Source organism: Phalacrocorax aristotelis, chromosome 11 (genome assembly GCF_949628215.1).
Source record: "Phalacrocorax aristotelis chromosome 11, bGulAri2.1, whole genome shotgun sequence".
In the NCBI taxonomy this organism is placed as follows: Eukaryota; Metazoa; Chordata; class Aves; order Suliformes; family Phalacrocoracidae; genus Phalacrocorax; species Phalacrocorax aristotelis.
The window spans coordinates 2,501,439-2,566,500 of NC_134286.1; the positions used below are offsets into that span (position 1 = coordinate 2,501,439).

General features: G+C 46.0%; 2 protein-coding genes across 2 annotated transcripts in view; one reads left to right on the top strand and one right to left on the bottom strand.

Moving 5' to 3' along the window:
* Positions 1-416, bottom strand: part of CHMP1B (charged multivesicular body protein 1B) — an 8,502-nt gene extending 8,086 nt beyond the window's left edge. Inside the window, exon 1 of the mRNA XM_075106607.1 lies at positions 320-416. Within this exon, the coding sequence (XP_074962708.1) occupies positions 320-335 (16 nt within the window). The 5' untranslated portion in view covers positions 336-416. The remainder of the gene's footprint in view (positions 1-319) is intronic.
* Positions 417-25,439: 25,023 nt separating this feature from the next.
* On the top strand, positions 25,440-42,598 carry TENT5D (terminal nucleotidyltransferase 5D). The gene is made up of 3 exons (XM_075106609.1): positions 25,440-25,542; positions 32,383-32,505; positions 39,392-42,598. The coding sequence occupies exon 3, from the start codon at positions 39,411-39,413 to the stop codon at positions 40,584-40,586; it is 1,176 nt and encodes a 391-aa protein (XP_074962710.1). The 5' UTR covers positions 25,440-25,542; positions 32,383-32,505; positions 39,392-39,410; the 3' UTR covers positions 40,587-42,598.
* Positions 42,599-65,062: the final 22,464 nt, after the last annotated feature.

Here is a 65,062-nt window from a genome sequence, read left to right on the forward strand (position 1 = left end):
CGAGCCGAGCCCCCCCGTCCTCCCGCCCCGCTGCCCCACCGACCGCCGCCGTGAGGGAGGGGACTCGCGTCCGCCTTCCCCCCGCGCCCCGGGGGCTCCTCCGCGGCCGGAGCGGCCCCAGAAGCGCCGGTCCCCGGCTCGGCCCGGCCCGCCCCGAGCCCAGGCCGGGCCCAGCGCCGCCTGCCCCAGGCCCAGCCCAGCCCCGGCCGCGTCCCCCGCTCCGTGAGGGCCGCCAGCCCCGGTGCTCCAGCAGCGACCGGGAACGGCGGCGGTACCGACCGCCGAGGGGGCTCCGCGCCGCCCCGCGCCCCGAGGATACTCTCCATGTTGGCCATGGCGGCTCCGGCTCCGGCTGCCCCGCCCCGCTACGCGCAGCCGCGGCGGGCGGAGGCGGGAGCGCGCAGGTCTCCTCAGGGCGGCTCGTCCCGTCCGGCGGCTCCGCGCGCTCCCTCAGGCGCTTCCCCGGCACCTCCCCCGCCGCCGTCCCCGGCGGCCAGGCCGCTCGCCGGGCGCGGTGGAGGGCCCCTCGCAGCGGCGGGGAAGCGGCCGTCCTGCCGGCGCTGAACGGCACAAAGGCGGCAGGGCTGGAAGAGAGCGGGTGGGAAGGCGGCAGCACGGCGGCGGGAGGGGTTTTACCTTGGCTTGGCTGCCGTGCGCAGCAAGAGCTGATAGAATTATTCCCTCCGGCAACCTTTTTGGTTCTTGGTTGTCCATTTATAAAGGCATTAATAGTAGTAAACTCTGCTGTGTAATATTTGAAGGCTACTGAATGCGTATCTAGAGCGACTTGAGTTGCTTCAGAGTGAGTTGGGGGCAGTCAATGAAGGAAAAAATGCAAAGGGTGTTGGTAACCGTTTTCAAGGGGAGATAGTGGTACAAAAAGCTTTAGATCTGAGATGAAGAAGCTGGATACATAAGCTTACATGTACATCTGCATGCCAGTTGATACAGTAAGCACGTAAAAGCGCGTACTAAGCCGAGGCAGTACCGGCGTTTGGTGCTGCCGGGGGAGCCCTGCGAGGACAGGACGTTCACCTGGGGGCTCTCCAGGCACCCACACACGGGTGATCCAGGTACCTCGTGAGCCACGCTCCCGAATTTAATGGCTTGGTGCATTTTACACCCCCAGGGCTTCGGATCCGTGAGGGGTTCCATCGTCTCAACGCACTGCGCTAGACGGTTCCGGGGCGATGCGGGAAGCACGGCTGCCGGCTGTGGCCTTGCTCCTGGCTGCACTGCGGCACCTCAGTTCGCTGTCAGGAGGGGTAGTAAGCAGGCATTCCCTAGGCACCTTTTTGGTGACACTCATTTTTCTGTAGAAATTTTCGGAAAACGCCCGTTGCCATTTCTTTTTCGGTCTCGCTTCATTGTAAGCGTTTCCCATCCTTCATTTCTTGCAAAGAGATGGTTTCATATCAAATTGTCTTGGTTTTGTTGATAATAGTAATATTGGTTTCCGTTTTGTTCCCTGTTCCTTCACAGAGGTTCCTGATATTCTATTTAGTTTCATCATAACCCGACACTTGTCCTTGAATAGTAACAGGCAGCTCAGAACCTTTGTTTTATTTGTGAAATTAGATTTCTCCATGTGCATCACTGCCTATATATCCGCACTGAATTTAATCCGCGATATTTTTGGCCAGTTATTCACTCTCTGCAGTTCTTCACAATCAGCTCCCACCTTTCCACCAAGAACGTACCAACCTGAGCAAAGTTTGAGCTCTGACTGTTCATCCCCAGTTTAAATAACATCCCTGCTAAATATGGCCTAAACCAAAATAAAATGGGGTCCCTCTTCTAAGGAGATGCAGTTTAAAGCCCCGGTCCTGGAGACCCTTACGTACGGGCTTAGTGACGGGCACTGTGTGTCATCCTATGGGCGCTAATAAACTCATTGAGTGTAAATTTAAGCATGTACTACTAATAATAATAACTGAGGAGTGAGGATCTTACTAGATTTAAACTCACAATTTGAAAATACTAGGTAAGTATTTGTAAAAAGACGTATTTTTGTTAAAATACACGGTATGATTTTTTTTTTTTAAAAATCAGGATTATATGTATTTGGATTGGAAAAAATAAAGAGGTTGATTACATATGCCTTCCTTTTTTCTCCCTGAAAAAATAGCTAAAAAATGCTGATTTGATATTTCAAAGTAGACTGTGACACAGAAATGCTATATGCCAAGAATATATATATAGCCTAGAATATTTTTATGTATATTAAGAGGGATTAATATAAAATATTATTATGTTTTTATTATAAAAATATAAAATAAACAAGGTATGTAACCATACTAAGAAGGCAGGGAGACACACTCTACCTGTTGCAAAGTATTTATCCTCGGCTTACCAAACCTTAAGATTTCAGGGCTTGGTTTAGGAGACGTGGTATTGTTGGGCTGACGGTTGGACTCGATGATCCTAGAGGTCTTTTCCAACCTTAAAGATTCTGTGATTCTATGTGTTTAAGCTTCTGTAGACAGCATTCAAACAAACCGAAAGAGCAATGGGACTAATGCAGAAGTTTAAAGATAGATAAGTGATCGGTTGCTGCAGAGTGCTGCAGTTCCTGTTACTGCATTTCTGGCTAAAGCCAAGTTATTGTACAGCACATCATATATGTACGTACATGTGTTTATATGTGCACACACATGTATGAAATCTTGATATATGTAGGGGAAGGATAACATAGTCTAAAGTTCGGTATTGGCCTTACCTGTAATTTATTTATACTTTCATTAAAATATTCTGTCCTATTTTTAAGATTATCCCCTCTGAGAGCACAGTGTTAAGTTTCACTTCAAATATAATGAAATACAATACTAATGTACTGTAATAATTGCTTTGTGATAATAAATTTTAAACTTGACAAGAAAATAACCTCAAATTCTGATGCACTGGGGAAACACTGAAAACTTGTGCCATCACATTTCTCTGTTGCTACTCTTTCTTGTCTTCCAGTAGCAGAGGAAACCAGTGGAACTACTTTTCAGAGGAAGCAGAATGTTATTCCATGAAGATAATTAAATGAACTATAAATCCCATGCAATATTTCTGTAGATTTTGTGTCCCTCCACTGAATTCCCTGCAGTATGGCCGACCCGCAGCTGTAGGCTGTTCTGGGGTAGAGCAATCTCTGGTCTTCCCTTTGAGGCGGAACAAAGCAGAACTAGACTAAGTTGCAGAATCTAAATACACTGAGAAAAAGAGAAATAACCTGAAAAAAAAGATACTGATTTAACACGACTGGAGTTACTGGAAGAACTTCCACTGACTTGCAGTTAGTACAAATGTTGGTGGCAATAAGGTTAATATTCTGAAGAACAGAAACCTGAATCTTCTTCAGAGAGCAAAGGGTGACCTATATAAAGTCTTTAGGACAAGCATTTGATACCAAGCTGTGTTTTTTACCATATTTATCAAAAAGTTCCAAAATTCGCTACTTTATTGCCCGCATTTCAGTGTTCCTAAGTAGAAGATACCCCACTAAGCAGGCAGTGTTTCTCGTTGGGTCACTCTGACCACAAAGACCAAACGTGAGCTGTGTTGGCTGTTGAGCTGCTGGGGGTGACATTCTGTAAGCTCCTGACATCCGCTTCAGTATGTGCTAATTCCTCCAGCAAGTCAAATTATTTTCTTTGAGTCACCTTGCTGAGTCACTCGGATGCCTTGAGATGCAGGTGTTTTCCCAACGGTGCATCTCTCAGCCAGAAGTTGTTAACGTAAGTGCTGCGATGTCTAATTATAAAAAGAGAGAGGGTCTGAACCAGTAATTTTGAAAGAACTAAGGAGGACTCTCATTCCTTGTATTATGTGGTAACAACAGTGTAACGTGATGTGCAGACCTCGCCTATGACACAGACCCCCACCCAAACCCCAGAATGAAACGACAGCAGTGTTCATCTACCTAAGAAACTGTTCAACACCCACAAAAGAGTGAAGAAATAAGATCATCTGCCTTTGAATTTACCGCGAGATAGAACGTAATTATAGGAACAGAACTTCCAAAACTAAGGTTCACAAGAGTGTCGTTAGCTGAAGGGCTTTTTTCACCCTTCAAATCATTTAGGAGAATGTCTTTCTGATTGCCTCCAGCTTTTAATTAAATAACTTTTTAATAGGATGAAGTAAAATGAATAGTTTTAGTAAAGAGTGACACATTCTAATTAGATACAAAATGCACATTGTCTGTTTTAAGATGTAGGGTTTTTTTGTTGCCTTTTATTTCTTTAGATAACAGGGCGAGAGTCTCACCTGCTGGCATTCCAAGCAGCACGTCAGCCATTTAGAGCGAGTGGGGAGTTGGACTCTCATCTTTTACGATACTAAAAGACCTCCTGAGCCAATCATTCATTAACTTGCAGGTAAGCATGGAGTAAATCTCCACGACTGTCACCATCCCAGAAGAGCGCTGGGGTAGTTACTAATCCTCCCGCTACCACTCCTGGAGCTGCCATCGCTGCTGTTTGACTCGTCTCATCTGGCGGTGGCAAATGGGGGGGAAATCAGTGATCTGGTGATTGAAAGTGGTACAGTCCTGGCATCCCATATCTGAGAAGTGGCATAAGCTTAATTTCTGATAACACTTAACTCAAAACTGACAGCAACTCAATCGAAACGCTAAAAGTATTGTTATTCATACCCAGCCTGTTCTGCGCCCCAGGTTCAAACCCTGACTCTTCCACAGTCAGACCTCGCTTGCTGCAGGGTAAATGTAACATGGATCCTCAGAGGTAGATGTTTTAGAGGAGCAGAGCTTGCAGTTAGACTGAGGCCAAGATGTTTTTCTCTTCAAGACCTGGTCTTCCATGGGGGATTTTAGGTTTCATTCATCATTTCATTTAGATGAAATAAGCTGTCGCACTAAGGGCTTTGTTTCTTTAACAAATCTTTCTAGCTAACATAGCTGGATTAATCCTGCTAAAACCCAAAGAACGCTCTTGCTGGTTTATTGACTGATTCACTGTGAGTGCCGCTAGCCGTCGGAATAGGGAAGCGACTGCATTTTTCAAATGGAATGTATAAAACTTTATTGTGTACAGACAGGCCGTGTTAATGCAAACTCATCTGTTTGTTACACAAATAGATATTAAGATTCTGATTTTTCTTCCAAACTGAGTATGGTCTTTTAATGTCTTAGGGCTGGTAATGGGAAACTGTTGGCAGCGGTGAAAATCGGACAATGCCAAGGAGGTTGATCTTCACTACTTCTGTCAGAGGAGGCTGTCTTCAGATACCAGAATGCTTTGGGAAAAATGCTGATTTATTCCTTCGTAGCTAGCTAAGCTTTCAAACATGAAGTCACATTTTTTCTTCATGAGAATGAATTTATCTCTCAGTCTTAAACGTGGGTATCTGTGTTCTTCATAAAGAGGGTGTTCAGAAAAGGTATCGGAGCAGGAAATTTAATCCTGCTTTCTGAAAATTCAAGTCTGTATTTATTAAGATCAGTCATATTTATTTATTAGGATGAATCTGTATGTCTCTCTTGAATTCTTGATATACTGAATAGGATTTCTTAGATATTCCTAAGAACATTATTTCGCTGTTGCTGTTTATGGGAAGGCAGCAGGAATAAACTCCTTCATTTTGTTACTTCTGAAAAGACCATGTAAAAACATTTATAAAGGAAAGCCTTTTGTGCCTGGAAGCGGTGCCAGAACACGAAGTCTGAGATTGGGTCAAGAAGTCCAGAGGGCTTCCCTAATTTGCCTTCTGAGGTGAAGGTGGGAGCTTCTGGCTGGGCGGCGTGGGAGCAATGGCCCCGCGGCTGGCCGCGGCACAGCAGCACGAGGAAAGGCAGCTCGCGCGCTGCGTTTTTAATATCGCGTTCTGCTGAAGCATCGCCGTCCACACCCTGCCAACACAGTGACGTATCTGACCCGGCAGCTTCCTCGTTCACCCCAGTGTGCGAAATTCATATATGAATAGCGTGTAGATACGGTAATAACGGCGGAGTACTTCTGGCAAATGAGCTGTAATAAGTGGGGCAGAAGACACTTTGGAGCAAAGCTAGTAACAGTAATTATTCTAGCTTGTGTCTCGGGAGTCTGAATTCATAATGATAAAGATTGCTGGATCCTGCCTGTAAAAGCTTTGAAACACCTACCGGTGTCAGACTTGTGGTGACTAGCAGCTGCTCTGCTCTGTGCTTTTGACGGGAGAGCTCTATGTAAAGCACATTTTCAGGAGATGGGAAAGGGCGCAATTATGGTATATGATTTTCTGGATCTGGTCCACGTTGTAGATAATTCTCAATATCTCGAGCTCACAGAAGCAAGTATTATTGTCTGTGGTTTTAAAACCAAATCTGTGGAGAGGCATAGCAGTGATTTAACATATTTAGTAGAGAACTAAGTGAGCAGGCTGCTCCTGCATGAATGGTCCCGCTGAAATCAGCCTCCTAGAAGCTCGCGCAATAATTCTCATGAGTAATAGTTACTTAAATGAATAAGGTTTTCCGGGGTCAGGAACAGACACTACATCATTGACCATCCACAATTTTTTTTCCATGATATTACTGGAACACATTAATTAGGACATGATTTGGAGGTGGCAACAACATTAGGTAGGAACTATTAGAGTGATCATCCACTTCGAAAAAAAAATGATTCATTTCAGTGATGGCCAAGAGGAGTAAAACTGACCTGATTATCCCCAACATTGTTAGAGAAGAAGGCAGCAAAAACTGCTCAGAAATAGGAGCATGTCATGTTTTGCCTCAATCAAACCCGAAAAGGTGTAAATCGGATTCACACAGCTGACACAGGGGGGAGCCAGCTAGGCTGCCACCTCTTCAGCGCTGCCCAGGACATAAGCTAACAGAGCCAAATTCCAGCTTAAACCCCTCTTCCCTTTGGGCTGCTGCAGCAATATCCTTCTGGGGTTGGGCTCCTCTCTGGCTTTCCCAATTTCTCAAGAACACAAACCTCCTGCAAAGCTGAGTACTTACAAACCAATGCATGCAGCTGCTTTCCTCCCTTTTCTCTGACGTCCTCCATGGCAGCAGAGATACTCGGACACGGTTTCATATCCTTCGCCTAACATCCTGCATGGCCCTGAGAAGGAAAAACAAGGGCAGTGAGAAGAGGACTTCATGGATGCCCCAAGAAATTGGCCTGATCACCTCTGACTTCATTGCTTGCTGCCTCCTCAAACTGTCTACTGATAGTTCCCAAAGTAAATTTAGAAAGGAACAACTGAGCTGTGAGATCCTTGCAGATCGCAAACCGTGTTAGTACCGTGGCGCCGCCGATAGAGAAGATGTTCTTTGAAAGCTGCATCTTGGTTCAAGTGAAATTTAACAATAAAGTCCAGAGGGCTGGTCAGTTGAACGGCACGATGGATAAGCTTATCCAAGTATAGCACCTATGAAAAATGGCAGATTATTGCTTTCTAATTTTAAAATAGTAAATGTCTAGAGAAAGTAGCCTGTTGGGGTTTTTTGGCTCACACTACCATTTATTCCATTTCTTGGAAAAAAAAAAAAAACAACCTTTAAATGGCTGGAGGATTGTAAGTGAAATATTGCCAATGGAGCTCAATCATTGCCATGGCAACATGGTGGTTGTGGTTGTGTCACAAGAAAAATCGCTGTTACTGCTCTGCAGTCGCTTGGCCGGCTGTGTGTCAGGATAGAGTGTGTGAAGTGCTAGGGTTTCCGTTGGCTCTGCAGGAGACGGGTTTCACCCCAAGCACCACGGCGTTTAAGTATAGTTATGCTAGAGTACAGCATCTAGCTGCAAAAATGAGCGCTCAGGGCGGTCTCTTTCAGCCACCTGATGTTTTTGAGTTCATCTGCGGTTGGTGTGGCTTATTCTATACAGAGCCCTGTTTTTAAGAAGATTAAACTGCAGAGCAGATTTTAAGGATTATTGACCCGTTTATTATCGAATCCTATCAGTGTTGCAGTGATTAAGAGACAAGCAGCATTACTAAGGAAATACAGCTTGGTTTGTTTTTTTTTAACTGACATACATTGTTGAACTTTCATTACTAAAAAACCATAAAGAAATTTGGAGGAGACACATTACCCAGCACTTCTCTTCAGCAACCTGAGTTAAATATCTTGTCTGCTGCGGGGGCAGATGTAGAGACGTACCAAGGAGTTAGTACAGATTGCAAGGAAACTTAGGTATTTGTAAACATTTTCATTACAATAACATACTGAAAGTAGATTAAAATATATAAATTGCATATTCTCTGCATGCTTTCATTTGAAATTTACTATTTCATGGAGAAGGGAATAAATATTGCAGGGTAAATTACATCAACTAGAGACTTCTTAAAATGCTGATCTTGCAGCTTGGGAGAATCTGCAGATGCGCAGTCCGGTGCCATTGCCAGGAGCGTGGGGATCATGGTCTGATCTCTGTTCCACCTGCATACTCCTGCAGGAAATTGCCCATGGAAGAGGCAGTTTGACCCATTTTGGTTCTACGCTTTAAAGGTCCAAGTGCAGGGATTGCTGTGAGGGGAGCAGAACCCTTCATTGCACGTGAAGACAGGGATACCCCTGCCCCCAGCTCTGGCTAGCAGCTGCTACCTTCTCTCCCCTCCTGCTTGGCTCGCGTGGAGGGATCCCCGTCCAATTTCAGTCTACTCTGACGGATACATTTTGCCTCAGCAAAAATTGGGCAACTTCTGTCTCTCCTTGCCCTGCTGTCAACCAAAGGTAAGCCCATTGCTGCCGTTGCAGCTGGAGCGTTCGCACGAATGCTACAGGGTTGGGAATCTGCTTCTGGATTTCATAAATATTTAAGGTTTTCATTTTTTTATAATTAACTGGAGATCCAAGTGAAAAGCCAGTGCTTAGAAGACAGTAAGAACTCTTTGTGGTAGCAGGATAGGAGTGTGGTGCTGCTTTTCCAGATTAAAAGGTTGGAAGGGGACTGGAAAAAGCAAGTGTGTCTTAAATGCCCAGTCTCCCGTGAAAGATCCAGTGAACGCAGCATCTTTTAGTTGTGTCATCACTTTGATTCAATTTACTCCCTTGGCACAGCCAGCTTGCACTGCAGCCTGCTGCAAGAAGACTCGTGGCTTCTCTTCCGTCCTCTGTCTCTCAGCAGCATCCCTGACGCCGGGAATACATCGATGGCCAGACCCCGAGAGCACCACAGGTGGAAGGCGGCGGGGGCCCTCCTTGCGAGATCTCTCCCTGCTGCTGTCTGGAAATCTGCAGTGCTGTCACAGGAGTGAGAGGGAAACGGCCCTCTTTTGGCACACTTTACCATATTATAAATGTCTTCTACAGAACATAGACCGAAACGAAATACCTGTGCTGCGCAGCTGTGCTGCTTTTGGGCTTTTCCGGTTCAGCTCCATTTTATTAACGCCTCAGCTGGCCAGAAGCTGTGTTTGGGGGGAGAATGAGACATCGCTTCACAGTAACTCGGTGCTAAGACCCTCCAGCCTGTCTCGTCTAGGAAAAAGCAATAGTGATAATTTTGACATTTGAGTCACTTATTTGGCACCTGAATGACCTCCTCTTTGAAATGAATAAAGCTGTTGACTAATCTCCGAACTATCGGTACGGACCTTCTGCCTCTGTAAAATGAGGAGGGGTTTGCTCTATCCTGTGTTTTTGAAAGATGAAGATGCAGTTGTTGGCTTTTTCCAGCCAATAACATTTTAAACAAATTGGTTTACCTTACTTCAAATGAATCCTAGATTTCCAGTACTGATTGCTTACATCTCATTTGGCTGAAATCACCCTGCACAGCCACTATCTCTGAGTGCTTTCCTCCTGCTTTTTGCATTTGAATTCTTGATATGTCCATTTTAGAACCTCAGCCATTTTGTACTCTGAGTTACCTACTCTCAATTCTCAGACCACTTCCAAAAGAAGCAATTTAAAGTCCAGCGCCTGCTTCCTCCCCTCACCTTCCCTCCTACACAATCACCATTTCATCTTTGATGCAACAAACATTTATTTTTCCTTAAGTTTTATTGTGTTGTGAGTTATCTGTTGCTCCCTCCATAGCACTTTGGAGAAATAAACACTGACAAAACGAAGCTGCACAAGGGGATCAGGTAGAAAAGAAGTGAAAATATGAAAAAAAAATTATTAAATAAAAGTGCTGAAGAACTAGAGTAGAATTCAATTTCCAGACACGATGGAGGTATCTGGATTTGCCATTTTAACGCATACACTTCCAGGTGGTGATGGCTTTTAGAACAGGAATGAGGCAATGAGGTTTAAAACATTCATTACGTAAACAAAATTCTCCCTGCCTGTCCGTGGTGTTTCAGCTCAGTGTTTCTTTTGCTTTTACTCTTCCTTCATCATGCCCCTTTTCTGGTTTTTATTCCCTTTCCTGTGTGCTTTAACACGCAGGTGTAGACCAATATTTGTCACGGGTTAGTTGTTTATGACGAGCTCATGAATGCAGTGTTAGAAACAGCAATTGTTTGATGCCTTTCAGCTAAGCCTACAGAAATAGCCGTTACTCTTCATGTTTTGTAAGAGGAAACAGGGTACATTTTATTTTCATGATACCTGAGGCCCCGTATTGCATAAAGCCCCTAAACGTTGGCTCTTGCCATAAAATGGCTCATTTGTAAAACACCTTCGAAGCCAAATACCACAATGTATAAAGGACATACACACGGCTTGCTTTTCATTCTGCTGATGGTCAAATACTGTAATTTTGACACACCAATAATTCCACTGTCCTCAGTGGAATTCTCACCACGTGTAAGAGTTGCAAGACCAAGCCAAATGAGTTCATGTGCGTTGCTTTGCGAACTGTGACGCCAGGAGCGCGTTGCAGCGAGGATCAATTTTAATAACAGTAATTGATCTGTACCCTTAGTCATTCCTAATGTCAGTCACGCATGATGCGCAGAAGAAAGTAAATGTTAAAAAAAGAAATTCAGGTGATAGAACTTTAGAAGAAGTAAATCTAGGTACGGTACAAACACTACGGAGAGCTTTAAAAGTAATGCTGTGGAGAACACTTTTGTAATTAAAATGCAATTTTCTTACCAGATGCCAAGTAAAAGCAATACATGGATTTGACTCACATTGTATTTAAAGTCTATATATAGCAGAAAGAAATTAAAGTGATAAAGACATTAGGGAATGAGGGATATTCACTAACCGAGGCATTTACACATCTCTGAAGCAAAAGCAGTTGGCTACAGAAGGCTGAATGATGCGAGCCGTTCGGGTGAGCCAGGCTGCTTGGCCTCCTCGGTCTTCCCTGGCGGAGCCCCGCTGGCGCAGGAGCACGCACACGGTGCCCGCTGCTTACGCTGCTCTTCCAGCTGCAGCCATATTCCTCACAGCAGATGGGCTCTGAAACGGTGCGAATTCCTGATGGCCCGAAACGTTGGCGACGCACCAGATTTCCACTGCAAATGGTTGCAGCGGGTTAAGTTCAACGAGTTAACGGCAAAGTGCGATGAGTCCCGGCTCAGTGTGGAGAGGCGATGGCAAAGTATAGGTCTCCCCGCTTTCTGCACCGGGGTAAGCGCAGACGTTCTGACAATAAGGGACCTTGTACCTGTGGATGGAAAAAGGCTGGTTAATCCAGGCAATGTTCTGCACCACATCCTGTGTGATCGTAAATCCCAAAATAAGCTTTCCCGTGATTCGATACAATCCCTGTTAGTATCAGGCAACAACGGGACGACGAGGCTGGCGGTGACCTTGGCTTAATGTGAGGGTCACTTTGGTTAGTACGGAAGCCTTATTACTGATCCTTCTTTCACAGAGGTACTTCGGTAATATTTTGACTTAAAAGATGCCACTGAAAGCGGACAAAACTAAGAGTTTCTGTTCCACAGAAAATTCACCAAAACGCCTTCTCATTTAGAGTGAATACTGGAAATCGTGAAGTTCTCCATGGAAAGGAGAGTCCAGTCACTCATGTTTTAAAAAATCTCGTTTTCTGTTATTTTTATATTTTTAAAAATATACATTTTTATATATATACACATTTCAAAAACTCCTCTCAGTCATATTTCATGCTCTTAAGCCATTGTAGACTTTCTTGTTGAGGGAAACACAGAGAACCCCCGAAGCAACCTGGAGAGGGAAGTGCCCGCAGCCCGCCGGCTTCCCTTCTGCATGCACGGATGAAGAGGGGAAGGGCGGCCCTGTGACTTGGAGAGGAGGCAGCGCCATGTTCCCTGCACAACTGGCCGATTCTGGATTGATGCTGAAGAGAAGAAAGACACGTAGGCAGAGAGGTGCGGGGAGGTGGTCTGACATTTCTGGCCTTTTCTGCACCAGCTGAAGTAAAGAGTGGAAGGAGGCAGAGCTGCAAATAACGAATTTGGGAACAGCAGAACTTTCTGTGCTTTATGAGTCAAACTGATCATGCGGCGGAGTTTTGTTTTGTCACAGCTGGTATGAATTTAATTAACAGGCTGCACAAATTTTATCAGAACACCCTGGTGCATGTAGCATCAATGCTAAGCAAACAAATAACCCCCCAAATCCCTGGATTGCTCTTTAGTAGTTCTAGAAGACCAGAGTGCTGTTGACAGACCTGGTGACGACAAATAGCTTTCCTTACATGTGACACACGGTAAATACCTTCACATTTTGATCCATAATTCACATGCAACCAAACTGTGTTGTTGTGGCTGGAGAACAAATTACAAAATCACAATCAGGAGACCCTACAGATGGGAAGATTTTGTGCAAGTAAGAGTTTAGTCCTTCAAGCCTGCAAAAATCGCCGGTCACAGACCCAGGCTGACCATTGCCTGGGTACTTTTCCCTGTGGGATATGCCCAGCAGCCCTTGTGTGGGCTCTGCAATCCCGAGAAATCCACCCTCTCCCCAGGGCACTGTTCGTGGGCGTGAGGCGATGTATAGCCAAGGAGCGACGCTGAGAAACAGAATTTATCTGCTTATACTGCCCAGCTTGTGCTTTAGGTAGGTTTATATAGGTTATCTTTACCGCTGGGCTAAAAGAGGCAGAAAATGAGTGCTTGGACTGTTAATGTCCAGTGATTTCCTGTCACTTCAGTAATTCATACAGGTGATGGTTCAGGGATGGGGAATACTGATACGCTTATGGTAGATGCTAAAGCAGCACCTCATGCTACTGGTTCAGAGGCGCCTGGTGCCCCTTCCCAACATCCTCCTGTGCCAGCCTCTCCCTTGCTTTCCTTCCGACTCTCCTTTGAAACGTGCCCTCTCCTTCCAAGTTTCGTTGAAAGCAAACTTCTTCCAATATGGGCATTACTTATATGAAGTAGGAGAGGGATTCCTCCTGTCTCTTGGGAGAACAATGAAGGGAAACAGGAACAGAAAACCTCTGTAACTGGATGGACTCTTTAGGTGTTCAGACCTAACCTGCCAGGATCCGAAAAGCAGGCAGCCAGCAGGCATAAAAGAACCAGTTCAATAAAACCATTTAGCTCTCCAATACCGGCATTAATTATCTAATTCTCCACCTCTGAGGTCCACCAGACCAAGGCACTTGATTTGAAAATGAAAACAGGTCACTATTTTTAAGGACAAATGAAGTAAAATATAGCGGGAGATGGACTTACCGGGTGAAAACCAGCCTGCAAACACTGGAGAGGCAGCTCCGGCCCTTGAGAGCCGCTCGCTGATCCCCAGAGCTCGTTCCACGGCTCGTTCCAGCTACAGGAGCTTGCTTGTGGGTCACGTCAGCGGTGGTATAATGAAATAAGCTGTGCTTACGTGCAGCACATGTGCTATGTGTTCTTGCTGTGATAACTGCAATCAAGGTTTTTCACGCTTCCACACCGTGTAGTTTTCAGGAGAATTGGTGTAAATCTAAGATAGATCTTTTTGAAAATCAGTGATACAGAGAAAACCAAAGGACCCTACATTGCTGGGGTGATTTTTTAAAAATTATTATCATTAATTTATTGAATAAGCTTCATTTCCAGCTTATCTATGCCAGTAAGACTGACACAACCATCTACTGAGTTATAACGGTTGTGTTCTGTAATGGTGTGTTGGTAGTGAATTTCAAATAAGGACATGGGGTTTCACTCAAATCAAAAACAGATTGAAGAAAATAGACAGTGAGTTCTGAAAAAAAGATCTGAACATTTATTTTTTTCGCCAAAATGCTTCAGTTCTTTTCTTAAATGGATTAATGTTTAGACTTTGAAAATACTCTGTTGACCACTAAACAAATGAGAAGCCGGGGACAGATTTGAGGAGAAAATTAACCTCAGTTGATGTGCAGGGAAGTGATTTTTCTTCTGGAAAAAGACTAGAGGAGATAGGCAGTTAAATGAACCTGCATAGAAATAAAAAATATGAAATTATTTATTTTAAAAAATAAATGCTCCTTTCAAGAATAAATCTATACAATACCTGGGAGAGACCCAACCAGCTTAACAGGTTGTGTAGCTGGGGATAAATTCAGCCATTGCCTTGGAGGAAGACAAGGACCTCCAAAGGCTCACGGAGGCTGCGGGACACAAACACTTTTATCTGGAAGAGCATATTTTTTCCAACCAAAAAGATGTATTTGTCTCCTTTACATTTTATTTTGGGTGACTTTTGAGAAATAATCATACGCAATATTTTTAGGGTTTTTTTCCCTTTCTTCACACCTGAAATTAAGTTTTCTCAACTAGCTGTCTCCTCTGCGGGGTGAATGACCCCCTTAAAGCTAGGCTGACTAAATTAGCCAAAGTTTTTTGAAGCTTCAGTGATTTTTAATCTGTAGTTATTTCCTCAGGGAATAAAAAAAAGAATGTTATATATTTCTAAAATCAATTTTAAACCAGCTAAAACCAGTTGCCTTAAAAAAAAAGCACCTGTTGTTTTTGCAGCAGAAGTATGATTGACAGAGCAGAGGGTAGACTGGGGGAAGTCCCAGAAATCCTTCAGGAGAGGCTTTTCAGAGGTAGGGGTTTCCTCAGCTCCTAGTGACTGCGAAATCTCCATCAGCACCATCTTCAGACCCAGGTCCGTAAGCGACCGCCGAGTTCAGTCGATGCCCTGTGTAGAATCGTAGAATCACAAAATCATTAATGTTGGAAAAGACCTCGAGGATCATCAAGTCCAACCCCCAACCCAACACCCCCAGGCCTCCTGAACCATGTCCCCAGGGGCCATGTCTACATGTTTTCTGAACCCCTCCAAGGATGGTGACTCCCCCACCTCTCTGGGCAGCCTGTGCCAGGGCCTGACCGCTCTGGCAGTGAATAAATCTCTCCCAATCTAGTTTGGGCTTTCTCACATAACACATTCACATTCTGTCCTTCGTGGAAAGCACGCGGAGCCCAGCCTTTCCTCATCCACAGGCGCCACGTGTGGCGCAGCAGCGCCGGCGGCAGCAGCGGGACGAGCAGCAGCTCACATCGGTGGAGGCATTGTCAGTGCAAGGTGGGTGTGTTACAGGGCCCGCCTGCCCAGGGGCCAGCCCTGCCAGGCCTGTCTGCTGCGCGGTGGCCTGTGCTCGACCAGCTGCCTCTCCACCCCGCGCTCGGTGGATCTGATCGCTTGAGCGTGGGATGGAGAGCAGCATTCATAGCTTATTTGTCTTGTACTTTGCCAGACTTCGCCATTACAAGTCTGGTTTGTAACCATGGGGGAAAACCTCTAATGAGAGCTGTGCTTGGCGCCTCTCGCGTCCTCGAGGCAGCCTTGATGTCACGGTAATGTAAAGGACAAACCAACACAATCCAGTTTGCATAAGCTTTTGATCCCTGCTTTTATCAGCCTTTCTATTTTCAACCCCTTTATGGAAGAAAAAGCCTGTATGAAAAAAACAAAGTGTGCTTTGACAATATCAGCACACATGGTGTGAATATTAGTGGTTCCTTCCTGCAAAATCAGATGTTGAGTCATTTCAAAAACATCCTAGAGATTTCTAACCATACATAACCCAGAAATCCCAAGGCTTCATTTTGCAGGTTTACAATAAACACAGCGCCATTTAACTGGACTCTTGGATTCTCTTCAGTAACTTTTATGTTTGCGTGCCCTACAGGTGAAAAACAATACCTAGTGGTAATAAAAAACATATTTATTTTTATATATAAAGTTATGCACCAGATGGTGTTTGCTACTAGTTTTTGAAGAACAGCTTTTAAAACCTTAATTTCAAGGGATTCCTAAACAATGCTCCAAGGGCCTCAGCTTTGTACAAAGCCTTTCCTGGTGGTCATCTGGTTTTTAGTTGGAAGACTGTTCCAAAAGGTAAAAAAAAGTAGATCCTTACTTTCCCTCCTCCGGTGAATAGCACAGCGTGTTATGTGGCTGTGGCTGGCGAGGCAGATCCAAGAAGAGGGTTTAGCAAGGTAGGGGCCCTCCAGTGCAAGCTCCCAACAAGCAAGTGTAACTAAGAAACTACTGTCACGCCATTTCTCAGTGGCCCAAGGATTTTGTTGTTGTACTATTGGAAAGCCTGTGTTGCAGTATGCCTCTTGAGTTTTGGGAGGTTGCTTGGACTCTCTGAGCTACTAAAACGGCTATTTTGAGAAGTCAGACGAGTATTTCACACGATGCAGCTCACATCATCTACCTTCAGCTCCTTTGCTGAAAGTAATTTGCTTCCAAAGAGCTTGGTTTTTTGCAGGAGTTTCTGAAAACATGGAGGTGAAAGCGATACGAGAACAAACGAACAAATAAGCCCATCGCATCCACCGGAACACAATATATAGCTCAGGCACTGCTCAGGTGGTATCGTGGTTCTGACCTATCAGCGATGCTTCACACAACCTCTGCTTAACGAAACAGCCCAGGTCAACCTGGCTTGTGCCAGCACCTCCTAAAATTCCTCACAGATGGCATTGTGATCGGCCTTTTCAGTTAGAAATAAGTGTTATTGCTTAAACAGGCAGCTAAGCTTTTTTCAGCTGACCCCGGCGTTCTGTTGTAGCCTCTTCGTAGGATCTTTCTGCTTTTTAAAGGAAGCAGCAGATTTCTGTCACGTGCAAATGGCCACCCGTGGGGATTCATGAAAAGCATGGATGTTTACAGGTAAATAAGAACATCCTAAACCGACTCGGCAGCTCCCCATAAAGCAATTGCTGCGTGATCAGTCTCAGAAATCACAGAGGAGTTCTTCCAGTGAAAGGGCAGAGCAGCTCGACTTTTCTATCCCTCTCAAAATCTTGAAGTTTTGATGGTTGGGTTCCTTCTTCCCGGGTGAAGCAATAAAGCCATTTTACAGCGCCATCAGCTTCGCTGCAACAGGCTGCAGCCTGTAAGAAAAGAGCTGTGAAAGTTGCCTGCAAACATAACAGATCTCTCCTCTTTGCACAGTGCCATATATTCCTTTCAGATTTGGAGGCCTTGGTGAGCAGGAAGCCCTGCTTAGACAACTCCTGGTTGGGCAAAGACCAGAGAAAGTGAGGGAAGAAAAAGGCATAGCCTGACTTGTGCTATGGCTGCCCCATCCTGCAGCTCAAAGAGCCCCGTTGAGCTGGAGACAGCTCCAGGTATCCCCTGCCGCTTTGGCGTGTGAGTTGATGTTTGCTGCCCTTTTAGGCTAGTGCCAAACTTAAAAGACCCACACTGCCCAAGAGCTAACTCTCCAAAGAGTTATGTAGGGGCCTAGTGCAAGAGGGCTCCTGAGCCCCTGGTCCTCTCATGTTCAAGGAAGAGATGGATACGTGGCACAAAAAGAGAAGGATTGTTGTACCCCTGCAGGGCCAACAGGTTATTCGTGTGCAGGGAGGAGGTGGAGAAGACCCTTTCTTTCTTTCCTTACCATTTTCAGTGGGGGAAGCCAGTGGGACACAGAAGGCCTAGAAGAGCCCCCCCTTCTCCTCTTCCAACCTCCCCAGCAGGGCAGTGGTCACAGCAGGTGTGCCCCTTACTGCTCCATGCCATACATTTTAGATCTCAGCAGAAACTAGCACACTTTCCCAAGATTTAGGGCTGAGCTGGCAGTTTCCTTGTCCTGCATGGAGTCCTGCCACAGCTGGCGCTGGTCCCTGCCGCAGCTGGCACACCGGCTCCGATGGCGGGGGGAGCTGACAGCTCCTGAGTCAGGACGCTGTGACAGGTACCACCAAGAAGTCTGCATGACTGCTCTTGCTCCGGGGATTAAGAGGGTTTTGCTGCCAGGCCTGCCTGTGCTCTACTGACTATTTAAAAGGTGTTTTCCCGATGATGATCAAAGCAAATCTTTACTCTCTGTACAGTACTTGTCAGAATGGTTTATTGCCTAAAGGAATCGCTTTTGCTCTGTATTTGTCATTCTTTTTGATTGCACAGCATAGTAAATAATAATGTCAGGCGCCAATATAGCTCTTTTCATACAAAGCCCATGAAACAATTCCTCGTAGCACGTGAATACTACTGAAGAGCCTTGCTGCTTCGCTAAGCCGTTTCTCTGTTAAAAATACCATGAAATCTGATCCAAGCTTTTTCCACTCTGTAAATGTGGAAACGACTAACATTGTTCCTGCTGCCCCGGGTGACTCATGCGCTGCTGGCGTCATGCACCCAAGCGGCAGCTGAGCTCTGAAGTCAGTGCGTGCAGCCCAGCTGCATACCTGCCACCTCCGATCAACCGCCTGCTCCATCACGGCGCAGTCGCTCGGGCACGAGTGCCGTCGTCACCCACGGCCTCTGCTCCAGGGCTGGGGCCAGGGCACAGGCGAGCCCCCAGCCCCTGCCCTGCTCCTGTGCTGCCTGTGGGGAAAGCTGGGAAGGGCCGGCTCAACTCCTTTTCCCCTCTCCATACAAAGCAGCATTTAGGACATGTGTTACTCAGACAGGAGCAGATGTTGCTCCAAGTCGTCTTCTAAAGCAGCAAATGCTTCCTTCCTCACCGTTCACTCCCCCTAATTTCTTTGTATGCCCTCGTATACTCCCTGCCTGCTCTTACTGCTGCCTCTTTGCCCAGGTACCCTTTGGGGCTGTGCCCTGTTCTCCCCCCATCCCTCTTGTAGAAGGAAAAGTTTAAGAGGCTGCTTGGCTCCAGACTCATGAGCCCACAGGTCCTGCGAAGTCACCCTCCGTGCTTCAGTACTCTTGGTCCTTGAGGCGTTTTTACAGGACCTTTAGTCTCGCTCCTAATCCTTGCGCCAGAGGACAGACAAAAGCTGACTCGGTCTGACATCCTGCAATGCCCAAGGGTCTTTTGTTTTTGCAAGAAAAATCTATCAGTAGATAACGTGAATTTACAGCCAGTTAGCGCTGTTACAACAGCACCGACGAGTGGAGCACTCAAGAAATCTACAGCAAGAGCTGCAGCCAGGTGTGACCACATCTGGGGACATTTCCTGCTCTCGGCCCACAGCTGAAGTGCGTGGCCCAGGTCGCAGAAGCGGCCCGTAGGGAGGGACGCAGAGCTGCTGTGCTTCGCGCAGTCCCCTCGAGGGCTCCGGGGTGGCTGGAAAAGCCCTACAGCAGGAGATCACCTGGGACTGAGGGTGACCAGCAGAAATTTCATGACGTAGCTTGAGTACTGATGCAGGAAGGCATTTCAGTAGCTTCTCTGCTTGCTTACAGTGTTCAGGCAGGATTTCGTTCTCATCCCTCAGGTGCTCCAGCATGCCCTACACACACACAATCAAATTATTTGAGCTTTACTAGGAGAGAAGATTGGATTAGCAGCTAAGAAAGCCAGATCAGGTTATACATTTCTGTGCAGTCGTATTTTCTTCCCTACCACCACAGGGATCTCTATAAACAGGCATATATATAAACCCACCAGCATTTGCTGTAGGGGGAGATCTTGTTATAATGGCCACACATTTCTTAGGTGTAAATGTTTTTATTTGGGATCCGGTGAAGGAGTCAGAGGTGAAAGGCACACCCCGAGCTTGTCTTTGCTTCTGGCAGAACAGTCAGGAAACAGCATTTTTCTGAGCTTCCCGGCTGTCTGTCAGTGACGAATTACTGCTTGTTTCCATTTAGTCAGCTTCAGCTGGTCTGAATATATTCTATTTACAAGTGCCCTGAGATTAGTTCAAGTTCCTCCAGACTTCAGCGTGCTGACGTTGGAGGAGATAAGCAGAAGTAATTTGCTGATTCACCGTAACAATTTTCATAAAATATGAATCAGGATTTTCTTCTTTCATGTAATGATGAAATTAGGTTAGCATGCTTGGCTGAGCACTTAGCTCTACTCTGTGTGTTCCCAGCAGCATCTAATGCTCCTATGGTATATTTTTTTGGAAGTATAACCAGACTTATGAGGCCACATGTTCTCCTGTTTCCCTTGGCTTCCCAGTAAACTGACATTCACCACTTTGTGTCTTGAACTGGAAGCCTCTTTTTCACTCCATTATATAGTCATGATACCAGGTGGATTTTCTGCAGCCCCCACCTGTTGGACTATTAAATCTCCATTTAAATTGAGTGCTTACGTGGGGCTTCTCCAACACCGGGCAGCTGGAGCGAAGTTTGCTGAATGTCCAAGGATCCACACTCAAATTACAGAGTAGGGAGACACCTCTTTCCTTGGGTTGCTCATTCATCTTGGAGCAGGGTCTTTTCGCAGCCCTTTCGCGTGGGACCTTGCACATGCATCGTGTCTCACCGTGCGCCTGCCGTCACATCGGCAAACCATCCTCTCCTCGTGATTCTGACAGTGCCTTTCTGGTGTCCCACAGTTGAAGAAGCTATTTCAGATTGAAGTAGTTACTGTAGGAAACAACATCAGCGTTTAAATAGATTTCTTGAGGAAATGTTTTAATGGTCATTTTTAAAGCTTATTTTGTGCTTCTTAGCTTTTTCATCTCTGGCCAAAGGTCAAGAAATCATTTCATACAGACCGGAGCTTGGGCATCAGTACAGGAAAAGAGCTAATTCTGACTAATATCTCATGGTCTCGATTGTTGTGATTCGTTTTCACCCTGAGCACCAATGGCAGAAGTAGTAGTGAATTGCATTCTGTCTTTGGAGAGACCTTTTACGATGAATGAGAGTGTTCTCCACTTCTAGGTCCAGGCAGTAAATCAACTTAACAAGTTTCTTCACATTTAAGAGAAAAAGTCCATAAAAGGTAGCAGGAGCTCTCAAAACTTCTACCTCAGTGGGCTTCTCTCCTTCCTCTTCCTTTAAGAGAAATTTGCACATCAAGTAGTTCTCAGCACTTGTACTCAGTAAGATCTGATTATCCTGCTATGGCTACTAAATTGAAGAAAAAAGGCAAGGTCAGTATAGATTCCTTCCGAAATCTGGCCGAGCGCTCCACGCAAGGCGCCCAGTGACGAGAGGAAGAGCTCACGGTGCTCTGACAGTTGCCTGTGCAACCTGCTGGCTTCACCCTGGCAAGATGGAAGGGAAAATTTCTTACGGCTGTGTTTCTCTTTTTTTCCAGTGTGTGTGCAAAAGCGAATGCCTAGTTAACCTGGGAAGTGCACCTTTCCTCCTCATGCTCTCCCAGACGCATACGCTTAAAATTAAGGCCGTGGTTTCTTTTTTTTCTCAGATTATTTCTTTTGAGACAGAATTTGTGACAAGAAATTCTGGAGTTTTGGAAGGAAAATGTAGTCCTGTGATGGAATTTTCCAAAGGTAAGATGGTTTTCTTCCACCCTGCTGAACTGCAGAGCAGAGAGCGAAATGCGCAGGATATCTCAGATCTAAATACATGTGAGAATTGGGGAAGTGTAGATCAGGATCTGACCTTTACAGTTTCAAGCTTGGTAATCTTCTACATTTTGCAACTGCCTTTATTGCTATCATGGTTTGAACTTGTTCTGCACATCAGAATCCCCGTGAAATTTGATAAAAGTAGGGCTGGACCCCATCGTCACAGTTGAGGATTTAGGTGCTGTTATTCTAGCGAAACACAACCTTGCATTAGGTTATCCGCTGCGTGCTACGGACCTTGAGCTTTGCATTCATAAAACCTGATAAAGGGCACAGTTCCAAGCCTCTGTGAAAAATTGGCTGTGCTTCTAAAATTTTATTCAGCAAGAAATCAGTGCTGTGCGTCACTGGTCAAAAGATGACTAAGCTCTGGTTATAAATGATATAAATGATAAGGATTTACAGCTAGATTATCCCATTTCTTACCCCTGTTGAGTAATACCTTACTTCTTAACCAATGAATTAGAGATAAGCAAATCTTTGAACTAGGTGTTTGCTCAAAAGCTTTGCTGATGAGAAATGTATTTATGTGTAGGTTAAGTGCTTTCTTGAGTTAGGGCCAAAGTAGGAGGAGGCAGCAAGAGCCCAGGCTTTAGAGAGCATTTCTCGTACATCATAACAGCGGAGGAGACCCGGCCTCGGAGGTTACCTTTAAAATCCTAATTTCCAAAACAAACAAAGTGCTCTGGGTGAAATCCCAGCTTTACTGAACTCCATAGCAAACGTCCCAGCAAATTCAGTGTTCCCAGGATGTCATCGTACAGACGTCCTTCTCCTTCACCCGGTCTCCTGTCGCTTTTCAACTTGTTGAAAAATCTATCGCAGCCAGCCCTGTGATGGTGTCCCTGGCCTGCCTGCCTGGGGCCATCCGCTGCAGCCTGGTGACATCACGATGGCACAGATTTACATCCACCTCCCCGAAAATGCGCAAAGAGGTAGAGGCACAATTCCAAGAAAATCCAGCTCTCCCTGCCTGACATTAAATTAGGTTTATCAGCCACCGAACATAAGATTTTCTCTGTATATCAAACATTATTCCCTTGCCCAGCCGTGCCACGGGTCAATTACCTAGTGATAGAGAGGGGGGAAAAAAAGAAAGGAACATAGCTCTTACTTAGTAATTCACTGCTTTCAAAGTGCAGTGGAACCATTAACTAATTAATTTGCCCAATTAATCGCTCAATAGCTACATACAAAGTTTGGGCAGAGCTGTGGGCTCCATCCTGGCGGAGGCTGAGCGTCCACGCTCCTGTCCTGTTCATCTGTCTGCAGCGTGGTCCTCGTTCGGGGCTGCTGGCCTCCGGCACAGCTGCGGTGGCCTAGAGCCAGGCAACTGGAAAACGCAGTTGTAGCTGAGAATCGGTTAAATTAATGTAATAATAAATTATAAATAATAAATAATAAAATAAAAAATAAGCTAATATGGTAATGTTGACTCATTTAAATATAAATACTTTTGACAACCAGGAGTATAAATTAATATAAATTAACTTGGTGTCTATGGTATAAAATGAAGTCGGCTCATGAGCGGGATTCTTTAATTACAAAGTGCTTTGTAATTGCTGCAATTGCTCTATCACTAGATTCTTAAAACTGTTCTCAGGAGGAAAGAGGCATTGAAGATGTTTTTAAGGGCCCTAAAGAATAAAAGCTGGTTTGGGGATTTTTATGTTTAACAAGGGTCTTATTTCATTGCTGCAGATTCTTTTGAGACAAAAGGTTAAAATCTTGCTTTGGCGTAATACCCAGGAGCCAGCCTAGAACTATCGGGGTGTTGTAAGTTAAAATACCAACACAGCTATTTAAGGTTATTATATCTATTTGCCTATGATAAAACGCAGCTTAAAATACTTTCATAACCTTTTTTTTTTTTTGGCCAAGGTGTGCTCATTTTTATGAGTCATTGTAGTACTAAATCTGCGCTTTTTTTCAAAAATAATCACGGCTCACCCATTTGGCATAGTTTCTCAGAACAGTAAAGTAAATTATCTCTCGTTTTAGTTCTGTGTAGTGGCAAAAAAGCAAACTTAGACACTGTACAACAGCAATTTAGTGTTACAGTGGAAAGGAAATGACAAAAAAAAGGCACAAATGCCATAACCTCATCCCATGCAGGGTTTCATTCATCCAGCCAGTTAAGTAATTGATCAAAGATAATAAATTTTAGAAGGCCACAGTTGGAAAGCCTGGTTTTCTAAATCTGCCATTTAAAAACTAGAACCAAGTCAGTGACATCACATTTGCACATAAAGGAGCGCATGGAATGTGCGGAGAGGGACTGTCTCCTAGCAAAGCCATGCTGGAGGGAGATCCTGGCCCAACAGCTGAGCACCTCTCCACTGCAGGAAGGACTGTGCTGCAGGTAAGGTGGAATCTGGGGGGCTGAGTGGCCAAACTGCCCATGCTGGTGCTCACGTTGCTCATTTCTTGCATGAGTTTAGCTAAATCACCTTAATCCTTCCATTTGCACCCCTGAAAGTCAAGATTTCCGAGCTGAGATTCCCTTGGCAACTTCATGTCCTCTTACTATGCATATAAATGTATGCAGGGTGTGTGGATATCTGTCAATCTCAGCATATAACCAGGCAAGGGTCTGACCTCAGCTGAGCCTTCCTAGTGCACCCATAATACAAATAACAAGGCCAAAACCACCCGCTTTTCATGCAGGAAGGATCTCAAAACCAAAGAAGTTTTGTTCTGACGTTTCTCGGGGTTAATGAGATGAGAAATGGGTCACTGGAGGCTGAAACCATCTGCCACCACGCGAACGGGGCCTTCCTTCCTGGGGTGCTGGGTTGACGGGACCATCGGCGCCCCGACAGCGCAGCCTGGCCGCAGCGGCTTTGTCATCCCAAGGAAGGGGACATGGACGGGGGGTTGCAGGTGGTGAAGGGTCCCTGCCTCGCAAGTCTGCATCCCACTTGGTGGCGGTAGGGAAAAGCTGTTCATAAAGTCACTGGGACCCCCATACATGCAGAGACACCCACGGGAATCTGTTAACCTGCAGCAGTCCCACTGCTCCAGCCTGACGTTTGTCTCTTGACCCTTCCTCACCCGGGCCGAGGAAGCACCAGTGTGCGAGGAAGCCAGCAGTGTGCCCAGGTGGCCAAGGAGGCCACCAGCCCCCGGGCTTGTGTCAGCACTGGGGTGGCCAGCAGGAGCCAGGCAGGGATGGGGCCCCTGTGCTCGGCCCTGGGGAGGCCCCACCTCGAATGCTGGGCTCAGGTTTGGGCCCCTTGGGACAAGAAGGGCCTTGAGGGGCTGGAGCGTGTCCAGAGAAGGGCAGCAGGGCTGGGGCAGGGTCTGGAGCACAAGTGTGCTGGGGGGCAGCTGGGGGGGCTGGGGGGGGGGGTTAGCCTGGAGAAGAGGGGGCTGAGAGGGGCTGGAGTGAGGGGGGGGGCTGGTCTCTGCTCCCAAGTCACCAGTGACAGGACGAGAGGAAACGGCCTCAAGCTGCGTCAGGGGAGGTTTAGGTTGGAGATGAGGGAAAATGCCTTCCCTGCCAGAGCGGTCAGGCCCTGGCACAGGCTGCCCAGAGAGGTGGGGGAGTCACCGTCCCTGGGGGGGTTCAAAACCGTGTAGACGTGGCACGTGGGCGCATGGTTCGGGAGGCCTGGGGGTGCTGGGTTGGGGGTCGGACGTGATGATCCTCGGGTCTTTTCCAACCCCACTGATTCAACGGTTCTATTCCACCCCCATCGCCGCCACAGCCGCCCTCAGGGCCGGGGGCGCAGGCGGCCCGGCCTCCCCGCGGCGGCGCTCGGCCTCCCCCGTGAGGCGGCGGGCGGCAGCGCGGGCGGTTGGCGGGAGCCCGGCCGGCGGCGGCGGCGGCCCCACCTCGGGCTGTCTGACGCGCGTTGCCATGGCCACCGGTTTCCGCTACCGTGACCGGCGGGGGCGGGAGGGAGGGGCGGGCCCGCTTCAGCACCAGGGCGGCCGCGGACAGCAGCGGCGGCCCCGGCTCGGCGGCGCCTCTCCCGCGCGGGAGCAGCGCCGGGGCCCTGCGGCGGCGGAGAGGGCTCGCCGTGCACGGTAAGCCCCGCGTCTGTCCCCACCCCCTTCCCCCGCCGCCCCGAGGGCCGCGGGTCCGGCTGGCGAGCCCCTCGGTGCTTCCCGGGACCGGGGGCGCGGAGGGGAGCGGGGCGGCGGGCGGCGCTCCCGCGGCTGGGCGGGCAGCGCTACCGGGGCTCCCCCGGAGCGCCCCGGCCCCCGGCGGCGCCGGGCTTGAAGGGTGCCGCGGGCCGGAACGGAGCGGGGCGTTTCACAGGTCGGTGCGTGCCGGCTCCGTTGGGAGCGGTTGGTCTCAGCTACTAAAACTTCGCAAAACCTGGAATGCTCGCCTCGGGCTTGGCCTTTCGCCTCTCCTCGAAAGCCGATTTCCCTATAAAACTTTATCAACTTATAAAAAGAGCAGTTTGGCAAATTGGCACTGACTGGGGGGGGGGGGGGAGGGAAGGTTCTCATCGCATGCAAGCTCTTTCTCGATACGAGCATGAATCCTGCAAACTTCCCGAATTTTGGGCAAGCCCTGCCCCACCAAATTGATAGTAGGAGTAGTAGAAGTGTGGTACTCACGGCGTGCTGCCCGATTAGGCGCTGGAAGCTCTGTCGTCTCATCTAGATGGCACGACGTAGCCCTAGTAGCTCTGGCCTTTTCTAGCTCTTCAGAAAGAGCTGTCCGTGCTCCCCAGGGAGGTCAGAGCCCGGAGGTGACGGTCAGGCGGCAAGCTGGGATTCTCTGCCTGAAACTGTCTGGAGGTGCTCTTCTAATAAGTATGCCTGCGTGCAAAGCAAAACTGGTGCCCAGCAACTCCGGGCCAGTCTCCTGTGTCTCCCCAGGCAGGAAATCCCTCTCCTATGCTCACTGCCTTCCCCCCATTCACAAGCATGTCTCTCTGATACATCTGTTAAGCCACTGCAAATCTTTAACCGTATTTATTATTCCATCAAAAAGAGCGTGGTTGACTACACAGGCACACACACTGTCTTCCGTGTGCTGCACTAACAATAATGGTTTGTTCATGGCTCCCATAAAAAGCAACAAGGTAGGTATGAATAATTATGTGGATCACTGTGAAAGGCTGAAAAATGAGTCATAACTGAAAGTGAATCGAGAGCAGGGACTGTCCCACCCTTCATGCTCTTGTGTTCTGCTTAAACTGTAGAGTCAGTTGTGGCTTGTGTATGTCCCATTCAGAAATGTAGAAACGATCTCCCTGTCCCTTCAGCCTCCCGTGTGCTGTGGCTGCAGCACCCGGGAGTAAGGAATAAGGGCTTGATGCGTGGAGGGGAGAACAGCAGAGTCTGGACTGTACCTTCTCCTCCTCTGTATCTTAGCCCTCTTGCATTCCCACTGCTTAGTTTAAAGAGAACACTGATAGTTCCTTTAATTTGCAGTTGCTGCAGACCTTTGACCTCGTGGTAGTGCTGCTTGTGCACCGTTCCTGCTCAGCTATGCATTAGAGGCATAACTTTACAGTAAATTTAGTTTTGTTGCCTCATTAGGCATCAGACTTACAGCACTGTAGTAGGGACTGTGTGCTCTGTAATGATTCGGCTGCCAGAGAGACGTCTCACGTCGACCCTTGCGAGAAAAGGCCTGAACTTAAACTCCTGCCCTGGAGAGCCTATAAACAGCTCCTGCTCAAGCTCAGAAGCAATTGCTGATGCTGTGGAGTCCAATAATTTACGATTCCACTATAAATCAGGGAGAGATAAGTAGACCAAGTTCCTTGAATGATCACATTGAAATCACATTGACATTGAGTTATTTTGGAGAGTAAATTAAGCAGCATTTAGGCTGGCAGTGGAAATCCATTAATTAATTAACACTGCGTGAAGGAATGGAATCCTACTCGTGCTTTTAAAATGCTCCTAATCCAGATTGTTTTCGTGGCCTTCCTAGTTCTGGGCTCCGAGGATCCGAGACCATCCTCAGCTGTAGCTCTGGGACTCCTGGGTGTGAATCAGGGCTCCTCACCTCCTGGGCAGGTTTGGTCTGTGCCATCAGCGCTTGGCCATGGCAAGGGGTGAAAATGTTGGTACCTTGTGCTCCACATTGCCTCTTGCATCTGTGCTGAGCAGCCCTTGGTGGGTGACCCTGAGGTTATTGACTGTGTTTATTGAGCTCCCGGTAACTTGATAGTCATCTGCATATGGGGATAGAATTTGTCATATGGATTTAAGACATATATGTGTCTTACATGTTATGTATATGTCTTACATGTCATGTATATGTCTTACATGTCATGTATATGTCTTACACGTCTATGTTTAACTCCCACTGATTTTAATGGATGAAGCTCAATGAGTAGTTAGAAGATTTGTAAGCAAACTGCAAGTCAAATTTCACCACCAAACTATAGGTGACATGGAGTGACGGATGGTCCATACAGAGTGGAAGTGAGCTCAGAATGTATCTTACTGAAGTCAGATGCCCAGCCATGCACATACTGGGCCAGCTCTGATCTCGTTTACACCAGAGTAATTTCTAGTGTGAGAACTGGCTTTATGCCATTGGGATTCAAGCATTTAAAAAAAAAAAAAAAGTAAGTCTTTTGAAAGTTACAGTCTGGATTTCCCCTTTGCCACCACAATCTTCATGCAAAAATACATATTCAGAGCATCAGTACAGAATATAAGAGACCACAGGGAATCAGCAGCGTACCTATTGTCTGCTGCTGTGCAGAATTAGAGTGCAGTACATAAAGGGAGAACATAGGTAGCTGTAAAATTTGAGCATAATCTTGAACATGGTTCCTCCATGTTGCAGAATTGCTCACAGATAAACCATCATTTTGGTTTTTTTTCTGGCCAAGATATTTTTGTGGCCCTAAAACCTATCTCTTTCAGTCCATATTAACAAAAGAGTGGTTGTCCTCCATAAAACTCTACAAACTGGTACAGCAGATGTCAATTTATGTCAACATCAGCTGATTTTCTTCTCCATTACCCTTCCTGCTGGATCTTTGCTTACCTAGCAGGTCCTGTCTTCTTGACAACCAATGTCATGGTGAATGTTTTTTCACATTTGGTCATAGAAAGCTTGACTCAGTCTTTCTCAAAAATTGGTGTCGTCATCCGCATGATGGTCGTTATGCATTATTGATAGTGATGGAAAAGTCACGAATACACGCTGCTTTGCTGCAGGGCCTTAGCCTTTTCCTTTGGTTTATCATTGCTTTATCTGCTCTCCGCATTTTAGTAATAATGTCAACAGAGACATCTCATACTGCCTTCACCACGAAAGGGTAGCAGTACCCTGGTCCCCGTGCTGCAGCCAGAATCCTTTTCCCTGATGTAGTTTGAGTGGAGTTAGGCAGTTTTTTTGCTTTATCACAGAACTCTAGAAAACATTTCAGTTACCAAAAAGCTATTTTCTAGGGGAATCCTAGCTCTTATTGATGCAGAATGAAGCATAAACTCTTGTACAGCAAGTACTTTGAAGTTAGTAAATAACTCATGTATATTCCCCCACTTTTAGAAGGTAACTCATGAAGTTGGGGAAACAGCATTAAAAGGAAATCCCACTACTGTATTGTGTGGTCAGAGAATAACTTTCTAATATGAGTATGGAAATTAATTCATAAAAATATGAATTACATGTTCACATTATAAACACAAATAATAATATAAACAAACAGCGGAAGGCATAGTGATCTTTGAACAGGAGCCCAGCTTGCCTTCTTATCAGCTCTGTGAGCCACGTTCCTGTGGAAGCTGCCAGCCAAGCCTGCGCCAGGATACAGAAGTTTTTTTTGTTTAAACTCGCCACTTGCCATAGCAGGCACGAAGAGCCTCTATTCGGAGGGATCCTAGACTGCTTAACAAATCAACCTGGAGCCTGTGCCCAGAGTTCCTGTCTTCTGCCATAAAATTAAAATACTTCTGGAGTGAAAGAGGATAATTGCTTAATAGGAAATACTTTTATGAAATATGCAGAGCAGAGCAGGGATGTGGAGCTTTACGGAACATGAGTGCATTTGTCTTCAGCTTTCTGCCTCACCCCAAGGGAAACTCTCCAGATCCATTGTGCTACTGTATGTACTATCACCATCCACCCTCGACACTTCAACGGCTTGGTACTGATTCAGAAGGGAGAAAAAAAAGAAAAGCATTGCATTGATTGAATGAATTAAATGCAGCTTCCAGCAAAGCACAGCATTTTTTGGTATGATCAGTCAAAAAAAAAAAAAGCAAGCCATTCAATGTACTGCGCGTGTTGCGTTGGAAGCCTCTCAAAACAGAGATGACCGCAAACCGGGCGGTATCCCCTAATGCTTTCATGACCAAGGCCATCCCACGAGACAGGGTCTTGGGCACGTGCCGCCACTTTTGTAACTCGCCAGGTCTCCCTTGCTGCAGATGAGGGGAGGAAGCCTCTGGAGAGTTTCTGAGGAGAGCCTTGACTTTGTAACGCCCTCTATCCCCTGGAAACAGCCGGGAATTAGGACTGTAATGGCACGCTGCATAGCTCATCCCTCTTCCTCTGGCATTTGAAGAGGAGAGATAATTATGAAGATGGTTAATAGATGGAAAAGGAGGATTGTTTCATTCTTTACCTTGCCTGCTTTTGCTGCAGTTTAGTCATAATAATGAGAGTTTTTGATCAGTGAGCTTCAGATTGAGTCACTGGTATCTCGAGTGAGTAAATAGGTTTTGGTATTAGTCTGAGGAGCTAAGCAGAGCAGTCATGCGCTGCTCTTGGAAGCTGGCAGGCAGAAAGGGGGAGGCGAGCATCTTGGGAGAGGGGAGAGGATCCTTGGCGCTCGTTCGTGCCAGCCTCGGGGGAATCACCTTGAAACGATGAGGTGTCCGAGCAACCTCCGTGCTCCCTGAAGCCCGTGGGAGATGCAGGCACCCAACAGGTTTGAGGGTCAATGTGCCTCACGGTGGGACCTGGGACTGGGGGCACCCAGAAGCAGTGACTGACTGCGAACATGCTCTCAAGCAGTATCCATGGCACGGTGTGTCGGAGGGGGAAGCCCAAGGCGCAGAGTCATGCGTTATCTCCTGGACCCTGCTGGTTCTCAGTATAGTCTTTTGCTTGTTACACACAGAGACACAAGGGTAAAAAGGCTTTGAAATGAGTTTGTTGGTGCATATCATCACAATTCACATTCTGAATTCAGGAATAGGAAAATATTATCTTTGAGATACAAGGTAATTGTTGACATAGTCATTTTTATTTTTGTTTTTTCTTCAGTTTGAAAAATCCTGGAAACCGCAAGTACAGAATAATGAAATGATGCACTTTTTCCTGTAATGACGGAGCCAATAAAAGGCAGCCATTGAGAATAATGTCCCAACAGCCAAAGCACTTCATCAATCTCAGCTGCTGCTTTTATGAACATATGTAATAATGGGTGTTCTTCTAGAAAAAAATATAAAGGTCTCTCTCTCCTTCTCCTAAGGGGAAGCCATTAATTCTACTCTGGTGTTAATCTATTCTATCATAATGATATATCCATTAATGGATATCATATATCCATTAAACCTTCCACCCTCGCACAGAGAGAAATAACAATAGTTCATTGTTAAAAAGACTAAATGATGGGGGTTTTTTTTGTAAGTAACTGATTATATATTTGTCTGACTTTTCCTCCAGGAGGCCAGACTCCACGTGCTGAGACTCTTTTATCTAAGCAGTCCAGAACCTCTTTCCCATGTCACATAACCAGACTAACCAGAGCTCAGCCCTTACCAGACTTAACCGTTTATTCCCAGCTGCAAACATGACCCGTCACTGCCCGGATTTGGGCAGCAAGCTGGGGAACATGCATTCATTCCGTTAGTAGCCCATCATGAGTTGGGAAGCAAGTGAAAGCTGCAGACGGGTCCTGGCACAGCAGGGCACAGAGTGAGGAAACCAAGTACTGGGCTTCTGGCAGCAGTGAAAACAGCAGATTCAGTGACAAAAATCTGACTGCTGAAGCATGGAGAAATAACCCATTCTTAATAGAATGAATACTACAGTCCATACCTCCTTGGGCTAATGTTTCAGCTTTTCCTGCACGTTGCACATGTATTTACACTCAGGTCATACCTGCAATCTTTATTCAGAAGCGTATCTACTTTCAGCTTAAAAGATGAGATTGTGGAGGCCAGCTCAGCAACACGGAGCAAATTCATGCATCTGTGGAATTGTACAGTGGGCAGGGTCCTACTCCGGATAGACTAAGGACCTTATGTAGGTGTTATGGACTTCATAGGATGAGATGCTGGAGTGGAGGTCTTTGAAGGAAAGCCTAAAAAAGACTACCTAGGTGTCAGCACGTCTTTGACATGAGAAGTATTAAAAAGTGCTTTTGTGATAGCATCCAAATATTTACAAAAACGGTTGTAATTCCTGCATAGCCAGTCAATGGGCCGTGCAGAGCATGGAAATTCCAGTAACAGGCTGAATCCTGAGCTTACTGTAAATGAACCAACAACCTAGTCTGCCAGGAAACAAGACCTTCCTGTCATCTGCACACGTTTTTAAAAAGAATAGGAAACCACTACACAATTCATAATATCTAATTTTGCTGAGTTATTATTAGCTCTACTTTTTTGGTATGATCCCGCTACATCCCTGCTAATTTGCATGCCTATTAATAATACTAAATTCTTATTCAAAATCCCATAGAGAAAATAGCAAATTTGTTAACGTCCTTGCAGAGGATTAAGTACGACCTGGAACCCTGAGCCTTTATAAGCACTTTTATGCCTTTCCACTGCTTGAACCTTATCATTTCCAACTCAGAAGGCTATTGTTATGACTGCAGGACTGCCAAGTTGTAATGCATGATTCATTATGTACAGCAGGTGACTGGGAGTTAACATTTATCTGAAAATGAATGTTATTGTTTGTTGGCATTTTTTTTCCTGCAGCTTTCCCTGGGAGGTTCGTGGTTTTGTCAGTGACAAGATGACAGTTCATATTTTTACCAGAGGATCCAGTGAGTCATCCTATTAACTCCGCTGAAATACATGCTTGCCAATCGTCCTGCCACGGTAAGTCTGTGGGATTATGCATTCTCTCTGAAAATGTTATTCAGGAGTTAGTCCATAGTATCCATTTGGCAGTGCAAATAATCTTTACCTAAAGCAGTAACTCCTCAGTGATGACCACAGCCCCAAATATTGCATATCACACCTATTTTTTATTGAAGTTATTGAAGTATTGTAGAGCAAATGAGAAGACTGACTGTGCCTCATGCCATGCTGTTTACAAGGGCTGGGTTTGTTTGAACCGGGAGGCCATGTAAGAAGGAGCCTTGTGCGTTGTGGGAACTGATACAAAGGTATAATATATCTGGCCTTGAAAATGCTGCCCTGTGAGGGGATCCACGTGCAGCTAAGAACGAGTGCACTGTGAGTCATGATGGAAAAATCTGACATCCAAAAAACCCCAAATCTCCAGGATGACATAACATGGATTATGTATTCGTACTGGTTGCCCAGATTAAACTCCGTGGTTACTTTGTCCCTCCTGAGACTCCCAGCTCACCGAGCCAGTATCTAGTAATGTTCCAGTGGCGGTGGAGGCTACTTGGGTCCTTGTCCCCGCTTTGCGCTATAGGAGAGTACGTCTGCCCTCGGGTTGTACCACCCTGCAGATCGTTTTCGTTGGGGAGAAGGGGTGGTGCAGGCCGGGACATGACTCTGTTGCTTTTCCCTGTTCCCTGGGTTGGGTTGGAGAAAAGGTAGGACACATTTTTGTTGATAAATCCCTTCTTTCCTGCTTCCTCGTTCTGCCCTTGACAGTGACATTCTGTGGCACAGTCCAAGCAAACTTGCTTTCTGCTTAAGTGTGTTTTGCGCACCGTGCAACCTTATCTCACGGGAGAAGAGCATATGGCCTTGAGTTATTGTTTGTTATTTCAGGGTAACTAGATGGTAACTGTACTGAAAACTTACGGCAACTCATGCGTTCTGTCATGATAACAAGATAAATAAACAGCATCTTCACTGCGTGCATTAACATTAATGGAAGAGAAAACTCATGAAAAACACTGTCAAACCAGTTTAAATATGTCCCCATTTAAGATGCCCCAGATGCTTTACTGCTTCTACTTGTCTCATATGCATTTAAATTATGACTGGGACTCCTTCCACATTTGACATTCTTGCCTTCATAGCTAACGCCAGCTGCAGTCCTTAAGTCAGTGAGCATGCAAAATACTTTAAAATGTCCAGCTTAACAGAGAAACGTATCTTGGAATTAAAATAAAGCTTTAGCAAGATACCATGGGAATCATTAGTAATGCATATAATGTGTGTGCAGCAAAAGCAATCCAGAGATCTAAGGGGAGAATTGCAGTAGGTACTCTGCGCGTCTCTGGGGTAACCCCCAAGAGCACGGCCACTACGGCCGCGGACAAGACATTTTGCTGTAAAAGATCCCTTCGCAACCGGTTTCAAGCGCAAACAAAGTAAAGACACTTGGAGCATTAACGTAGTTGTATGATTGTTGTAAAACAGACAGACAGGGGAGCAAATGAAAGCAAAGGGAAGAGGGTGGAGCTATTTCAGATGTGTTCTGCTTGAGAACGTTGCAAACCCTTTGAAAATACACTGAAGCAACACTATAAGGTGTGTAAAAAGAGAATCCTAAACAGTTTATTGGTAAAATATGAGCTAAATTTGATGAGACTGTCCTCTAGACTGTAAGTGTCTGTTTCTATGGAACTTGTATGGAACATGAAAACTATCGTTGGCGTGGCACGTTCTCTTTATTCAGATGTGAAGCCAGATCGGCTTTTATTTTTGTTGATAAAGCTGGTGTGCACCAGAGCGCTAAGAGGTGGTAAACTGAATCTTTTACCATCATTATAAAACCAAACTCATAGCTGTTTTGCCCAAACCCTGCTGAAGAAAATGAGAGCCTTTAATTTCAATATAAAAATAAGCAATAAAAATCAGCAAAACTGTTCAACGATCCCGCAGTAACTAAACTTTTTCCCACATTGCAACCACTTCATCAGCTGAAGGTGACCACTCAAGGACAAGCTCGAACTTGAACCGGGGAAATATTTTTCTAGCCTTATAATAGGGATAATATATCACAAAACTTGACTAGGTGTGATCTGTCTTATTCTGTGCCTCTCTGGCCAGTGTATGTAAAAGAAAACACCCTGAAAACGACTTTTCCTCAGCACTTTATCTGGCAGAGATCTTAAATCAGGCAGGATTCAGGGTCCATTGCAGTTTATAGGAACATTTTAAATCCCATAAACAAAAACCTAAGAGAAATCAGTAGGAGAGAGTCTCAATAAATTACAAAGGCTGATGAAGTGAGGAAAAAACCCCCTCTTTTCAATACACAATTTCAAAGGCTATTTGTTCCTTTCACTGTGATGGTGCTAGCATTTATGCAGACTTCCATTTGCCCATGGAAGGACTTTAAGGTAGGAAAACACGGAATGTGAAGCACATGAAATGCTTTTAAGTATTCATGTGGAAGAAGTTACAGGGACTGAACTCTTTGTCAGGTGCAGCAGGGCAGACTTGGGGAAGGTGGGACTGTGGGTGCCGGCGAGGAAGAGCTCTCAACGTCCCTGTCACGTATACGGTTACCCTAAATGGCACAATGCCGCTGCTGGCAAAGGGGCAGTGAGATGTAGCTGCCTCCAGGGACCATCCTCCATTGCAAACATCACCAGTTTCCCAAGAATGAAGTGATTTTCCAGCCTCTTTTCCCATTATCCAACCCAACCCCAGCACTCGCTTGCGTTCAGCTTTGTCTGGCTGCCGTGGTCACGTGCAGCGAGTTGCCTTCCCTTCAGCCCTTGATCTCGCTTGTTTTACACAGTGCTTTGACTAATTATAGCTTCAATACTGCTGCTGATTTATTGTAACTGAGGCTTACTTGCATTCATAATAGCTCCTGACGTTAGCCTGAGCACCTTGGTAAATAAATTTGCCACTGCTTTAAGAAATAAGGCTCCTAGTGGCTATAAAATTGCCTGGAAATTGTTCTTGTTGCCAGACAAGATTAAGGAAAAGAACAAGAGAAAGTCCTTCTAGGAAAGTGCAGGGTCATGTACTGTGTTGCAAACTGGAAGTGAAGTAGTAAATAATAGTAAAAAAAAGTTTATTTAGGTCTATCTGTAAATTAATTATACTCTTGACAACTTAATTCCTGTTTGTCCTAGGACATTTTCATTACTTGTCAAAGGTGAAGGCATTATTTCAGCACAGAATTCTTAGCATTTATCATAAGACATTTCTCAGACATTAATGTTGAGGCTCTGAACTCACAAAGGATCACTGGATTCTCCAGGAATCACTTTAGAGAAATGACATTTTGAGGTATGACTCTTCGACACAAAAGAGAGATTTACTGACATTACCTCTTCCTGTCGTTTTTAAATCTTAGCATATTGCAATAAAATCTAAAATAACTAAAAACATGGAGCAATAAAGGAAGGATTTCTAAGCTTATTTAGGGATACTTCCATCTTCTGACTTTCAAATAGTGTTTGAAGAGGGTCCCTCTGCTAAAAAAAAAGGATTGAATTTCAACATTCCCTCCCTAAGCCCTTTCTTTTACATCACAGCATTAACCTGGAAAAGCTTTCTCAGTTTTGCAATATCAGACAAACCACATAACAAAACCTGCTGCTTATACAACGATTCTGACAGCTCTAAATTTGCCAGTAGAGCGTTAGAGCTGGCCTGCCATAATCTGATGTATCAATAACACAGGTGACAAACAAGGCAGCGAAAAAGTTATACGAAAACCTCTCCTCCCAACCTTCTCACTCCACCCTGTGCTGCTTCTGAAATCCACAGCGGCTTTCTCTAACAGCTGGTTTTGATGATAAAAATGTACTGGGATAAAATGTACTCGAATAAAAATGTACATAAGGGCTATGAAGGATGGATAGAAGTGTTTCATAATAATAGTTTGTGGTGCTAAAGGGGTCATAATAATAAATAGCTAATGGTAAAGTCATAGGCATGTAAAGTGGGCAGCGCTATGGATGGCAATTTCTCGCCTCTTCAGTTCAAATGTCCCATCTTCTAAATGCCTGCAGGAATGTGTGCGTACAGGTGTATAGGTATATTCACATGTTATGTATATGGAGTGATATACTATGTAAAACAATGCCAGAACCGACGTGGTGGTGCCGCAACTGTAGGACTGAATCCAAGACCTTCACACCGTCAGTTCAGTGGCAGTTAAACTCCCAACTTTGGTCCTGATTTAGCCACCTTTTAAAGCATGAGTTTAACTTCAAACATATGGTTAGTTCCATTCTTTGTGATGAGGCCAGAAAGGTGCTTCAAATTACATATGCTCTTGATTAGCTTACTTGGGAGCTCAGTCTGGAGTCCAAGTGTGTGAAAAATAGCTCAGTAATATTCCCAAGCCGTTTGTCAGCTCACAAATTACTTGAAATTACTAAAATATTCCAGAATGTGGAATCTGAAGGTGAGGGAAGGAAAATATATGACAACATACCTATGTAGTCACTACTGATTAAGAAACAACAGCGTAGGTTTTTTGGTAGTGTTGGTAGTCAGTAGGATTTTACTTTATTCTTGGACTTTAGCTGAAAAAAAGAAAATGTTTTAGCCACCTGCCTGCAGAAACGTTTCTCAGCGCCGCAGCAGGGCGTTTGCAGTGTTGGCAGATACCCGACAGTCACTCCTTTCTCAGGGCTGGAGGCTCGCTGAGCCGTTTCAGATCACACCTGAACACCACCTGAGTTTCGCATCTCCAGTCACTTTTCTTCGGTCCCTCCAAACTCCAGCTTTGCACCAGCTCGGCTGGGAGACACAGCTTAGTCTGGGCAGCGGTCCCGGCTGCTGCCTTCTGGGAAACAGCCGTCTGCCTACCAGGGATTTCATAGTTTTTGTGTGGAAAATAGATTATGAAGTTCAGTGTCAGGGTATAATTCCTATCCTGCTTATACTCAGTATTAAGAAATACAGCGATTGGCTTTATTTTTCTTTTAGGTGCTCAGGTAGTGTTTCAACAGCAACAATCTAAACCCCCTTGCTTTGTAACAAATCCTTTATTGCAATTATTTTTAAATTATTTTCAGAGTGTCTGAATTCTCTCTGAACTAAGCTTGCACAAACCCAGCAGAAATATTCTTAAAACAAACCTTAACTAAGACATGTAACATTAAAGGAGAAAGCAAAATGATAATGTTTGTGCAGAAGAAAAGGAGTTCCTTTCAGAAATCAAAGTTGTTTCCAGCGTCTGTACCTCCATCTGTAAGATGCCTGAACAGCAGCTTCCCGTGGCTTGAGGATGACCATGTCTGACTCAAAATAACTGTGTTGGCTAAAGAATCTTTGCTCTCTTGAGCGATGAAGAAAGGCCCCGCTATGTCCATAAATGTTCTCTTCCCTCACCTGTAGGTCAGAGCAGCAAACTCAGCTTCAAACCCAGCGCACCGAGGCACAGCAGCCAAGCGCTGGGGTTACGCAGAAAGTGGCCAGTAAATCACAATGTCTGCCTGTGAGCTCTCATGCGATTTATGAAAGAGTATTGAAAAATGGCACAATAGGATTCAGCAATAAACCTTTCCGATTAACTGTCTGAGCATTAACTACCCCAAAAGAACTGAGGAAGCGTAAGGAGGCAAGAGGGGACACGGCGTGAAACGATGCCCACGGATTCTGGAAGTTTTTTGGCCTTCTGAACTGCTGTTCTGTGACACTGACGCTCATGTCAGGGGACAGCGAGATGAAGATTTGCATCTTTCATTACACCTTAGACACCTAATGTCGAACTATTTCGTAGTTCCTTAAATGCAGTTCTTATTTGCTTACTGTAATCACACCTAATTAAATAATTGTAAGATTGTGTTTAATTATACTCATAGTACACATAAATAAAATTTTTAAAATAAAGCACTCAGATTCCCTTTACAAAAGTTGTATTAAAATAAAGTTTGCATATGATCAGTTAGAAACATTTTTAAAAACCATATTGTGGGGTTTGCACCATTTTTTTCCCCCTCATTGTAAAATGTAAATCAATTATCCATGCTAAGGTCTATCTGGTTGCTAAATACAATGATAGGAAGACAAGATATGATTTTAAATGGAGGAATTCCAGAGCGTGAGCTTTATCCCTTGTATTCTGTAGGTGCTTCTTTAGAGGCTTTCCTGAGAAGTTTTAGAGAGCAGGGCAGACTGGCAGGGGTTTTCTTAGCGGTTCTGCAAACCATAGCTTGCAGCACTGCTTCGTTAACGCAGGGATATGGTTAATGGCTTAGAAGGAAAAGCTTTTGCCTCAGAAACATAGTGGAAACAGCTTAACAATTATCGGATATCCAGTTCTTAAACCGTAACAAGTGGTATTAAAGGGTGCATGTGTAGAGATGATCCATAGACTAAAGTACACCCAAGGCATATGGCGAGATAAGCAACGAGCACGTTGCATCATTCCTGCTTTATAAAAAACCTTCCTGGTCTTCCAGCAGCCGTAAGTATGCACATCACGGAAGACAGAGGGAGATTTCTAGGCAGGACAGAAAGAATACATTTGCTCATTTTGCTCATTTTAGCTCTTCACAGTGAAATTTATTTGGAGTTTCATTATAACCACCAAGTATTTCATGTTATTAACCTTTGAGTAGTTTTAAATGAAGTCTATATGGTTTACTGCATTCACTTTGAGTCATGGATTATACAATAACACAATGGTTTCTCAGCAGGATTAAAACCCGAGTACATTAAAATTCAATTAAAAGCCTGTGACAAGTGCAGTGGTTGACTCAGCCCATTAACTGGGATTGTGTCTCTCTAAAATGAACCACTTTGTCACTGCATCAAAGAAGGAAGATATATGTTTGTTATGGCGTAGTGAAATGTCGGGCTCTCTTGTATTTGAGCAAATTCTAACCTTTTGCTCTTAATTTCTGTTTCTCCCTAGTTAGCCAACCAACATCACAATGACTGAGGATTTAGACCACAGATTCAGCAGTCTCACCTGGGATCAGGTTAAAATCCTGGATCAAGTTTTAGCTGAGGTAATACCTATTCATGGGAGAGGAAATTTTCCAACACTGGATGTAAAGCCGAAGGATATAATTCGCGTGGTGAAGGAACAGCTCATTGAAAAGCAAATCAACGTTAGAGATATCCGCCTGAACGGTTCGACAGCAAGCCACATCCTAGTAAAGCAGAACGGAACCAGTTACAAGGACCTAGACATCATTTTTGGGGTGGAACTTCCAAGTGAGCTGGAGTTCCAGGTTGTTAAGGAAGCAGTTCTTAATTGCCTATTGGACTTCTTGCCAAAATGTGTTAATAAGGAAAAAATCACTGCTCAGACCATGAAAGATGCCTATGTGCAGAAGATGGTCAAGGTATCCACCGACCACGATCGCTGGAGTCTCATCTCGCTATCAAACAACAGCGGCAAGAATGTAGAATTAAAGTTTGTCAACTCGCTCCGACGGCAGTTTGAGTTTAGCGTGGACTCCTTCCAGATCATACTGGACTCCATGCTAAATGCTTACAGAGCAACAGACTGCAAACTGACCGAAGACTCCCACCCCACTGTCATCGCCGAGAGTATGTACGGAGACTTCAACGAAGCAATGGTCCACTTAAAATACAAACTGATCTCCACAAGGAACCCGGAGGAAATCAGAGGAGGTGGCCTCCTGAAGTACAGCAATCTCCTGGTTCGTGACTTTAAGCCAGCAGATGAGGCCGAAATTAAATCTCTGGAACGTTACATGTGCTCCAGGTTCTTCATTGATTTTCCAGATGTTGCAGAGCAGCAAAGGAAAATTGAGTCTTATCTGCGCAACCACTTCATTGGGGAAGAGAAAAGCAAGTACGACTACTTGATGACTCTGCGTGGAGTAGTAAACGAGAGCACGGTCTGTCTCATGGGACACGAACGAAGACAAACTCTGAATATGATCACAATTCTGGCTTTAAAAGTACTCGGAGAACAAAATATCATCCCAAACGCAGCCAACGTAACGTGCTATTATCAGCCTGCTCCATATATCAGTGACAGAAACTTCAGCAATTACTACATTGCTCACGGACAACCACCTATCATCTACCAGCCATACCCATTTCACATACAAATGCAAAGCGGCATGGTGTAGGAACACAAAAACCTCCTCAGCACTTACACTCCTCTCTCTTTCCAGTTCTCTCCGTAATAAAGGCCTCATTAAAGCAAGATTTATCATCACTTTTGATTTAAGGACATATTTTTGTGCAAGTTGCCAAAGTTGTTTGGTTGATCAACGTTTAAATCACTGTTAAGCAGATCGTAAAACAAGTGAAATTCCTGATGTAGACCCCTATATGTGTTTGGGCTAGACTTTTTTTTTTTTTTTCCAATGAAAAGAGAAGGATATAAATTATTCTAATTTTATAAAACAAAATGCACTAAGTTCTGGGTTCTAAAAAATTCTTAAGCAAAAGTTAAATAGTGTAAATGAAAAGTTAAGCCAATAAAATACCTCTGAGTAGAAAAGCCTGATTTTAGAAGTGATAGCGTTCTGGGTACATCAGCGTAGATCATCCGACAGTTATACCCATGCAGATCCAGCAACATTTATTTGCAGCACCTTTTGAAAACACATGTTGATGGGCTGTCTCCTGGTGGTTTGAGCTCTGCTTTACAGGCCCTGGTCTGATCACTCTTCAGGTCCTGTTAGAGACATGAGGTCCCTCTCCTCACCAGCGCACTGGTCGGTAGTGGCTAGCAGGAAACAGCCTTACCAAAAGCTGACTCAGCATTTTTGTGCATCCAAAATTTCCACTGATCCGAGTGAGAGATTTGGCTGCAGCGTTAGACCCCAGGATCTGCCTCACAGATAAGGAAAGCTGTAAGAGATACCACTATTCCCATTAAATTGGTCTTGAAAAACAAGGTAATGGAACAAGAAAGAAGGTGAAAATTGAGCACATAAGGCCTGCTTTCTATTGCTAATTTATTCGTGATCAGAGATGCTTAAAGCATAATAAACGGCGTCAGGAAAATACCAAAAAGCCCAGGACTGCATTGTTTTTAGGTGAATTAAAACAAATCCTTGGCAGTGGCATTTGAAAAAAACCATTTTGTACTAGCAACGTCCTGTACCTGTTTAGATCCTGCACACGTACACTAGTAGCAAATGAAGAGTTCTCTTACGATCAGGAAGCAAAACATTAGTTACAGGTTTGTGTGTGTGTGAATGTTTACCAAAGATAAGTTTTAGACATGTCACACAAGTGCCTTGCCGTGCCAGTTGCTCCGTGCCAGTCGCCATGCCGTTGGCAATCGCGCTGGAGCGCTCCTGAGGTACGGAAAGGGAAACCTATGCCCTTGGTGCTCCACCCGTGGGTCGCGAAGCGTCCGTAGCGCTGCAGGTCGGAGAGGCGTGCGCCATCTCCTTCAGTACGAGCAGGTTTGCGGCAGGTGGAGCTAAGGCGTTCTCACCGCAACTCCCCCGGTTTAGATGCCGAGTATGGTACAAGAAGGAATAGCAATGAAAACGAGATTTAGAACGGGTGCGGTAGTTAAATCGGAAGAGCCAACTGGAAGTGCAAGCAGTAGTTTCTTACATCTGATGCTTAACACGTCACTGCGTCGTACGATGAGTTCGTTACTGGTACATCACTGTGGGGCCTCCTCGTCATCTTTAAAAACACTGACTGCATGCACTATTTACAACACGTGGTCAGGTCTTAGAAATTTCTGCTACTTGGGGAAGAGCGTTTGGTTTATTTTACACCGAAATGTGCTACATACCACTATTTTAAATCAAACATTTCTAAAATTTCTAAGGTCTATGAAGTCTTATTGCCAGTGAAATGTAGCTTTCCTCTTTCCCATTATATGCCTGTACAATTGAACAAAGAGCTGTTTAAAGACAACTTTGCTGATCGTCATCACTAGAGTCAACTCTTTTCTGTAAAATATAGTGCAAAACCCAACATTTCTGCAACATAAGAAGGGTATCCTAATCTCCTTGGGAGCTGATGCATTTTGTGATTTCTTTCATGAATACAGTACTATTATTTTTGCTGAGTGTTCAAGTATGTCCAATTCCGTGTCTAAAAGCTCACTTTATTTCTCTTCTACTAGTATCTTTCCATTGGCGAAACGATATTTAAATAAAATCGGCAATTCGAATTGCTCTGGTATCAAATACGAGAACACTGTATTTGCACGTAAGCACTTGTAGGGAATTCCCTGTGTCAGAAGCAAAATGGAGTGAAACACGGTGGATTTTTTTTTTTCTTTTGAGCTGCAGAGATTACAAAGGGAACCTGTAAATTTAGTTTGGTACTTGCCAAATTAAATAGCACTGTGAAAATGTGTAAGAGCCTTATGTAGGTTATGTCCCTGCTAACGCTCGTGCTTCACCACTCAGCTCGTGTCATCTGAAGAGCCGAAAGCTGGACTGGGCACAGCCAGGACGTTCAGATGAATCTGTGGGAGTTAGGCACCCAAATGGCTTGAGTTTCGGGAGGAACGGGGCTCCTAAACTCCTTAAATATTTTTTAAAATCTTAGTCCATCCGCATTGACCTGTGACCTTAATATAATGTAGCAACATCAACTTAAGACTCCTCCACCTCTGGCTTCCTTGCTCGCTGGGTGGAGAAAGGGGTTGATCTTCTCAAGAACCAGGAAACACGTTAGCCAAGAAGGAGCATTCTCAACACGTCATGTAGAGCGGTGATCCATTACCCAGAGAAGTAGCTCAAAAACTTGGGTTTTATCCACCAAGTAGAAACCCGTATCACCCTGTATAAAGGACTATAATTCTATTTTTGAATCAGATGTTGTGAACAGGATCAGGAATCGTGAACGAGCTCTGGATTTGTATAAACCAGCCTGTCTGCTTCTACAGGAACTGTTTATTTAGATATAGCTATTTAATGCTGTTATGTCTCTGTTTATACATCCAGGTTAGATAAGGAAGGACTCGGCCAAAGACCACGGAGTTAGTGGGAAGAACCCACCTAACTCTAGCGGGCTTTGCGTGAGACCCTGGGAAAGAGTAAAGAACTTAGGCGAGTACCTGCGGGTGAAGGTACAAAGACATCTATATGCAAAAATGTCTCAGGTATAAATAAACCCTTTAAATTTATTGAAAAAGGTCTTTCTTTCTTACCTAGATGTAGTTCAGTTCTGAAGGTTACGTGAGGTTTATGATTTTATATATACTTACATATATAAAATCTCACATATCTACACACACACGGGCAATTAACAAAATCTGATGGTTTTAAATATTTCCTTCCAAATGTTATATTGGTACCTGGCAGCGGTATTTGACTGGAGATTTTTTTTTCAAGGTACTAGTGATTCTGTACACTAATATTAAAAAGGAGACGATGTTGTACGGACTGCTGCTTGCAAAACACCGGTATCGCTACGTAAGACGATGTAACATCTTCTCCAGTTGTTGCCGATTTTACTATGTGCAGATAGAAATCCAGAAAGGATTGAGAGTTTCCTCAGTACCAGTCTCCCGAGCTTCATGTTTACATTACAATGATATCTTGTCGTCACAATCTGTTCAACAATTGTAATACCTGGAAATTGTAATGCTGATTTTATTTAATCGCATAAAACTTCTTACGGTTTACAGCTTAAAGTAATCTCATGTTGTCAGGACCTAAGTGTTAAAGTGCTTTCCTAAAAAATGTCATTTGAATTTTGTGTTATATTGTAAAAGGTCTATTTGAAGCATATACTTTATGGTAGTTCCTTTAAAATGTATTTTGTGAGCTTTATACTCCACACATGACAAAGGGTTTTTGCAACGGACAAAAGAAACGTCAAGTTGTCCTCAGTCGAGATGATGCATCGCCTGTCGTGTCCCACCGAGCCTGCAGGCGCGGGAAGCGACGGATCTGATTTGCCGCCGCGTCGCTTCAGTTTTCTAGCTGTGTGATTTGACTGACGTTAGGGGAGTTACAGCAACGTAAATTGGGAGCCCCGCAGGTGTGCGTTCAGTATGATTTGCAGGAATAGCTGGCGAGAGGACGGCAAAGAGGGTTTGCCAGGTCAGCGTGGTTCTTCGGGCGCAGCTTTTGTTTGGTATGTTTTGCTACTGAAGTACCAAGCGGAAGGGTATTCAGGACAAAGCTGCTGCAGATGAAGGAAGAAGTATGTCACTTAATGTGCCATCTGAAGCTGTTGAAATACTATTGTAATGCTCAAAGTGCACCCTAATCACGCAGATTTGTAGGTCATTAGTCCACAGTGTTGACTAGTGCCTTTGGGTATTTGGGGAGCGATCATTAAAATAACTTCCTTGTTTAATGTATGGTTTGCTTGTCATACCTTCATCATTCTGGTTGGACGTCAAGTCTAGCATGCAGACATCTAGCAGCCAAACTGGCATATTATAACTGCAGGAGTGCTTGAAGGACCGGTCGCGGCTCGTTAGGTCAATAAACCAGCAACTCGGATTTGCCACTGGTCCGCTGTCAGACCTACATGAAGGTTACAGAACAACCGATGCTCATGAATCTCTTTGATACGTTTGAATGGCTCTACGCTAGTTGTCGATCAGGCTTGTGTCAAATATTCACATTTTAAGTGCCTAGATATATATTTATATAATAAAACCATGACTGTCTGCTGGGTAAATAAAATTAATACTTACCTTGAGAAATGATTTGACTTTACATACGCCTAAAAATACATTTTGCTTACGCTGCATGCACATGCCCGTAAATCTACACACATTTTTATCCAGGCTGTGGAATTTCTGTCAAGTATGAACGCGGCCAATGCCAATGATGTTGGACCAAGGTCAAAGAAACTCCTACAAACTCTGTGTTTTCAGCTGGGCAACATAACCCCGTTCATCAGAGTCAGATTTCTGGTTGCTTACTTGTTTTTTGGAAGTTTGGGGATCGAGGTTTGGTTTTTTTTTTGTTGGTGTATTTTTTTATATTTCATGAGCTGTATTTTGGACTACTGCTTATTAACTCAATCATATTTTTTAAAAAGGAGATGACAATATTGTTCCTTCTGCCTGGAGGTGTTGATACACTATTAGATCTTATGGATCCTCCGGTGCCTTACAGAGGAGGGGAAGGAACATGCGGAGGTTTTAGCCCCTTGTAAAAGCTCGGGAATCCCTGACTTGAGTGTTTATTGCCTTTTAGCCTCTTGCAGTGTTGGCCGTGCAGTAGACTCGCTACGGTTCGCATACGGTAAAGATGCTCCCATTTGGTGGAAATGGGGAGGAAAAGGAGGTGGGATTGGTGTGCCCCGGCAGCCTGAGGATGCCGGCGAGGCTCCCTCGCCCTCGCCAGCCCCTTTGGGCTGCGCCCCAGAGCCCCTTTGCCATCAGACACCTTATGAAATGAAGGGAATGGGAAGGGGAATGGCAAGCTGTTGTACAGGGGAATCTGCAAATCCCTCTGCTTCGGTGACGCTCATACATTGACCCAAAATGGTCCTCAGTGTGTCACCACTGTGCTCCGTGCATGCGTAGCTGCTCCCATGAGCCCTCTCTTGGGCACCCGGTGCCGTCTCGAGCCCTGGGGGGGGAGGGCAGTGAGACACCCCCAGTCTGGGGAAGCCTTTCTATTCTTTTTTTTTTTATATATATATATATATATAACATTGCTCCATACATGCTCTTTCATCTGTTTTTCATCGTGGAATGGATAAATTTTTGTAAAATCCTTCCCATTTTTTTAACCAGTAATAACCATTTAATCATAATTTCATTTCCTGACTGTTTTTTTCTCTTTTATAAAGCCAGATTTTTAATAGTCTACCTCTTAATAAAACAGTAAGTGGGGAAATGGGAAGGCAGCCCACACAGGGAGGTTTCCTTTCCTTAAATATTGACCAGACACTTTCCTGAGGAATTCAAACTCTAAGGACATACATGAAGGTACCGGGGCGCTCTTTCATCCCTGCCACCCTCCATTTTTTCTGCTCCACCAGCCTCCATCATTAAATACTATTTCATAAGCAAGTGATTTTCTTCTTACCAGCTGCTTCCATATTCAGCTCCATTTCGTCTTGTACCATTGCAGAACCTGTATTTCTGAAATCACAATTAGTTACCATGGAAAGCAATTCAATACCATAATAATTACACTCAAAGGCTGCTCACTCAGCTATGTATTACAAAATAAAAATAAAAAGAAGGCCTCCAGCGAACTGGATCCAGCTCACGTGCATATGTTTATGGGCAAGTGTGTGCTTGTATGTACAGGGGCTAATGTAATTTTTTATTGTGTTTTCCTTGCTGCTGGCTGTATGTGAACGCAGACAGCAGAGCGAATCCCACCGAGATGCAGCCCTGCTCCCTCGCAAGCCCTGCCCCCCGATACGAGCCCGTTTTTCCCCCTTCCTATATCTCATTTTCCTGTAAATATTCTCATCCCGTTGTTGATATGAGTTTATTTCGCACTCGTTCTGTTTTGCTTTCTGGAATAGACAGGAACACGATGCTGCCCATATGTTCCTCTGTTTCTGCACACACACAGCCGGCGGCATTTCAGCATCCTCGACAGCTGCCCGGTGCTGGCTCCGCCGGCCCGTTTTCCCTGCGGAGGAGAGGCGGTGTGGGGAGCACGACAAGTCTTGGCTCTAGGTCTTGATGCACGCCCACGGTGCTCTCGCCATTTAGGCCAGCAATTTCTTCCTCCAGCGTTTTATCGGCTCCTGACATTTTCCAGACAATAGGCTGAAACTGCAGCCCGTAGCTTTGCCTGAAGGATAAAAATGGATGGTGAAACATCTCTTTTTTTATTCTAGTGCCTGCTTATCCTGGGTGGTGTCCAGGTAATGACATTTTCCAGTCAAGGGTCTGGATTCATCACCTGCCTTGAATGGCTTATATGCCCCATCAGGTCAGAAGAAAGAGCTGTGAACTTCTTGTACTGAAGCACAAACAACTCGTTACGCTTCTTTAGAAGTTGATTAAACTGTAAGTTCCAGCCCAAGCACTCAGTCATGTTTTTAATCACGAGGCGGAAAGATGACCATAAGGAACAGGATCGCAGCTGTCAAATTTAATAGTGTGGGACAAGCACAGCTGGTCTAATACTAAACTCTAAATAATTTATCGCATCAATTAGCTCTTTCATTAAATAATGTATTCAGTCAATGAATTTTCCAACTCTTATTATAGGAAACAAGAGCATCAGAAGTCTTTACACGCAGCGTGCGAGCGAGGCACGTGTGCCGTACGGCTTCCGCGCAGGCTGCCCACAGAGACACACCCAGGTGTACGTTTATGTGCTTTTCTGAGCTGAAATGGGTTTTTCCCCCCACGGGTTTTTACCTGAGGTCAAAACAACAACACAGGTCATAGTACAAATACTAATGAAAACCTGTGGGAGGAGCATGTTTTAGGTGAAAGTTAGGCTCGCCTTGGAGTCAACAAGGTTATTAAGTTAGACTGTGAAGCAGAGCTACAACAAAACATAATAAACCCAAAAATATTTACAAATTGGCAGTGGTTTTGTTCTTCTGGTTTAAAACCCAAGTGATGTGTCTTTATTAAAACTTGCTTTTAACATCTTTAGGGTAAAAAATTTTTTGTTCGCTTCTCGCTTACTTTGTTTCTGGCACTTTCTTTTTTTCCCGCCCTGGTTTTGCTCCTTCTTTTACCCCCCTTTTGTGCTGGGATGTCCTTACGGCTTAAAACACTGAGCAGAGTGCCAAAGACCACCCTCCTACACCCCCAACGTATACAGCTGGGCTGACACCTCGTCCTGAGGGTTTTGCAGGGACAATACGCCGGGGAACCCCATCACGTGAAGCACTAAATCAGTGTTAGTGATGTTAAATAGCAGAATGCAAATAATCTAAGGGTATTTTGGTTTTCACAGAGATTTGGATTTGCATAACAGTGTATTAGTCAATACATGTTCATGTTAAACAATGAAAGGAAAAGAATTTATTTATAAAGCAAGGCTGACTAATGACATGCTTCGGGGCTCGCGCTGCCGTCTGGGCGAATGGATGCTTGCACTGAATATAGCTGCGGTCCCTGCTGCAGCTGAGATGTGATGCATTTAACTATTTCCCCCTTGTTGTACCACTCTGAACACCCAAGTCATGGGGCTATTTTCAGTTATCATTATGTTGTTATTCATATTTCTCATCCTAAATCCAAAGCACAGCACCACACCAGCTTCCAGGAAGAAAATTAACCCTATCCCAGCCAAAACCAGGACACCTTATTAAATAATTGTGCACTTCTCCACCTTTCGTCACTGATGTGCAGACGTTTTGTGCAATGACAGCATGAAAATAAAAATACATCCGCTAAAATGCCACCTCCTGGTAACTGTGGGACTGTCCCAGCAGCTGCGTTCGCCAAAGCAGCAGTTCTCCCAGCGAACAGCCTCTGAGTTCAAACGGTGGAGAGAAATTGCCTTGAAGGACACAGCATTTTCCTTAACACCTGCTTGAAAAATACTGCAGGCTTTATTAGCAGTTTAGCTCTGTGTACTTTAAAGCCATTAGGTCTTCACACCCTTTAGAGGGCTGGCAATCAGTCCAAAGGGCTCTCAGGTTGCTCAAAATCAGTGGAAGAGTCTTTCCTGGCTCTGCCCTGACAGTCGACCCCCGAACCGCAGCAGTAACCCCCTCCTCTGCATACATCTATGCTTTCAAAGAATAAGCAAAGGCGGCAGAGCTGGAAACTGTGCATATGCAGGCTTTGTGCAGCTCGTGCTAACGGCGATTGACTAGGGTTTTACAGCATAAAGCTGTAGAGTTCAATAAAATGCAGGCAAGAAGACTGCAGTAAGTAAGAGAACAGTAAAGACAGAGGCTTTGGGTTTTTTTTCAGTCACAGTTGCATCTTAGCCACTGTGAAAGCCGATTTTAAAGCCACTGGAAGTCATTAGAAATCCTCCCTTTGATATTGATGGGGTTTGGATCAGGCTCAGCCTTGTGCACATGGCTTTCTGCTTCTCATTTAGCATGAATGGAAGATTTCAAGATTGCTTTTCATTTAAAAATGCGTGTTCTCCTCCTCCTCTCTTCTCCCCATTTCCCGTCTGAAGCCTCCTCCGGGCCGGCCATTACAGCCCACGCCGATGACCCCTCCAGCGGCTCAGCCTTGTGCAAACACCAGGGGCACGACTCGAGCCCGGCCGCTGCAGCTCATGGCGGCAGGTCGCCTGCTTTTCCCCTCCTTGCGTGAATTGATTTGCTTGGCTGTTAAAATGAGAAGGGGAATATGTGCATTTAATCAACCTGAAAATGAAGTACGCAGGGTTAATGGAGTTAGCAGAGCAGCTGAACCGAATCAAGCCCTCTGCTTCAGCAAAAAGTTGAAATAATTGAAATTGCAAACCACAACCTCTTAGAAACACGTCAAAGCGAGCGCCTGTAAGTAATTTTTTCCTGTGGACAGATTCTTTCCCAAACCCTGGCTTGTTTAAAGCATGGGCACCCCCCCAGACAAGGACCATCAGGACATCAGATCCATGATAAGCTCCATATTTCTGAAACAAACCTGCAATTTAAAATGAAAACTGCAGCTGGGATCACAGACGATAGCCAGGGGTGAGCATGTGGCAAAGGTGCGAGGAGTGGGCGACCCACAAGGATTTCCCCATGTCGGTGATCCCCAGGGGCCAGTGGACGTGTGTGGCGGATGGCGGGGTGATGACACCCATCAATCTGGATGTCTGAGCTCCCAGGGATTCTCCACCAGAAACCTTTGGCTGAAGCAGGTTAAAACCATGTTCTTCCCCATTTCGACAAATCAATGATTTTCACTGGAAAATCTCCCAGTCCTCCCAGGCAGCTTTGGGGAGGGCTGGAGGCAAGAACTGAGGTTTGAGCTCCTGCTCATGCGTCCCTGGTGACCAACTCTTGATGTATTTACTCACCACCTATCTGTGGAAAGCCCAGGAAGACAGATCCCAGCCTGGAGCAGCTGCCTTCGTCAGGGCGAGACTCGGCGACCTTGGCCTTGCCGGTTTGGGAGGCAGAATGGAAACTTTCGACATGTCCATCTCCTGCCCGTTGACCATGAAGGACCTTCTGTCCCGCCTCTGCTGGGGACAGCGGCTCTATGGAAACACTGCTGGACATCATTATTTATAGTGTTTTAGTCACCCTGGAAACAAAGTAGATGATACCAGACATGACTTTTACCACAGCTAATTATATCATTAGTGTCAGAACCACTTAACAACTGGCATATACCTTCCCTGGTCCAGCACTGGCAACGTTGCCATGGGAATGACCCGTCTCCACGCCTCTCCAGGGACGTGTACAAGATGCACCAGGACCACAACAAGGTGTCAAGTCTCTCTGCCACCCATCCCAGAGTGGGCTGGCTGACTAATCTAAGTTCTGCGTTTGCTAAAAATATTATTTGGGGGACAAGAAACTGCTTGTGAATTGCTCAGTGGACTTTTGTAAACACTCTGCCACGAAATATTTCACGCTGCCATCCCTGGGTGCTTCTCGTTTCCCACCAATGCTCCCGCCCCAAAATCTACTGAAGCAAAAGAATTCATTAAATAAAAAAAACCCTCAAGAGTATAGCAAAATCTTTCCTCCCCCTTTACCCAGGACTTCCTGACTGGTCCCAGCAACGTCGATCAGCATTTTCCGATTTCAGGATGGCTCGGAGGAGATTTTGGTGGGTCTCCAAACCATTCATCGTGTGGCACAAACCTCCGTCTCCATGGGGGATGTGAATATCCAAGGGCCACATCCCGCCAGGGCACGCTGCAACAAGAGCCTGCCAGGCCCCTGAGGTCCACAGGCAAGCAAGAAAACGCTGCTTCTTTTTCCTCCTCAATTGTACATACCTGGGACCGAATCATTGCTGGTGGGTTTTTGTGAAGTTTAGCAGCATTATAACCACACACACACACACACACGAAGAATGTTGGCTTCAGTTTCTGAGTGAGAAGCAAACAGCTCTGTAATGAGCTAATAAATGATCCTTGGAAGTAAAAAAAATGCAAAGTTATTAAATCCCTGTCCTGAAGGCTGCACACATCGGCTCCGCAGACTTATGAAGCCATTTCGCCCCAGGAGCAGCCATTATGGATGGGCTGGTGGGTCTCAGGCTGGTCATCAAGATCCAGCTGTTTCACAGAGATGCTCTCACAGCGGCCCGGCTGTGGCTGGCAGCGCTTTTGGGGTGATACACGTGTTTTGAGAGGCTCGTCCCCCTGCAGAGCGGCGGGTGGCAGTCCCTGAACTAGGGGAAATGAGATGAGGGATGAATGAGCGAGTTGGGGTTTTAAAGCAGAAACCTGAAAACAGCGTGTTCGTTGAATCAGACAAATCAGTTAAAAAATAAATTACTAAACCGCCACTGAAAACCATGTGTGTTTGTCCCTCACCTGGGAGGGACGAATTGCTTCGCTACCAGATGATCACCGACGCATCCAGCACGGCTGGGGCTGCCACGGTGGGACAGCACGGCTTTGGGGGGGAATATTTAAACTAGGAGGGAGATAGATGTTATGGAGATGTGCCCAAAGCCCCAGGAATAAATCCGAGTGCCCAGTGGATGTTTTTCAGCAGAAGACAAATAGTGTAATTTTAGATCATTCATCTGGGGGTTAGGATTTGAGTTCCATGGATTAAATGCAACAGGACTTTTTAGACTTTTGGTGGTTCTCGTATTTATCCCCTCTGCCCCTCGCCTGCCCCCCCACAGGGGACGTCTCTGGACCCAGCCTCTGACAGACGCTGAAGTCCTCGAGAGCCCGCTGACTGCTCTGCGCTGCAGCTGTTTCTTGGCCTAAAGCAAAACAAAATTGGCAGGATGATATATCTTTTTGGCTCTGCAGATGAAACAATGTCAGAAATTACTTGCGCCTGCAGATAAAAGGAAGCAGGTGGCTCTTGACTGGAAACCTTTTATTGCAAGGCTGGGGCTTCAGGGCTCGTCCTGTCCCACGCTCATCCTGTCTCTTTCTGCCCCAGCCCTGAGAAAGCCAGCAGGAAGGGAGGTTGGGCACTGTCACCCCATCTGGAAGCATGGTTTTGGACTCTTCCCCCAGCTCCCCATAAGGAAGACCTCGGGGGAAGGTAGGGCTGAAGGTCTCCAGAACACCAGCAGACAGAACCTGTTCATTGCTGCTGTCCTCCACGTACCGCCCGGTGCCGTGGCCAGAGCGACCCCGAGTGCCGCTGGCACAGACGTAACCTGGCCAGCGACTTTCTCGGGGGCATTAAAAAGAAAAAAAAAAACAACCTAGGAGATAAATTTGGCCCTGAGGGTAGTGCAAACCCAAAGCCGCTTTGCAGAAGCGTCTCTGCTGCCCACCACGATCGCCCAGGCAGACTCTGCCCCCAGGTGTCAATTATTTCAAAATTGACTCCAGCTGAAGAGCACCTGCTCATAAATATCGGCAAACCCTCCCACATCCTGTTTGCATCACTGCCTGTGTGCTTCGGTGGGAGACAATGCGAGTAAATGACTGACTCACAATGTCTTATTTCTCAGATTTCATGCAGTTTTAGAGTTTTCTTTGTATTTTAAATTAAGCTGCTTGTTCCTTTTATAACCTTCATTACACATTAGGAAGAGTGCATGCAGACCCAAATAGCTCTTGAACTTATAAATATGGAGCAATCGATGTATTTTATTTTGCAATTATTGTGATAAACAAATGGGATATTTCAGTAATGCTCAAATGTGCTCTGTAAGTAATGCCTCTCATTGTCCTTTAATTTTATGTATTTGGTAAATGAGCTTTAAAGGTTCTATTAGTATTCATTAGGCAGAGACTACCATACGTTTTCTGCAAAATTAATAAAGTATAACTTTTTCCTCTGATCATGACGTAGCTGAGTTGCAGCCTGGTGCAATGCACTTTTATTACAGGTATGTATTACTGTTTCTTCCCAAAGTCTGGTTATGAAGGCTACAAAGTGACTATTTTTAGTTAATGGCCATGTAATGAACATAGGTGCGTGCACTTAGCAATTTTCGAATAATTTTCAGGCTGGAGTCCAGTGCCAGGCTAGAAAAATGATACTTGAAATCCAACTAGATCTTGGTGCTGGGGTGCTAAAATGCTCCCGCGGGCATTACCGAGCCAACACCTTTGGGGTGTCCCAGTGCTCCCTGGGGTCTGATGCCCAGGGGCAACCCCAAAAGCAGAGAAGGTGCTGCCGGTGTCCCCAGAGGAAGAGGAGGTGGCCAACCTGGGCATGGGGCGATGCAGGGGCTCATGGCAGGCAGCTCCCTGGAGCCCCAGCTGAACAAGGAAAGGCCAGAACGAAAGAGAGCTGAAGTTAGTAACGCTGGGGAAAAGCAATGTGCCTTTTACGCCGTTGGGGTTGTGCCACAGAGCCATTAATGGACTGTCAATATTTTGCTGTCATTAATTCTCGCTCCCCCTCACCATCCATGGAAAATTCAGTACAAGTGGGAGTCCAATAAGGTCTCCCCGCAGCCTCCCCTTCTCCGGCTGCACAACCCCAGCTCTCCCAGCCCGGCCCCGCAGCAGAGGGGCTCCAGCCCTCGGAGCATTTCTGTGCCCCCTCTGGCCCCGCTCCAACAGCCCCGTGTCTGTCCCGTGCTGAGGAGCCCCGAGCTGGAGGCGGCGCTGCAGGGGGGTCTCGCAGAACGGGGCAGAGGGGCAGGACCCCCTCCCTCGCCCGGCTGCCCGCGCTGCTGGGGATGCAGCCCCGGGCACGGCTGGGGGTCTGGGCTGCGAGCGCACGTTGCCGGCTCGTGTCCAGCTTTTCACCCCCCAGCACCCCCCAAGTCCTTCTCCGCAGGGCTGCTCCCCATCCCTCCATCCCCCAGCCTGTGCTGATATCAGGGGTTGCCCCGACCCAGGTGCAGGACCTTGCACTTGGCCTTGTTGAACCTCATGAGGTTCTCCCAGGCCCACCTCTCCAACCTGTCCAGGTCTCTCTGGATGCCATCCTGTCCCTCTGGTGTGCGAACTGCACTGCCCAGCTTGGTGTCATCTGCAGGCTTGCTGAGGGGGCACTTGATCCCACTGTCTGTGTCATTGATGAAGATATTAAACAGCACTGGTCCCAGTACGGACCCCTGAGGGAGGCCACTCGTCACTGGTCTCCATCTGGACATCGAGCCATTGACCACGACCCTCTGGATGCGACCATCCAGCTAGTTCCTCACCCACTGAACAGTCCCCCCCCATCAAATCCATATCTCCCCAGTTTAGAGAGATGGATGCTGTGGGGGACCATGCCAAAGGCCTTACAGAAGTCTGGAGAGGTGACATTCATAGCTCTTCCCTTGTCCACTGATGCAGTCACTCCAGCAGAGAAGGCAGGGCAGCATGTGAAGTTGAGTCTCCTGAAGTAAACTGTCAGTGGTTTTGTCTCCTTTGGGGTTTTGGTTTTGTGTTTTGGGTGGGTTTTTTTTTTCCATTTTAAATCAAATGCATTTAGAACAGTTTGCAAATATATATATATATATATATATATATATACTGGGGGGAGCTGCTTTGGAACACAAAACAAAACAACGCACCCATCCTTCAGGAGAAGTAGGCAGCACCCGGGAAGGCAACAGACCCTGGGAACAAAACTATCTCTAGAGCAGAAGTGCTTCATCACTGGAAAAAATATACCCACCTCTTTCTTGTCAAGGTGTGAGGATGTAATATCATACAGGTTATGGAGGATACAAAAGAAAAAAAACCACGTATGCTGAGCTCTGCTTAGAGAGGGAGAAGGTTTATTATGTGTTTGTTGTGGAGACACTAACTCAGATCCTGCCACATCATTAATAACCCCAAACTGAAAAGGTCTGTCAATCAATTTGAGGAGCTGAATGAAAAATCACCGAGGGCAGAGCAGGGGTAGAGGCTGCAGAATATGTCTGGTTCCGTCAGACAGATGTGAAAAATGACAGAGGGGAAGTGTATTAAAAAAAAACAGCTCAAACCCAATCAGGAAAGCTATAAAAACTCCATTAAAATATAATCAAGGCTAAGAAATACAGAATATTACAATTTTCGTCTTCCCATGCAGGCTTCCCAAAAGGGCTATTAAAGCAAGGCAGCGGAGAGAGGCGAGGAGCGTGGGCTCTCGCTCCGAAAAGGCAACACTTGTTGGAATACCGATACATCAGACGGTGAGAAAAGTTCAGAGCTGGAGGGTTATTTATGGCAAAATACAATGCCACCCCACCCCCCCACAAATCACAGCAAACTGTTGGATTTGGCTCTAAATTGCAACAGAAATGGAAGAAGTCACGTTGATTTAGCAAGGAGGAGATATTTAATATAGAAGGAAGCGGGTCAAGCAGCTGACAGCTCTATATAAATATTTAAATGGCAACAGAGCAGCCCATCATGAGTATTGCCTAGGGATTTAGGCTAAATAAATGAAGCTGGCCTTTCCCACCTTGTCATCTGAGAGTCGGTAAATATTTGGGGTGCTCAGTCACCGAGTACAGACACCTTGGGAAAAAGAAAACCAGAAGCACGCACTGAATTTTAAAAGCAAGTAACTCCATGCTCCCAGACTCAAAGGAAATAAATGATTGCTGGTTTCTTTTTAAATGAGAATAATCAAGAATTTAGCTAATTTGTTGCTTAAAGGTATCTGAAATTACAAATAAATTACATAACCTGAAATCTTATCCACCTTTTCTTGGTCTGTTACGGGGTCAGGCGGGGACTGGCATGTATCTGCTAATGGCAGGTGACATTAGTGCATGGAAAGACAAACTCCAGCCTGTTTTTGCAGGAACTCTGCCAGTTTTAATGGACATCCCACTCTAAGGCATCCTGAGAATTACATTTAGGGCGTGAGATGTCGTGCACAGGTGATGAGTGAATGATTCAGGTGTTTTCTTCTCTTGGAAGAGGGCAAAGAAGTTGTGTCCTGGCACAAGCATCGCCTCTCAAGGGCAGTGCAATATATTCCTTCCATTCCCTACCCAAACTTTAAGACTTTGCATGTCTCCCTCCCAGGCTAAACACTAACTAAAAATGACCGTACTTAACCACTAACTGAACACCACCGTGTGGGTATTTCTTGCTGGGGAGCACGTGGGGAGCTGTGAGCCCAAGCTGAGCAGCGCAGAGGCTCAGCAGCACCGGCCAGAAATAGCAACACTCTTCAGCAGAGCTTGAACTTGCTTTGGCTCACGCTTGGGGATGGGACGTGAAATAATTGCATAACTGTGTGGTGCTGGAGCTGGCGGGCTGGAGGCTCCCGGGAGAAGCGGCGTAGGCACGGGAGGGGGCGAATGCCAGCTGGAAATTTCCGAACGGGCTGTCCGTGATTCAAGGCGGCAGCAGGCGTGAAGGGGAGCACGGTCTGAGCCGGAGATGATGTGCCACGAGCTGGAAGTGCGCGTCTGGTTTCCCTATAAAGCACTTTTAAATTTTATAATTTTATATGCAATGCAAAACAAAAGGTATTTCCTAAATCTTCCCCTCCCCAAAATAGAGCCAGGTAAGTACAACCAAGCGTCAGGAGTACTGTGACAGCAGAGGGACAGAAAAAATATCTGGAAATGTAATACAAACCTCTTTTAATACAACCTTTTGCTAGGCTGAGGAAATACATATATACTGAGCAGGTAAAAGCATGTTATCAAGGAACTAATATTCCCTCAAAAGCTTTGTTGGGGTCAAAATTTACCCCACTGTGTAAGGTACCCAGGGTTGGGCAACAAAACAGCATTTATATCCACTCTGTGGCTACATTGTGTCTCCTCAGAGGAACATCTTGTTGAGATAAAGAAAGATGGGGAATTATATGTTATTGATTTAGGTCTTGCAGATTGTTTTCCATCAGAGAAGCTTTGCTGGTTCTAGTCAATTATCCATTTTAAGTCTCAACAAGAATTACTTTCAGGCTTGGAAAGAAGAGGGGCCCGTAGCGCATTAGCGATTTAAACACGCATGTGGCCGCTGCTGAGGATGGTACCTTTCCCATGGCCCTTCAAAAAGGGCAAATAAAATCGTGCCAGGCCTGGAAGAGTAATCCTGTGAGCATCCACAGACGGAGCTACGGCACCTCTGGTGTACGGTGTGGTCTGGTCCTTCCCTTCCCAGGGCAGCTTCTGCTCAGGCTGGTACAGTCAGTGGTTGTTACGGGACTTGAATAAAAGAAATATGCACCTACAGTAACTGGGTGATAGAAAAGATGAAATTTCTCCTAAAAAGCTAATAAACATAACAACCTTCCCAGCTCTACGAGGTATATACAAATTCCCTCTGAATGGGAGAAAACTAGAATAGCAGCGGCGTGAATGCTGCTCAGAGCCTTGTTTAAAAGCTCTGTTGGTTTCTTTGAAATGTCACAGATAAATGAGCACATTGTAGTATTGCTCGCAAATCACGCGAGCTGATATTAAGCGTTTGAATGGCAAATAATGACTGGATGTAAAACACTGCACAAGATAACTTATTAATACCTTGGGACATCATCTCATGCCAGGTCAGGTTGACAGGTGATTACTGGTGGCTGTGACAGATGTATGTCTCCTCGTTGGCTTCACAAGCTCTTCTAGATACTCTGTTTTGGCTTTCAGGTGTGATGGGGGAAGCAAAACGCACAGGTAGGGATGCTGAACGGCACCCAGGAGGCATCCGCCATGCCTACCCCTCATCTGTCCCCAGATTTAGTTTGTCCTTGGTTCTCCCCACAGCTAAACCCAAGTCTCCCACTGGTGCTATAAATATCAGGGTGGTTTTCCCCAGCCCCACTTTTCCCACTTATGGCCCCTTTTTCCCATTGCTACATGTTTTAAGGAAATAAAAGGATATAAACTCTTTTTTATAGTTCGTAACGTACAACATTTAAAAAAAGAAAGTCCTACACTCACCGTATAGTTATTTGTGCTGAGAGGGAAGTGAAATGAATACTGCGGACTTTCATTACAGGGGAGTAAGAGTGAACCAGAGCTGCCGCAATAAATAATGCAAGTTATGAAACTCAGTGGAAAGTAGCAGACCTGCATGCTTTGTCACCAAATCGCAGCTGCCTGCTCCGGCTGGAGGCAGGAGGCAAACGCCCAGGAGCTGCCGCGGAGCGCGCAGGGTGAGGGTGGGAGCCGCCGTGCCCAGGAGGGGCTGCAGGAGCTGCCACCGCAGCCGCCCCCGCTCCCCAAAAGCCTCTCCTCCGCATGTGCGGCTCGTGGCTTGCACGAGGCAGAGAGTGAGAGAATTGCCTGTATCGAAAGGAATTCGCCCTGGATTATTATTAAAAGTCCAGCCAGTTGCCTTTTCTTCCCAATAACCTCATTTTTCTTTTATATTTGTATTTTTAAAATTAAATGTGCATAGATGGGGTGCCACGCACGTGCACCATGCTGTATTCACATCCCTCTTTTGGTAGGTGCTGTTCAGACCCCCTTCAGGGGCTCATGAGAAACCCCACTCGTGGAGTGTCATTCACCCAAGAATAACTCAGATCTGTCACCCTTCTGCCACAGCCCAAGCAGGACAATAAAGAAGAGGCGACTGCCCAGCCGCTAGTGAATCACACCAAGTGTCTGTAACAGCCCGAGGGTTTCCAAAGTGCTGGCTTTTTATGCCAGAAATAGTTTTCCAGACTACAGGACCAGCTCAGAGCAGCTGCATCTCTGCAGGCAGCAGCCCCGTGGATCCTGGCGCTGAAAACAGGAGCTGCCAAGGGGGATGTGACAGCCCTGGGTACCACCTCTGCCAGCCAGGGATAGTTTGGGGGCTATTTGCTCTTTCCCCCATGCCCCAGAGCCCCCCGGTTTAGCTCCACCACTGCTGACTCCCAAAAACGTTTCCTCGCCCAGGTTTTGGGGCCTCTGACTACTCAGAGGATTTAGAGCAGGATTAGATTTTGAATTCTACGGAGAAGGATTATTTCTGCTCATGCCATTTCTAGCCTCACCTAGAGCACAGAGGCATTTTTACCACCCCAGATGCAAGCGCGGCGCTGGGGCAGAGGGTTTCCTCCCATGCCCCTGCTGCTGCCCGGGGGTACAAAAACAGCCCCAGCCCACCAGCTGTATTACACCTGGCAGGTAACCTGAGGCCAGCGTTAAGTATAACCAGCTCTGTTAAGGTATCAAAGCTTTTTCCTGATGCCTTTGTTTTTTTAGGAAGACAGAAACACCAGAGATCTGCTCAAAGAGGAGAATCCCAGAGGAAAGAGAGAACATCTGCCTGTGGTACCAGCCAGGAGACAGCACTGCACCAAGACACAAGCAAGAAAGCTCTTTTCTTCAACTAAAACACACAGATCTACCCACAGAGCCCATTCCCTAACAGCTAGGCCCACCTGACCCTCTTACTCCCTCTCCTCCCCCCAGCTCTCTGAATGCAAGTACCAGCCCAGCCTCTCCTTTTATTCACCCAGAACACCTGGTAGCAATTTCTTGCACAACACACTCAGCTTTTAATTAACAGTCAGGCCATTTGTCACCTGCTGAACAACATAGTGGGTGCTCAGCTGCAGCGCTGGGCATCCTGCCCTACCTCCTACCTGCACCAGTCAAGGGACATCTGCTCGCAGGAGCTGAGGTTGTGTTTGGTGTCATACCTAGCGCTAAAGGAAGTTTGTTTCTTACAATAATTCTGTAGTGTTGATGGGGTTATTGCATTTCATTATCTGCTGATGGTGGGATGCGCTGAGCCGAGATGCCTCTCCCCTGACCCTGGGGAGCCTCTGTGGAGGCTGAGTAGTGAAACAGGGCTGGCTCTGCTCCGGGTTGTAAGGTGAGGGTTGTTCGGGAGCAGGTAGGTGGGTCTCAGTGGCGTGAACAGTATGGGCAGGAGAGGAAATGTTTGGAGAGCTGTGCACCACACCGACACCTGCTCTGCCGGTTTGGCAGCTTATTCTGGGCACGTCCGTGCTGTTTGAGTCGTGCCTTGGTCCATCAAGCAGGCATCAAAGCAACTCCTGCTCTGACGCAGCATTCAGCCGAGGGGGGATGTGGGGGCCATTCGCCTTTGGTTACTCCTTGGAGGGTCCCCTGGAGCCCGGCAGGATGAGACCACTGTGCTGAGCGTGTCACGGGTGTGCAAGGGGTTCTGCGGGGCTTTTCCTCCCTGCCAGCTCAGCTGCCCTGCTGCACGGCGGGCTTGGGTGCAAACCAGCAGTGCGGAGAGGAGCTGGGTGGAAGGATGCTATTTTAAGTAAAGCCATTTGTTAATCAGGGTGGAAATTTACTGAGGAGAGGGGACCTGGGCACAAACAGCTGTGTTTTCCCAGATTACCCAAATAATGTAGGTTTAAAATACTGCTGATGAGTGCACCTGCTCAGCCATCAGGCTCACCTGAAAACATTAAAGCTTTTCTCTTGAGTTTCTGTGGAGGAAAGAAAGCTGGCCAAGTGCTTCTCACACTGGTTAAGAAGAGTAAAGGGTTGTATCGGCTTCCTCTGTATCATACTGCCCTTTTCTGGGGCCCCTGGAGCTCCTGTGGCTGCTGCTCCAGGAGGTGTGGGCTCCTTCGAAAGATGCAATCTATGCAGAAGGAAAAAAAACACCAAACCACTAAACTTAGAGGAATGCCATGGATAACTTTCTTCGTTGATAGCTCTGGGGTAGAAAACACTTTCTGACATGTATTGATTCAGCAAAAAGTCTATACTATATAATAATGCCACTTTGTCATTTTATATCCAATTATTTCTGCTCTGCATCCTTGGGATTTCCCAGCTGAGCATTATGAGGTGGGCAGAGAGCAACCTGCCCTTTTTTGCTTGCTCAAAAGAAGAAAAAAAAGCAGCTAATGCTGAAGCAGCTGCTGAAATTCCTCACGTAGGCTGGGCAAGAAGTCAGCTCCCGTGGCCAAAATGCTCTCTGCTCAGGCCTGGGGTTGTCCTACATGTGTCTGATGCCCTGATTTTTCTGGTGCTTCATTCTTCTTGCAGGAAGCTAAGCTGTAACGTACCTCCAATTCATGTCCTAAGCCCAGCACTGTAATGCCTGTAGCGAAGATGCACACCGGCCCCTTCAAACAGCAACGTGTTAGGGCTGAGGGCACGGTCCTGGCTCGGCGAGGTCAGGATGAGTCTGTCTTGCTGGAGATATTGTTACGCCCCTGAAATTTAGCTGCTTTAACCTAGAATAGCTGCAGTGACTCCAAAGCGCTGCCTGAACTTGTTGCACAAATAACCTGTGTGATAAGTTTTATAAATTAATCACTGATGCTCAAAACCACTGCAGAAACACCGTCCGCTTGTGACCATTGTTCCAATTAAAGACCCTTTTGCTCTTAAAAAAGTTGGAGTTAGACCAAGAAGAGTCCTGCCTGCCACCTCGCAGCACTCGACGAACCATTCCTCATGCCTCTGGGCAGATGCGCTCCGCAAATGACAGGAGAAGGACCCAGCGTAAAGAACACCTGGAGCCATCGGGGGAAATAGCGCGCCCAGCCCAGCGCTTGCTTTGTACCACCTTTCAAAGAAAAGCCATTTCAAACGCTAGCAGCCAAATATCCAGAATGGTAATACTTGCAAACGACAGGTCACCCGCACCTCCGCATTTTCCCTGTCGTTCCATGTTTAGCTATATCGCATACAAAGATTAAAAGCAAAATTACGCCATGCAAATGAAGTGAACTTTCACGTCAGCTTACCTATTTATTTTTCCTTAAATATTGCAATTATTACTTCTATTGCACAGTCACGCCTCGCTGCTTCGCGTGCGTTATTAATATGCAGGAGCGTATTAATGCTCTTTTACGAGCTGTTAACATTCATTAGCACTTCAGGTCCTAATGCGGAGCAAACCTTTCCTCTGCTCATTGTCATTCCCTGCGTGACACCGCTAGCACCGGGGACGCGGCCAGAAGCCGGCAGCCGCGCCGCTGACGGCGAATTCCTATGGTGGGTTTGCTGGGGCTCTGAGCTGACATCAGAGCATGCGTCACCGTGGTCCTTTGCAGTTGTCCCTGGAGACAGCAGAAGTCCGGGGTGATAATTATTTAGATTCCTCTTGAGCTCCAGAGGCTTCCAAAGGATTTTTTTTTTTTTTTTTTGCTGTCCTGTGCAATCACGTTGTCATGGTGATGGGAGCAGGATGCTGGACACCAGCCTGGCTCCCCTTCTCAGAGGACGGGCTGGCCGAGTGATGAAGCTGAGGGTTTCCAGCGGGGTTTTGCCATGCCTGAGAAGAGAGAAATGTTGAAAAAAAAAAAAAAGGAAAATATTTTCTAAAACAGACTTGGAGTTTTTTGCTTAATCACGATGATCAGAGGTTCAGAATACTCCCAGTTATTTTGTAGAATGAAACATAAATGGTAAAAAAGCCTACTCATGGGACTGGACTGAAAACTTCCCGTGGTTTGGGTGGTTCTGGATCAAAACTGGTTTGAGTGGTGCTGCACCAGCCAAACCTGAGCTGTGGCTCCTTCGTGCTCTTGCCTTGCACGGACTGACCTCCCTACACGGGTGATCATTTACTCCTGTGACTACATGGTGTCTCAGCAGGAGCAAGGCTCCATAGTGCACTCCATAAATTACTGGATAGACTACTCCTTGCCAATTAGTTGATCACTAATATGTTTCCATACTGTGTTGTGAATTTTCTGCAGACCTCCCTTATGAAGGTTCATCGATGAACCTGTTGCGCTTTAGCATGGCTTCGTCCCTGAAACCATCACGTCAGGTACGCACCCTCCCTCCTGCCCAAGCCATCCCTCGGCTCTTCTGTACCCCACGCAGCTCCCAAAAGGTTTCAAGGTGTCTAACTGGTTTTGCCGATGGGAATACACGGAGGAAGGAGCATTTGCTGGTCTGCCAGAGACTGGCCGAAGTCTTGCTCCACTGAGTGAAAGAAAAGATAAAGGGGGACTAGAACTTCTTCAAAGGGAGCGTGTGTGGCCTTTACAAGGATACAGCGTCTTGGCACCTCCTGAAAGCCCTGGTACTCCTGACCTGTGTCAGCAGATAGTAGATGCAGGCTGGAAACCGTCCAGGGAAACAAAGCCAGCTCTTAAATGGTAGCTTCCTCGGCGCTTGAGTAGGAGCTCTGGGAACATCAGCGCGGCGTGTAGGACGCAGCGCCGAGCTGAGCCAGCAGCGCCTGGCGGGGAGCCCGTGGGCAGCACTGCCACCAGCTCCACTCTCCGGGGCTCCATGTTCCAGTTTTTGGCTGCCATTGAGCGGGTGAGGCTTTGTGCTGTCTGGGATACGATAGTCTAGTGTTTAGTTTTACAGCTACGGTAATAACATTTTACAGCTCCTCCACTTTCAAAGCAATATGACTTTCACACGCCTGTAGGTTAATTAGACAAATGCGTGGAGATAATTTCTCAACCACTTGCGAAGCACTGGGAAAGGAGTTGGCATTTGTCACTGAGAAACGTGTTTTCTCCACCTCCGTCCCTGCATGCCTCCCTAACCGAGCCGTCTCCCTCCGGCGCAGCCTCTCCCAGACAGCTCAGGGTGCCGTACCCGGGTCCGTGCGCGGCAGAGCCGGGGCGGTGACGGCCCAGCCCCCACGCCACCTCCGGCCACCTACACCAGGGTCACCTCAGCCCTGCTGGCTGCAGCCCAGTAATGCAGAGCAGGATGAGACACCTCCGCTTTGGGGCTTCTTGGCTAATGCCAAAGGCCGTATTTGTTCACAAACAGGCAAAGGAACCGTGCAAGGGCAGGAGGATTCACTATGGGTGCATGGAAAAGTCCAAGCGGAGATTTTCACACTCCTCCCACCCAGCTTTTGCCACGCAGAGCGCTTCCCATCTCAACGTGAAAATACTTTTTACCATCCAAAAAACCCAGCGAGTTGGCCACCTCACCAAAAAAAAAAAAAAAAGCAAAGCAAAGCAAAGCAAAAAGCACAAGAAGGGGCAGGAGCGGCGAGGCAGAGACGCCCCCAGGCAGGGCAGAGCGCCCCGGGGCCGAGCTGGCGCTGCAGACCCTGCCCGGTGCCGCCAGCCTCGCCAGCTCCGCTCACCCACACGGCAAATCGTGCCTCAGCGGGGTGTCAGCGGGTGCCGAACAACGGCTGGAGATGGTCGCATTGACCTTCCTGAGTGCCCCAAGAGCTTCGCTATGAAGCTGAAAGTCTTTCCCCCCAGTAGCTCAAGTACTGTAAGCTCACGTCAATAAGACAGGCATGGACTCTTGATGGTTTTAACCAGAGCGTGGCTTTTCTCAGCTTCTCCATTTTACCACTCTAACAGTGCATTTAAAGGACGAACTTTCTGTTGTCCTGTAAAATTTCTTATTAAAGCCATGTGTCCTGCTGGTCTGCAAGAAAGGAGAAGTGCTTTTGCAATCTTGAAGCAGGTCATGCTTTGCAACCTGTTTTTTTCAGCGCAGCTCAGCTGATGTCTTTTGCTGAACACAGTGTCCAAAACAACCTGTTTGTGAAGTCCAGTTGCTGCATTCGTTAAATACAAAGAAACGGAAGGAACGCAAATTTTACGTTATCTATTTGCTCACATCTCCTGGGCTAGTTGTTTATTTTGGTGGACTTCCAATGACCTGGGCAGACAGGTTATCCGAGCCACTAATAATATTTCCTCCTCCTCTGCTCATCCTAAAATGCCTACCTCTCTCTCCCTCTTTATCTCCTCTTCTTTTACCCTGTCTGTAGTAATAAAGATCTTATTCTTCAGCTGTACCTGAGGGTGTCCGTCCTCCAAGAGACAGGCCCAAGGGGGTGAGCTGCCACCCAAGCACCTTACCCAAGCAGGATACATCTCCCGCTGAATTTTAATGGGA

Coding starts and splice junctions, on each gene's coding strand:
- TENT5D (XM_075106609.1), top strand. CDS start 39,411: ATGACTGAGGATTTAGACCACAGATTCAGCAGTCTCACCTGGGATCAG.